Source organism: Ixodes scapularis, unplaced genomic scaffold, assembly GCF_016920785.2.
Source record: "Ixodes scapularis isolate PalLabHiFi unplaced genomic scaffold, ASM1692078v2 PGA_scaffold3__209_contigs__length_174095766, whole genome shotgun sequence".
Taxonomy (NCBI): Eukaryota; Metazoa; Arthropoda; class Arachnida; order Ixodida; family Ixodidae; genus Ixodes; species Ixodes scapularis.
In genome coordinates this window covers 74,374,320-74,446,408 of record NW_024609868.1, presented here as the reverse complement: position 1 = coordinate 74,446,408, position 72,089 = coordinate 74,374,320, and the positions used below count along the sequence as shown (strand labels likewise).

At 43.4% G+C, this 72,089-nt stretch overlaps 1 protein-coding gene across 1 annotated transcript; it reads left to right on the top strand.

Moving 5' to 3' along the window:
* The first annotated feature begins 17,954 nt into the window (after positions 1-17,954).
* On the top strand, positions 17,955-55,860 carry LOC115314633 (cholesterol 7-desaturase nvd-like). Its single transcript, XM_042292779.1, has 5 exons — positions 17,955-18,068; positions 18,787-18,910; positions 49,503-49,691; positions 52,188-52,777; positions 55,696-55,860. Exons 1-5 carry the CDS (start codon positions 17,955-17,957, stop codon positions 55,858-55,860), a joined length of 1,182 nt encoding a protein of 393 aa, XP_042148713.1.
* The last annotated feature ends 16,229 nt before the right edge of the window (positions 55,861-72,089 follow it).

Below are 72,089 nucleotides of genomic sequence, written 5' to 3'. Positions count from 1 at the left end.
GGCTGAACCCACTTTTTGTGCGCAGTTCACAGAGAAATTGTGATCACGTGGTGCAAGGCCGACGTTTGACTCATCCACCGAGCACATTTCTTCTACTGCCCTGTCAGCTTAGGGGTGCACAAGGTATAGTGCCGCACACACACAACATAATCGCCCTTCGGACTATTCGTAAAATGCGAGCCGGGGATTTGAGCATCCCGGGTCGTCTTCCTTCCCCAATGTCGACGAGTACGCTGCAGAAATTCGACAAAAACGAGCGGCATTGGCAGAAGGACATGACACCTTGTCTAAGATTGTCCGACCGACAATGCTCAGCGTCGAGTTTCTCTTCAAAACATCTTCGAAGAATACCACCCAACATCCTTCGAATATCCAATCCTGCTTATACGTACGCACACCCCTAGCACCCCACAAGGTCGAGTTCGACTACACGTCTCACAGCACTCGAGAAGTTTGTGGTGCTCCTTTAAAGTGAGACTGGACTTTTTGGACGGAAGCTCTAAACCAGACAAGGGTAGCAGTCGTTTTGAAGACACGTTGGAGACACGTTGAAGGCACGTTTTCTACTCGTTTGTCGTCATTCGTCGAAGAAGATTTTTAAGACCCTGTGTAAGGATTGAGACTTCCCGTTGAGAACACGTAGACGTTTTTACGAAAGCGCGGAGCAGCAGGAAAAAATTACAACAATAATAAAGGCTTTGCACTACTGATTTGATTACAATGAGCGTCTAGTAAACATAACAAAAAGACGTGCCGCTGATGCTGTTTTCTTTCCCTCCCTTCCCCCCCCCCCCCCCCCCCCCCCCGCCCCCTTATCCCTCTTCGGTCACTAGTGGAAGCTGGATCAAGCTCGTTTCTGGACCGCGAGTGCCACAAGTATATAGTCATAAGAGCAAAGTAACACGCTGATCCAGGTGCACATACGGCTTCATGCACATTGCACTCGCAAAACACATCCACACGGCGTAGATTCTTGATCGGTATCCAAGCGTGCGAAGGCATAGAGGCACAGCACTTAGTCGGGCCAAGGAAGCATTGAACACGCCGCGAGACCGGCGGAACTTGCTTTCAACGTGTTGTGCTTCTTCCTTGGGGCACTGCGCTTTCGTAAAAATTTCCACGTGTTGTCAACGGCAAGTATCACGGCTCACACAGGATCTTAAAGAACGTCCTCGGCGAATGACGACGAACGAGTAGAAAATGTTTCTTTAGCACACTGCCGGCCGGCCTCTGCAACGCTTGCAAAAGGAAACAAATTTGCATGCAAGATGGCAGTCCGGTGGCCGCACTCGCGCTGCAGCGAACAAGCGAGGATGGGCGATTCAGCAATTGTCATAGAGATCCATAGAGTTCATATCAAGGAGGATAGAAGGGTAGGAGAGGGCATGACGCCAGCCGCGTGGCCTCCACAAGCCATGCTCCCTTGACGCCTCGCCTCTTTCTCATTTTCCTCCTTACTCTCCTCACTTACCACGCCAATGTGACCACATCACGTGACCATAGCTCGCCTTCGTCTAGCTGTGCGGCACTACTAGAATACACCGCAGTCTAGCCTTCGATCTTTTAAAACCTACCGGACGAGGCGTGCGCAAGCCTGCGAGGAGTCCTTCTACAATCAACCATTCATCTCACACGTGACATGTCACACGCACCAATCGCCAGAGAGATCTACGGTCACGTTGGCCACAACATCGTTTAAACTTTTTATGACTAGGCTTCACCAATATTGCAACGTGCCCTCTCCTAGTACTTTTAACCTCCTTGGTTTATATATACTAACTCTAGAGGAAAAGGTGCGCCATTTTTTCATGCATTCTGGCTGCCGCAAACGGGAGCATGGAGGCAGACCTTTGGAGTCCCGCACATGGTTACCAACTAGCTTTACGTCTTACTCGCTATGGATTTCACGGTCCTCCTAAAACCAAATCCACGTACTTACTGGTGGAAAGATATTCGCGTTCCTTTCGAGGATTTCTTTTTGCATGGCGCGCAGGTATACGGCATCGCGGCTACCCAAAAGTAAAGCGGATAAGCGGCTTCGGGCTATGGTTGCTATGTTTTTTGATAGGCGCGCCCCGGGAATACGAAACTGCGTAATCACCAGATTTCCAAGATTTTGACAGAAGGGAAGTTATCGCAGCCTAATGAGTATATTGCTTTTTACAAGCGTTAGAATGGCTCAGAATTCAGTTTACAACCTTAAATTACCACTGTTTATTTCGCTGAGAGTTTTCAGTCTTCGTGACTACCATCGTCCTTCAGCTGGCAACATTGGTTTCTTTCTGTCGAGTTCTGCCGTGCTCTATCGCGATCTTTCACTTGGGACTTCAGATGTCGGCACACAGGATTCGCAACTCCTCCTCACCCTCCTTTACCCCCTGTAAAGATCAGTGGTCGAAACGCCGTTTCGCTATAGACGCTTTACACACGCGCCAGAATACAGCCGCCATTGCTGACCTTCTCTTGTTTTACCGAGATACCGAGCCACTGAAATTGGTGTGGACGAACCTCCACAAAAGCCAATGCTGGGGAGAAAGACAAAATAAAATCTAGGATGGCAATGACCTAGCCTGCTATGGTAATGATGAAGTAAACGTAATAAGGGGAAAAAAAAACTGAAGGTCAGTTATGGCAGCGCCCATTCACAGCTGCTGCAAAGCGTCTATAGTGGGTTCCGCAATCCGGAGGCGGCCGTCTCAGCCCAGTGTACGTAGCACTGCTGCCGCTAGGGGGATCTGTGGTCGAGTGGGCTTGGAGTTCCTGTATAGGCTCCCTACGGCAGCCAGAGTTGCGCGTTTGATTCCACGTGCCGCGTGCCGCCCTCGCCGCTATTCGTGGAGATCCGATCACGTGAGGAGCCGTATCAAGTGTCGTGCAGAAAAGTAGACGTTGCACGCGCCCCGGCGTACGTTCCCCGGCTTTTGAGCGCGCCGCGCGCCTTGAACGCGCGGCGCTGCAATTCGCCGAATTCAGTCACGTGAGGAGCTGTATCCACATGCCATGCATGAACGCATGCATGAATGAGTTCATGTATAGGCTCCCGTAGGGAGCCTATACAGGAACTCTAAAGGCCTGTTCACACATGCAGCGGAGTGCAAGAAGCATAGCGCTAACCTCGCGCTTAGCGCGTGCTGACGGCAGCGTTCACCAGCTTTGTATCGCACCGTCAAAACTGTTGCTCATGGCAGACGATAAATAGCTGACGGCACGTGAGGAGCGCTACATCAGCGCTTCGCTGCATGTGAGAACCGGCCTTAAGTGCGCTAAAGCGTACATTCAGCTCGACGCGCGTGGAGCGAAAGCTCGCGCTGCAGAACCCAGGGATCCTGGGTTCGAGCCCCACCCCTGTCCGTTTCGATCTGGATGAGCATCTTACCGGCGTGCGGTCGTGTATCACTACTGCGTGGTGCACGTTAAAGACCCCAGGCTAGCCGTTGTACTGCACTGGCTAAATTGCTCATCTACAGCGAGTGACTATAGTCGCAACTTTAAATGGCTGACCAACTACACGCTATATAAATATCCCCATAACCCAATTTTTCTTGCTGCTGCGGCTGCTTCGGAACCTGGCTGTTTCTAACGGCTTCACTTACTCGTTTGATAAAAATAGTGGTAAAACATCTATTCAATACAACCGGAATGTTTTGCACGTTAGGACTGGGAGACAGAATTGCAAGCGGCATTCGCTGACGCTGAAGCTCAATCAACTCAAAAAGATTTATGAAACAATGCGAGCGACATGCTCGAAAAACGAAACCGAAAGAAGATGAGGCGAGATGGCGGAACCTTTCTCCCGTCTGCTTGGAGAAGGAGAAAAGCGTCTCGTTCCTTGTTTCTTCTCATGTCCGCTTGGGGCTCGTCAGTAAAAGGGAGAAAAACACGCCGTTGCTACATTTTTCTTCCTTTTATTTCTTAGAGTGTGGACTATTTGTCATCCCTCCTCATGTCCCTCTGGAACATGGGGCCATAGAATCGAACTATAGGGTCCGATCGAGAAAAGTAAACCCTAGTTTCCGGCCTGCGTAAAAAAGCTGCGCATCGAAGAACGCTCAAACTCCGCCAGAACGTAACCCTAGCGGTCCAAGTAAGATGCCAAAGTTTCAGCCTGATCCAATAACTTAATCAAAAGTTATAAGTGATTTTCTGAAAATTTCAATGGGAAAATGGCCGCCGACGGAGTTTTCGAACACATTGGGCTCTATGACACCAGAAACCGAAAACGGGCAAAAATGGGCTCCATTTTCCCATTAAAATTTTCAGAAAATCACTTATAACCTTTGATTAAGTTGTCGGATCGGGCTGAAACTTTGGCATCTTGCTTGGACCGCTAGGGTTACATTCTGGCAAAAAGTAGGGTTTACTTTTCTCGATCGGACCCTCTACTATGAATTGAACATGACATAACTGCATGTAAAAAAAAAAAAAAAAATAAAAAAAAATAAAACGACACATACTCTGAAAGGTCTCAAACACAGCTGACATTTTTATTTTCCTAAAAGTGCTTAAACGGGCACCGTGATTAAAAGAACAACAAAGAGCAAGAATCAAAACACCCTGTTTTCACAACTGAGTCCCCAAACTTAATGACACAGTCCTTAATAGGTCGCAAATTTTGTTGATCCAGTTGTGAAAAGAGGTTTGTTTTCTGCATCTCTGGCTAAAATATAGGAATTTACGGGCCATAAAAAATAACAAAAATATCCAAAGTTCTGGTTAACCGTTCAGAACACAGTGCTGTGTTATGTACAAGGTGCCAGAAAACGTTGACCTCTTTCTTTTTCCTTTAATTACACGGGAATGCCTATTTTTCTTATTTCAGACAGCACCTTGGCAGTTCATGGAAGTCTATGGGCTGATACTCGTGAGGATCCACATGAATGACGAGGATCCGACCTGGGACACATCGTTGAAGAGTGGTGTTTGTGCGATCGGCGGAAGCGAACTAAACACTGGGGGATACAGGTCTTCGCCCCCATTCAGGATATCGCGAAAAACGCAACTGGCACCAGTGACTTTAAGCACATGCGCAAGGCCGCGGCCTTCGTCGGACCTGAGGAGCACTCCCCTGTATCGAGCCACACGTGGGCATGTCGCGCTCTGTCATTCGAGTACAACGTCAAGTGGAACGAGCCATGGTGTCAAGAGCGCAGCCACCACTAACCTGCACATGAAACCATTTGGAAGAAATAGTTTCACGTATGAGATACATTTGTGACAGCTGGGGCCGGGGCCGTGAATGTCGTGAGGGCCAAAGGTCTTGACGGCCATGGTTGTCCAGACCTTCATGGACAGCAATCTTTTGTTGCCAGCACGAAATTTTATGAAAGGTGCAACGGGAATCACGGTGAGTCTTAACCTGTTATTGGTTGGTACTAGAGCGCCCCCCTACCCCACACACACTCCCGTACCCTCTAGTAATGCACTTCGTTGAAGTACATTTGAGGATTATTAAAGTGAACTGAACTTTAACAAGAAACTATTTTTTTTTTGTTAAAAGACAGGTACATATAGATTACTGCTTTCTCTGAAACATTACATTCTTTGGGCCAAGATTATCCGGATGCGACAACATGCGGCACAGATGCTTGGGCTGGGAGAGGAACGTTTTGACTTGGTTTCAGTTCGTGTTGACTGCCACTAAGCGACTCGTGCAACCGAGCACCAAGTGCTAATATTACACACCACAATGTAAAGTTTCTGAAACACAAACCCAACACAATTCGATGGTGTCCTTCGCAGTGGCTTCAGAACAGAGGAAGACGGGGAAGGGGGGGGGGGGGGTAGGGGACGCCCCCCCCCCCCCCTTATAGCTCGAGTAGTACAGACGCCTCTGCTCCTTTTCAAAGTGCGAAACGCTAAACGTGTCAGTTGTATGACTGACAGGTCCAATAAAAGTAAAAAAAAGTAACGAAATTAGACAAGGCGAAGCAAGTAACGCACAAAACCAGGATATATAAAAATGTAGTCAATCTATCATCTTTTACCGCGTAAACGCTCTAAAATAAATTATAGATGCTTACATTTAAGATTGTGCTATCTGCACTTGGCGTGTAATTACAGCAATGTATTCCATTTCGTCCTTTGATAAGATACCGTGGGTAGATTTAAATTAGAAAAATGTCACGCGTGGCAAGATGGGAAAAAAAGACACTGTACTGGTGACACCCCCGCTGGTACTTGCATCGACACAAAAAAAAATCATTATAGCCTGAAATAGAAAAATTTCTACGAGTGAACTGTATCGTAGAATCGTCAGGGTTTCAAGTTTAATAGCATTCTCTAATGCGACGTAAAGTTCCAGAACCAAAGCAGAATGCAAGTATTTATCTTTACTGGGGTACCAAAAGCGACGTGACGTATTAATGAAAAAAAAAAAATCGTACATATCATTGACGCGTGACAAGAAGAACACCGGTTAGGGCAATCATTAGAATCAACATTAAACTGAAACAAATAACATATAACACTTTTGATTTGTTTCGGCGGACGTCTTCACAATAGGAAACTATAGAAAAGGGGTGTAGGACCTAAATGGGGCCCCGACAAAATGGTCCCGGAGATATGGTCCCAAGCGCAAACCCGTAAAAAATGGTCCCAAGTGATTTTTGGAGACTTCGGGGCGCTCTCTGAATTTTTAGTGAACTGCTACTCCAAAGCGTTATTCAACACACGTGTAATGTATATTTTAATATGTTTAAGGATTTTGTGTTATATTTGAGGAGACAACTGAAGACGCCCAAACGTTAATTTTGGCTGCATTATCACTCACTTGGCTCCATGGCTTCTCTTTGCACAAGTCAACCTGTATAAAGCTGGAGCTTGGAAGTAACGACACACGCATACACGCGCACACTAAAAACGCGAGGTCGCGATGTACTCCGCGAGTCATTGAAGTAGTTGGCCATAAGAGATGCACAAAAAGTCGTCGAGCGCCATCAGTACGTTTTGTTTTGAGAACTAGTGGATTGTTCCTATAAGATCGCACAGTCGGCTTCACCGTGACTTTAGTAGAACGTAGAATAGGTACGGGAAGAAAATTTGAGAAATTACGACATTTTCATAATTTCGAATTACCGCAATGGCACTGCAAGAAATCGCATGCACATGATTATTCCGACATTATCATGCACATACTACATATTTATGATGGCTTGCGTGCGATCGTGTATCGCTACTGCGTGATGCAAGTAAAGGACCCCAGGGTAGCAGCTACACTAGCAAAATTTCTCATCTACAGCTTAAACGAGAGTCGGATCTCCACAAATGCAGACCGAACTTACACTGTATCTGAGCTTTGAGGGCGTCGCGATCCTCTCGCAGCACCTCAGCGAGGTAGTGTACCAACGCCGGCCCAGACCGACTCACGGTTGGTCTCCGGGTTTCCGCCTCGACGAGCCTTCGCGTGTACGCCAACCTTCTACGAGTGGTTCAGTGGTGCCTGGGGACGCATCCCAGCAGGCCACCTCACCCTATCCTACGCCAGGCACGGAAGACGTTTTTCGAGGTCGCCCGCATCTCCACATCGGCGCAAGGTGCTCGACGTAAGGACTGACTGCGTCCGAGTGAGGAACTGTACACTGAGTTTAAATCCCCCTCTTTTCTAAAACTGCGTGAACTATCAGACAAACGAATTCGTCACGAGATACACGCCACTATCCTGAAAACATACGTTGATGCGGGTGTACCACCTAAAGGCTTATCTCTATATTTTCCGTCATCAATGCATCCCTTAGCGAAAACTAAGACGTTTGAAATATACCACATTCTAATTTGAGTGTATTTGAAGTACAGTTCATAATTGTAAGTACACAATAAATAGACCGAAAATATACACTTCTTTCTTTTTTACTTAGTACTAAAATATATTTCTGAAAATCTTTTAAAAATACCTTTATTTAAGCTACATTTGAAGTTTCCTTCATGCGTTCTTAAATATGTAAATACTAAATTAGTAGGCCCAAAATACATTTCACATAGATTTTTTAATATATGGACTTATTTCATGCAAAATATACTCCAACCCTAATACAAATGCAGCGATGAAAAATATGTGCAGAATACTCTTAAGATACTGGAAATCGTAAATATTATCTAAGTATCTTTTGAGTGAAATACTTTGGTAGTCTGACTTAAACTACCAAAGTATTGAATAGCTTGCCTTTCTGAAGTTCACTTCAAGCAGATGTGGAGTACACTGAAGCGCCTAAACACAACATTTGATTAGTTTGTCAATTGAGTTCTGCAGCATCGCACTGATAAATCAATGCAGTTTATGGTATTGTTTCCTTTTTTCTATCAAGAACAGACCTGATGAGTTTCTTACGCACCGATCACAAACGGAGTTCGTTGACCACAACCACAACATTTGCTGATACTGGAAAGCTTGAGCAAGTGCTGTGAGCAGATATGTTTGGCGTGTAATTGTGTTAGCACAATGTTAGTTCACTGAATGCGTATACACGCCATTGTACGTGATGTGAGCAGCGACTTTAATATAGTGACGTTAATGAACATATTAAGTAGTCAACTAGTAAAGAAAAGCAAAATAACTATTTTAAAAGGAAGAAACTGGCTTCACTCGCCTCATCCTGGTTGGTGCTACGCAAAGAAGCAATACATTTTTTTTTCTATGAGCCGTTTTTATGGATATTGTTTTAGCGACTGCGCCGAATTATTATTAGCTGTATTAATGCTTGTAGTAAGAGATATCGTCCATGAATTTCAAAACACTGTTTCCCCTTTGACAGACTCCCGAGGAGAATATCAAATCCTTGGAACCTTAATAAGTGCAGGGCTGGTCACTGGCCAAATGATTACCTTCAATATGTAGGCTATATAAGGCTCTAGAGCAGTCAACGAGACTGTCATTCAGGTGTTTAGTGCGTCATGGTGACGTTGCCTCCTCTTTTACTACCTTCTGTTGTGTTCTCTTTTCTGCCCCAGTCTCAGGTTTACAATCATGGTGTTTGTGTTTGTGTTCGTTTCTAATGGTTATTTGTGGGATGAGTTAGTAGTGCCTTCAAATACCTCAAGAACACATTTACTAACGAAATCCCCCAAAAATGTGTACCTGGTGTAGCTGTGAAGTATGAATATTCATTTTGTATTCATTCTGTATTATTTTATCCCCATTCGAAATACGCACGAAAGGTATTCAAAATATATCATAAATATTAACCAGAAAAAAATTTAGATATACCAGAAATATAATTTCTTGCCCCTCGAAATGCCATTTGTCTACTAAAAAGTGCACAAATGGCATCTTGAGGGGCAAGGAACTATATATTTGGTATATCTAAAATTGTTTTCTGATTAATATTTATGATATATTTTGAATACCTTTCACACGTATTTCGAATGGGTACAAAATAATACAGAATAAATACAAAATGAATATTCGTATTCAATATATTTCAAGTTCGTTTCAAGTACTGCCTCTTTTTGCTAAGGGATGTGCTATGCCAAACCGATTTCAATGATTGGAACGCTGTTCTAAAAAACGCTTCACTCGAATTAACGAAAAATATAGTTGGCCACTGCGAAAGATTCGCAGAAACCTTAAAATCATGCGAAATTCAATTGGAGATTAATCAACCACTAACTGTCCAAGAGAAGGAGCCAGTCATTTGGAGCTAAAAAACGCGACGAATTAGAGAGAGTAAAACTAAGAAAACGAGCAAGAGATAACGTACCTCTCCCTCCTCCGACATCGTTTGAACGGAGCATGGTACTCGGGCCGAACAACTCTACGGGAGATCCCACAGACGCCCTAATGGGCTGCGGGAGCGATGAGCGGGTGGAGGATGGTGGGACTCCGGGGTACCGCGCTTTGAAGAATATAGTAAATTTATCAGATATCGCTCCTACACCAGACGAGCAGACGCTACTTTCGAGGGGGCTACAATTCTGCCCCACAAACGGCCAGTTTAGCGAGTTATCTCTCCTATAAGATCTGGCAAACTTTGCACGCAACCTTCGGTTGCGAGAATATTTTCACGGCAGGCCTGAAAATGTCCCAGATCCTTTATTAGTAAACACAGACAAAAGCTGGACTCCCAACGCTAATCGCGATGAACATTTGGATTTATACATAAAATCAGTCCAAAAAGACGTAGTGGCAAAATACAGAGAACGCAGACGACACACCTATAACTTAAGCTCTTCCGAGCGAAATTCTCTCAAATCCCTGAGCAGTAGACGTGACACAATTATTAAGCCAGCCGACAAGGGAGGGTCCATTGTAATAATGAACACTGATGATTACTTAGATGAGGGCCATCGCCAATTTCCGAACATGTCATTTAGTCAGGCACTCGAACATGATCCTACTAAAGCACATTCCGCCTTTGTTCTCAACGCACTAACCGACCTGAAAGATAGGGGCAAAATATCAACGGCAATTTTTGATTCTCTCAATCCAAAATATTCTAAAGTAGGGCGTTTCTATATGCTTCCAAATACACATAAAGCGGGGAACCGTGGCCGCCCGATTATTTCTGGCACGGGTACACTAACTGAACCTATCTCAAGTTTCATAGAACGCCTTATTAGTGGAATTCCACCGACAGTTGATTCGTTTGTAAAGGACACTAACCATATTCTCTCACAAATCTCAACGGCCGTAGTTCCAAATGGCTCTTTCCTGGTAACATTAGACGTCTCTTCACTTTACACAAATATCCCCCATGAGGACAGAATTGCCTCGCTGATTGATGCGTACGAGAGCGTAAGGCGCCACGACTTCCCCGACTGTGGTACTCTGGCAATACTTGTTGCCCGCCTTGTATTGGAACTAAATAGCTTTAAATTTAACGACAACTTTCTCTTGCAAGTGAGCGGAACCGCAATGGGCACTAGAATGGCTCCCAACTACGCAAACATCTTTATGAATAGACTAGAAAAAACATTTCTTTCGGACAGACCTCTGCAACCCTCCTTCTACAGACGATACATTAATGTTTTTTGTTTTTTTTAAATATGGGAACACACGGACGACCAGCTTTTGGAGTTTATCAGGGATTTCATTTCGGCACACCCAGATATTAAATTTACGCATACGTGCTCCCGAGCCGAGGTTAACTTTCTTGACGTCACGGTCGTGGTGGCGGGAGAGGGTTTAAAAACAAACTCTACAGGAAGCCTACAGACAGCTTGAAATATTTGCATTACAACAGCTGCCACCCCCGCCACTGTAAAACTAGTATTCCGTATTGTCAGGCGCACAGATTCCGACGGATACGCTCGGACGAGGGTGACTTTAACACCAATGCAATCCCACCTTCAGGGCGCCCTCATCGAGCAAAATTATCTGCCAACCGTCGTTGACAACGCAATCGAGAAAGCCAGGACACTAGACCGCGATAAACTGCTAACTGGCACGCCGCCGGACCGAAGTGAGAATCGTAAAAATAACTTATTCTTAACGTATTTAAACATCACGCCTAACATTAACAACATTCTAAAAAAAAAAGCATTTTAATATTATCCAACAAAGCGAAAGGCTAAAAAATATAATTCCATCCCCACCACGCGTTGCATTCAGACGCCCTAGAAACCTAGAACATATGATTGTGAAGGCCAGGGCCACCCCGGTGTAGAACATTGGGAGCCGACCATGCTTGAGTCCGCGATGTCAGGTTTGCCCACATGTCTCCCCCACCCAAACAGCTAGGAGCACCAGGATTAAACTTGACCTTCCCAATTCGGGGTGATCTACACTGCTCTACCGCCAACGTTGTATATTTACTGAAGTGTGGGGAATGTTACATGCAGTCCGTGGGCCAAACAAAATCTCCATTCCGAATGAGCTTCAATAATCATAGATCTAACACCGAAAAAAAGCCCACTCTGCCACTCTCAGAACACCTAAAACTAAAAGACAATTCACTTGAGAAGTTAACTGACACGTTTTTAGAATCTGGATTTGGTTCGCATCCCGAGCGGGGACAGAAGGAATCATTCCTAGTTCGTGAGTTCAGCACACTGCGAAGTAACGAATATCCCGGGATACTAACACCACTTCAAGTCATTGGCATCTAAATCTAAAGGCGAACACAAGAATTAAATTGAAGTCAAATTTACAGTTAAGAGTCGACGAGCAATTCCCACATTCTCACATTTCCAACAATTTCCAAGTAACTCTTTTTGGCGTTGTTGCGCCCCCCCCCCTCCCACTCCTTTTTACCTTTGGTTGTTCCATTGCTGGTTTGTTTGGTTCCTGGTTATACCACCTTATATATATATATATATATATATATATATATATATATATATATATACATATATATGGGTGATTTCATCTCAAATCGTGCAGGCAATAAGGGTCGAATTTTTAATTTCGCTGAAACAAATATATGTTATGGTGTCATCTCTAAAAACACAGTAGCCACAAATCGCAAGTTCGTCGGATTTTCTCTTCTCGAGTTACGAATTTTAAAAGAGGCCGCGGCGGAAAGCAGTGTTTTTCACATCCGTCGTGGGTCGGATGTTTCGCTCGATCTCCCGCCGTGGATTTTTAGTCCACATTATATTTACTTTTTGTAAGCACTCTGTGAGACTATTTAAAATGCTCTAATACCATGAAATAGTTTTAGGCGTTTTGCTTTTTTTCTGCAGAAATGTCAAAAACGCTCCCTCGGTCAATTGTTAACGAACTTTGACAATTAAATACTGGCGATCTACTTGGGTTACGTCAATATTTTTTAGGTCTACGGAGAGCTCAAAACACGCTCTTTATAGATATTATAAAATAACTCAGCTCTATAAAATATCCTTTGTGGGACGTTTAGGTTAATGTGATGCGAAAACCAAAAAGTACCAATTTTAATATCGATTTTCTCAAAAAACCATTTTTTATTTTGTTTTATTTTTTCTTAAGATGGAAAATCATGTTGAAGAAAGTGTGTATTTTGTTTGTATGTTCAATATTTAAACCTCAGTATCGGAAAAAGCCTTCTTCGTTTTGCAAGACCTAAGTCAGACATAGCGACCCGTGCGTTTCTATGAATTGTGAAAAAGTTTTCTTGAATTTTTGTCTGCGTTTTGTAATCAATTGTAAACGTATTTCGTGTTATTGAATGGTTATTTATGTTTTTATAAGAGCGGGAAACCACGAGAAACATATCTAACCAAATCAGCAGGTCTAGTAGACCTTCAATATCCAAGAGCCGCAGACGTTGTATAATTTCGCTTTGTAAACCTTTCACTGTAAACTACCATGACTAGTTATTAGCTGTAATATTACTAAGACATAGAAAGTCACCACATCATTGATGTATTATATACAATTTTTTCCGAAACCAAACGCTAGGGTTTGTTCACAGTACTTCGCACAGATCACCAGGAAATATTCTTTCACTTCCGTAATACACAAAAGTGATTCCACAGAAACGTTCCGAAACACACGGAGAAAGTGTCACGGAGAGAGATAGGGAATAAAAATAAATAAATAAGAATAAAATTACCCAACTCCGATCCTAACGAAAATTGCGTTAAAAAAATTAAAAGATTTAGGTTCGAGCGGTGGCAAGGCGATAGGTCCACGCCTGGTGGAGAGTCAGACAAAGAAGTCGACGACACGTAAAGGTAAAATAAAGAAACAAAGATTTAATAAAGACGGAAAAACTCAGCCGCCCATGGCAAGAACAAAAACCAACTCCTCCGGGCATTCCCTAAACGGGACACAACCGAATGCGTGCGAACACGCTCTCTACAGCACCGTCAGGCCGCTACGCCATGACGAAATAAACCCAACAACTAAACAATGCTAACAAACAGTTAGTCGTAAAACATAAAAAAAAAAGTCTTGCAAAACCGCACCCGAGAAACAAAGTTCCGCGAAGCGAAGAAATACACACAAAATTAAAAAAAAAAAAAAAAAAAAAAACTCTTAACTGACCGACGCCGAGTCCAGCCCCACGACACTGAAGCCTGGCAGGATGACGGTGACCAGATGAAGCTCAAATCTGTTCTTCACTCTATAACAAACATCCACGACGACTGTGCGGAAGAGTGGCTGTGCGGAAAAAAGTGAAAAATAGATTCGAGCAGCGATGCGCGAGAAGGTAACCGAGACGTAACATGCCTCGAGCTTTATATCGGGAGAGGAGCTTTCGAGATAGGTATTGCAGTTACTGAAACTTTCTCTTTCCCCTTCCCTTTTTCAAAAGAACACATCAGCCGGAGCTAACTTTTCATCTCGGGAGAAGGCCACTCTTCACAAATGGTTATAGTTGACAAGGAGGCTGATTTCGATCCAACTAGTTCCCAGGCAGAATAAACACAAGTATATTTAGCAACACGCTCGTTTTTAATGTCGGTCTCCGGGCTTTGCTGTTTCCAAAAGAAATGACCCTTCGGTGCTATCGGATCTCCACAGAGAGAGATTTTCGCCGCGTCAACGGCACATTCGTACCATTTCACTCCTCGTGACACAGGGTGCGCTGCTCGCTTTACTGGCACGGGCCGTCCTATCTAACACAACGAGCGCGAAAGGTCATGGTCATCTGCTGGTTCTGGAAGGGCGGGACTTTCATATAGGCCAATAACGACCCCGAATCAATACGACGTTTGCCGATTTCCACATTAAAATTTTACGACGCCTGCTGGTCTGTTTAGAAGTGTTGCTTTCTCTTTTGAACTCCTCCCAATGTAGCTTGCCGTCTATAATAAAATTTAAATAATCAATAAATAGTACAGGGTGGAAAAACTGTATTTCATTTTTATGTGGGAAGGTTGGAAAAGGCAAAAATATTTCACCGTTTGTGAAGGCGCGTAATCGCAAGTCCATTTCGAGCAGTAAAAAACACATTTTGTGTGATATTGATGCTTAAATATAGAACATACAAACAAAATAACACTTTCTCGACTTGCTTTTTGTGTAGAAAACTATCATATCTACATTTTGACAAAAATTGAGAAAAAAGGGTTTTTTGAGAAAATCGATTTCAAAAATGGTACTTTTTGGTATTCGCATAATATTGACGTAAACGTCGCGCATAGGATATTTCATTCAGCGAAGATATCTTATAATATATATAAAGAGCGTGTTTTGGGCTCTCTGTGGACATAAAATATATTATTGTAACCCAAGTAGATCGCCAGTATTTAATTGTCAAACTTCGTCAACCATTGACCGAGGGGGCGTTTTTGACATTTTTACAGAAAAAAAAGCAAAAAGCCTAAAATTATTTGATGGTATTAGAGCCTTTTAAATATGTTCACAGAGCTTGAAAAAAAGATAATATAATGTGGACTGAAAATCCACGGCGGGAGATCGAGCGAAACATCCGACCCACGACGGATGTGAAAAACATTGCTTTCCGCCGCGGCCTCTTTTAAAATTCGTGACTCGGGAGGAGAAAATCCGACCAACTTGCGGTTTGTGGCTACTGCGTTTTTGGAGAGGACGCCATAACATATATTTTTTTCAGCGAAATTAAAAATTCGACCCTTTTTGCCTGCACGATTTGAGATGAAATCACTCATATATATATATATATATATATATATTTTTTTTTTTTTTTTGTGATTCACCCTGAAACCCTTTGGGAAATATTTTCTGGCTAAGCAATTGGGCACGAACATCAAATATTTTTCGATTAAAGCTTGGGTTTGGGCGAGTTGGATCATGCTAATTAAAAAGGTTAAAAAGTGGAAATAAATGGAGGAAAGACAGTAAAGGCACTAAGACGACACGGCGGGCGCTATCTCACCCGTCCTGTCGTCTTTGTGCTTTTCTTGTCCTTGATTTGTTTGCGCTTTTTAACCTTTTAAATATTTTTCGTTTGTGTTGGCGTGTCATGGAACAACGTTATTCTTCTCGGGCTGATTATGTCAAATATTATAGACATAATACTTTATATATGGTGGTGTAGATTATATTTATATATTATACTTTTCCCTTCTTGGCTCAGCTACTGGCATGCCATGCATCATGAATTGTATATATAAACTTTAAAATGATTAGCGTTTCATAACTTAAGTATTCAGTAAAACATTATTGTTCTATGTCCAATTTGCAGCAAGTGCAAACAGTCGACAAACCCCCGCCGAACAAGCCAATTATGCTTCGAAGTTTGCCTGGAACCATTTTGTTCGGCTTTGCGCATGGGACCACTTTGTCCGAGGCCATTTTGAGCGGGAACATTTTGTCCGAGGCAATTTCGGCCGGCACCATTTTGTCTGGGATAATCTTGTCCGGATGTCATAAAAAATAACTGAAGTGTTCGACGACATCCTATCCCGCTCTTCTGCAGACAGGGAAGTACAGACGAAAGGCGAAACACAGTGCGCGAATTAGGAAAATGTGGTAAAGCCTCAATCAAATAAACTACATTCTCCAATCAATCTCTCGGGTATGCTTACATGTATCAATAATTTCCGATCGATAAGGGGGAGTACTTCACCTCCACGAAGCTGCCTAGTGACAGACGCTTACTATGGAGTCTGCGCAATTGACACCGGAGAAAAAAAAATGCTCTTGTGGGAGGTTCTTGCACCTCAAGGCAAAATGCTTCCTCTAAAATTCAAGGAACCAGATCGTTCTGTCTTTGTCCAGGGATGTTACACAAGACCGCGGGAAGAAGGGACCAGGACGCATCGGCCTGCTGAGATTGGTCAGCGTCACTCCGCTGACCAATCGCAGCAGACCCAGCGAACAATCCCTTCTTGCATAGCACACCTGGTAAAACTATTCGTACTTACGAAAATGGGAGGAAAAATTTTCATTTTGTGCCCGACTCTCATAATTCCGACGTCGATGTTCTAGATACCGGAAACGTTGAATGATATAATGGTATCTCCTTAGAGAAAAAATACCCTTGCGTGTGAAATACCGTTGTCCATGCCACGCATAAGAAATTAAAAAAAAAAGTGTTGACGTTTTCATGTTTTCTTTTGTTACCTGTGTTAGGCTTTTATTGTCTAGACTTACCTAAAGTTCTACCGACTAAATTAGAGCGTTGTTATTGCACCCCTCATAGCTTTTTAGGGGTGACGCTACTTAGGGCCTAGCCTTGTTCGTCCGGCGTCCGTGCTCACATCGATCTTGCTGGTGCTCGTGATCGTGATCGTGAGTTCACGCGCTCACGAGCACATGAGCACGTGCTCACGTGCTCGTGTAGGGCAAAAAAAAAAATGAAAAAAAAATGTTTGCGCAGTCGACGAATGCGAACCTCTGCGGGGAGACCCCAATGGATTTCTAGTCCATCGCCTTAACCACTCGGCCACGGCTGCGGGACGAGAGGGGGGGGGGGGGGGGGGGTGGGGGGGCTCTGAGATAACGTCGCACGTATCCGCTCAACGTCTATATATGAGAGGGCGCTGCGGTCAAATGTGTATATAATCGCCTTAAACTTTGCATGCATTGGCTCAACGTTTATAGACGAGAGGGCCCTGCGGTCAAATGCTCAAATGCGTATATAACCACGTTCCGTACCACACATTCTCTTTCTGACATGGATGAAAACGAAAGACAGGTTCGGCATGCTGCGGCACAGCGTTTACGCAGACAAGCACCACCAGAGCTTCGCCCCAATCAACATCATTTACTTCGTGGAGATGCGGTCATTTTTTTTTTCCGCTCACGTTTTACTATAGAGAAGCTTATAGAGGCAGACCTGAAGATCCATATCTTGTGTAAGCACATACCTATCGTTTACACAAGTCGCCTTTTTTTAACGAATTGTGTTACGACAGAAACAAAGGAGAGGATGCGAGGGAAAGAGGATGCAGAGCAACAAGTTAAACACGTCTTTCCTGTATTAACATGTACGGGCTTTCATGTCACGTAGGTGCTGACGCCTGCCGGAGGAATTTCTGACATTGGCAAACGGAGATGTGAAATCTGTCTAGTGAAACTGGACATCTCCGAGACTTGCCCAATCGGCACCATTGCGTGTATTAGAGCAGAGCAGCGTCTAAGGGTGTTCAGTCTCATTTCGACTTTCCTCAAAATGAACGACGCACTCTTGAAGTCTCAGTTTTTTATCTACGGATGTCTCGTAGCGACTATTGTTTGGATTTTGTGGACTTACTACAAGAGAGACTCTTCAAAGACACAGAAAAAGGTAAGTCTAGACGTCAGCATCAGCTAATGCTGATGATTACGGGGGCCAGAGCGCACCATAAAAAACAAATTATGCTCTTCATAATTACTCATTTGATTCGTGGGAATGTCGCATGAGTTATCACCACAAACCCTAGGTACTAGGTATCACAACTAGCGTTGTCGCATTGATTAAGGGAAACTTGATTCCCCCCAAATACAATAAAATTTATATTATAAATTTTATTGCTGAATATGCCTTTCCCTCCGTCGAACAAAGTATTTGTTCTGACACAATTCAGAAACATTTTATTTTATATTAACTATATTATTTTATGCTACCAATGGCTCTTGAAAACTTCCCAGTTCGCTCGGAAGATGCGTCAAACCGGTTAATTGGTAATTGGTTTGTTAAATGCTTAGGATTTGTCACATTACCCGGAAAGTTTTTGTTCTTGTGTATTTTTTTTCTTCCGTGCACTGTTTGATCTGCTGACATGCGCAGAGATTTTTGTTCATTGAATTGGCCGCTGACTTGGGGTTTTCACTGCGCGTCTTGTGATTCTGTGACCGTAAATTCTCTCCGAAACGTCGCCGGTCCTAATCACAGCTAGACACGAAGGATTGATACTCGTGAGTCTTAACTGCGGACAGAGAGCAATGTAATTTTATGTTTCTTCTTTAATGTGCATTATAGTGCACCCTTTGCCCATTTTGCTTAAATGAGTTTGTCCTTTCAGAACAGGCCAGTGTCGCAACGATACATTCGCGACGAAACGCAGCCCGTTTTTCCAAACGGCTGGATCCCGCTTCTACTCTCGTCCGAGCTGGGAATCAACAAAGTGAAGTCCCTAAACGTTTTGGGTGAGTGAGTTTGCACAAAGAAAAATATATATTCCGTAAAATTTATTTTGCCCCCTTTTTTTCCGGTCAGACCAGAGACCACGGACAAGCTATAGCTCCTCACAACCATTTTCTCGAGTATAGCAATTTCAGTGCGACTACAATTCCTAGAACTTGTTCACGAGTGGCGTGTTCTCCATGTCTCTCTTTCTTCCCTTCGTTTCTCGGCTCTTTAAGTTTTAACTGCGGCATGCAGCGAAACGCAGCGATCATGGCGGTTGCACAGGAGCATAGGGATACTGTAATTCTGCCGCCTGCGGCGAGTTGACAAGAACTTTAGCTGTCTAGGGTTGGAGTCAGCCTATAATGCTAGCGGCAACAGCGTCACTCGCCTACTTCGACGATTGTACGATCAGTCATCAGGATTGCATTCTTCTGTGGCTCCTGTGAGAATTCGTCATGACGTGTCTATGAAGGTGTGTTACCACGTTGTTTATTTTTCGTGCATAATTTAGAAGAAGACACAATGTCGTAGGTCATTCGAAATTTTTAGTCTTCATCAGGACATTATTAACTTCTAATTTAATCTGTGACAGGAAAAAAGGTGCGCGTGACAGCATGAGCTAGGCTAGGGGGTTACACTATCTATTCAAAAATCAAAAATAATACAGGCTGGACTATGCTGCTAGCTAAATGAATCGCTGCTCGATAGCAAAGAACTTAATATGTGCTTATATGCATGCAAAAAAAAAAACAAAAAAAACAAGAACACCCGGACTCGAGGGATTTTTCTTGGCGACGTTGCGCCCTTGAATATCCATGTCAGAAGAGCATCGCTGCGTGGTTCATGCAACCTCTGTGAGTACTGCATACGTTTGGAACCTGTGAACCTGATAAAAGATCACCCTTCCCCGGTGTCTGGACCCACACTTCCTCGTATTGAAGATATACCGAATCACTATAATCTGTTTCACCTCATATTCATCATCATGCAGACATGTACAAATTACTCAAAAAAGGTAGTTAAGTTACTGAGTATTGACGCCAAAAGTAATTGGAGTAGAGTAGAAATTACGCATTTGTAATAGTAATTGAGTAAACTACTCACTACTGTAAAAAGTAGCGAGTTACTTTGAAGTTACTTTCGAAGTTACTTTTTATATTTTTGCTGTAGCAAAATGAACAGCAGTTATGATCAATGAAAAACCCTGCGAGCCAAAAATAAATGCAGTCTATTTATGGCTTGCGTTTTTACCAAAATAGATTATTCGCTCGCAGAAGCAATTGCCTTTCAAAGTTTTTGATAGGAAAGTTTTCCCCTTTTCTTACTAAAGACGTCCCCAGCCAAGCTAAACAGACGTTCCACCGACGCGCTGAATGGAACGGCACCATTGAATTTGAGAAACAGGCTGTGCAGGGTCGGGTGTCCATGGTGTCCATGACGAAACATGTGAGGTGTCCATGACGAAACATGTGAGGTTTGCCTCGGGTAGAGTGTCTTTTATAACAAACTTCCCTCCTTTTTTTTTTTTTTTTTTCTTTGGCAAGTTAAGTTTGTTATGACTGGCCCCTTTTTATTCCGACAACGTTCTGACTTCTGAGAGTATGCTGAGCGAGTGCACCAGACCGTCCAAGGTTCAAGTCTCGCGCCACGACAATGAGATCATCCGGACGACTGCGCGTCTCGTTGTAGTGCTATAGTTCTACGCTACTGAAAACACAAATTGTTTTGGTTTAACAGAAGATGAATAGAAGTATACTTCGCCGCTGACGCCGGGTCCAACAAAAGGATCTCCCAAGGGTAACTCGCAATCTTCGCCGGCGACTACAATATTCTGACGCGCCTGACACGCCTGACAAGTAAATCGTTTTTAACAAAGAGGAGGTCTCCCAGGCATGGAAGGTCGGAAAGACGCGAACGATTACGTGAACAAGCATCGTCGCTCGTACAGCTGCAGCTGGAAGCGGGAACGTGCTCCCATGAACAGATTATCCGTGCCAGGGATTCTGCGCGGGGGAGTCCGGCTTTGCAAAGGCGTATGCGCTGACGACGAGGCGACCATTGGAACAGGCGCCCAGCTGCGAGGTCATTCCAGTGGCACCTCCCGTGGAACCTACCGCTTGAGTCAGAACTCACTAAAGACAAACAACACAAAAACAACAACAGCCGTCGGAGTGTCCCGTCTTTGACGGTTGCGGCTGGAAACGCGGCGCCTGCGTGCATTACCGGATTAGGAATACCCGACCAAGTCTTGTTAAGCATCTTTTCCAAACGTTTGTGATAAGCAACATTAGCACTAGATTTCGAAAGTAGTTAGTAATTTGAGTAGAAGTTACCTGAAAAAAGTAGTTAAATTAAACTACTAATTACCCAAATCAAGTTGTAATTGAAAGTTACCAAGTTACTCGAAAAAGTAGTTAAACTACAGTAGTTTGAATAGAGTAGTTGAACTACGTCCAAGTCTGTATTCATGTACCACAGGGAAATCTACAAATGCAAGTTCCTTGCTCGAGGTCGCACCTGGCAGACATGCAGGAAAGTTAGCGCATCTGTAGCAACGGCCAAAACTATTAGCTCAGACTTCCAGCTTTCATGGCGGTACATATTTTAGGTGAAATGGATTATATGAACAATGGCTAATGGATGGCTGATTACGTCACCGGCACTTTGAGACATGGTGACCTTGCTAAAGGGTCCGGTCCTAGGGTTAAATTAATTTGTTTCCGTTTAAAATTAAATTTTTTGAACAGAAACAAAGAGTTTTCTACAGAACTAGTTTTGTATATATACTATATTAAGAAGAATACATTTCTGGTGGTATAGTTGTCGCAGATTTTATTCTTATGCCTCATGACTCTATCTTGGCTACGGCCTCTTGATCCCTACCGCTTCGGTACGGCCTGCCGTTTTATCAGGAGAAGTATAAAAACAGCGATCCACCCGATTTTCCTTAGCTCGTTGCTGGAGGAGTGCATTAGCGGTCACGAGTAATTATTTTGCGTAGATCGGGCCTCGCGCCAATCCCACTCATTTTCCGCCAGTCACTGGGACCGCTGCGGGCGACAGGCGCGACCGAGCGCGTCGCTGTGATCGGCCTTCCACGATTGGCCAAACGCTCACTCCTAGTCATAACATCCCAGATAGGAACCTCGATACGAATGCAGAAAGATTTATTTAAACAGAGCTTATATTTTGTCTTCCTAAAAATGTTAAAAAACACAGCAAAAAAAAAAAAAAAAACGAGACGAAGAAACTGAACAACCTCTATAAATAACTGAATAAAATTAATAAAATTATTATTACCTAAATTATCATTATTAATGACCAAAGTTTGTAAAACATCAAGGACAGTGTCACTACCCTTAGCGAAGTCGTTCAAAATCAGTATACTGAAAGTATACTAATAGTGAACTTAGGGTATGTACTGAAATCGTACTAGTTTCACACTTTTATGAAACAAAATAGTATGCTATTAGTACACCCCCAGTACATATGTAGCATACCATAAGTGCACCTCGAGTGCACTTGTAGCATACTACAAGTGCACGTCTAGCACACTTCATGTATGCTTTTAGTGTACTAAATGTACACTACCAGTACATATAGGCGGAGTGTCCTAGATAACTTGCACCAAACTTCAAAAAAAAACAAAAAAACGGAGCGTTTTGCAGTAGTGAAACCAACTGTACACTGTTAGAAAGTCTCTTGTGAAAGTGCACGAAATTGTTTTAGTGCGCCTATTTATTTAATTAAGAGTAACAAGCTAACTTTTGAAATCTTCGTTTTAAAGCCGAGGTGTGAAATGGAAAGTTGTAGAACGCATTAAACCATTAAACCATTTAACCCAATTAAACCATTTTCAACAAGGTGCACTTTGCACGCTCCTTTTCCCTAGCCTTCAAATAAAACGCCCGCGAAATACAAAAAAAAATACCCCGTGACAACTCGCTTCACCAATCACGGCGTGCGAGCGCGCGGCGAATGTGCGTGCTTTGAAGGCGAGAAAAAAGCACGAAAACGTATTATGTTTCAAACACTTTAATTGGGTGTTTCTATATGCGCCCTGCAACTTTACAATTGATATCTGGGCCCTTAAAAGAATATCTGAAAGGTTACCTCATTAATCTTAGTTATTTACATAACCAGGCGCATTAAAAAAATCTGTGCACTTTCTCAAGACACTTGCTAACGACAGTTGATCTCACTCCTGCAGAGCCCTTTGGTGTTTTTTTTAAGTATGGTGCAAGTTACCTGGGACGCCGTGTATGTCGGGCGTTCTGAATGGAAAGAACGGTCTCAAATTGACCAGAAAAATTGGCGCCTGCATCTAAAAAGCTGACTTTTCAAAGGTGTTTCTTTGAACGGCTGTATTCCAACCTGTGAAGTTTCATCTCATGCAGCTTCATTCACGTGAAATGTTAAGAAACACCGTTGACAACTCAATCGATGATGATAATACAGAGGCACCACCATCGGGAGATGCACTCTTAAAAATGAGTCAGGAAATTAACGAGGAAATCTATGGCAGCTCTATTCCTCGTGAGAATGACGTACTGGCGTCTTCTGAAACTGTCTGAGAAAAGCCATAAAGAAGAGGTGCATTGCATTTTCAACTGAAAGTATGTGTGTGTAGCATACAAACATTATGATCAGTGTTCTTCGCGTAATTGATAAGACAGAAATTGAAATCCTACTTATCACTTTATTCAAGTTTCCGAGCCTGCCTCACTGTACACTCTCGTTTGTGATGATGGTATGCCATTACATCCTGCGTAAAAAGAGAAGAGAGAATTAACCTATGCCACTCTATGATATAACATCACATAATTAGCTCAAAGGACCACTATGTGAGGAAGGCAAGATAGTAACAACTTCATCCTGACAAAAGGGCAAGGAAAATCGGACAATATCGTTTTTGAAAACCTGATACCTGAAAGAAGCTCTAACACAGAGCAAACAAAATGATTGGCATTTTCTTAATGCCTCCTTTTCTTTTGCTGTGAACGCACATACAAGTCATACGCTATCACACATTCAGTGGTGCGGCTTAATTTATGATAAGTATTTTTTTTATATAACTTCGAGCATTTAGAGAAAATATTCAATATAATGGGTCGGACATAAATGGTTGCTATGAACTATCCTATATATTTACACATTATCTGATATCATAAAAGCACTAGAGCAGGGTAGGGCTGTACTGCATCAATTATAAAATTCTAACCAATTAAAAGTTGGCATTTATTTAATTTATTAGTATTGGCTATAATTCTTTGACAAAGAATAACTGGGCGAGTTGGTACGTTGGTAGTCTTTCGACGCCATCGAATATTCAGGTCCTTTTAATATTTTTTTCATGCTTTTGCTTTTTCTAACTGCTCTGCCTTTTGTAGCGGCTTTCGCCGCCACTAAAAAACGTGACATCCAAACTCACTTTATTCACAACCCAAAATAGCAAACTTGGAAAGCGTGCCGCTTCGGCATACGCAAAGAGATCGTCCGTCTCTACGGCACAGGCATCAGCACGGGCAAGAAATCATGCTGCTCGCTCTTGTAACGTATTTCACGCTCCCGCTTTATGAAACAAATCGTTGACGAGAGACTGTTGGAACCACACGTCAGAACTAGCCTGACCTGTGATTGCTAGAACTGCCGTCAGACTGTACTTGAACGCTCCGCAAAAGCGTCGTCGGGCGACCGTCGTAGGGACGGCGGCCAGGACAGGCCCTCGCCTGGCCCTCGCCTGGCCCTCGGTTCCGCAGCACGCGAATCTTTCTCACTCTGCGGAGAGAGCCATAAATCTTGAAGATACGCTCTTTTCAAATAACGAAATAAAACCGGGTAGAGCATAGTGACAGTCAAGCATAGCTTAGCAAGCACACGGTACAAGACAAAGTTTAAAACAGCGGCGCACTTCGGCAGAAACAAACGGAACTTCCTCACCTTCGCTTGCACCAGTCGGCCTTGACTGTCCGCCACATGCGACGCTGTGTCTCACAGCTCTCAGCAATCGCTTCCTATTATTGAACACGGTATTCGTAAGTAAGATATCTAAAATATCCGCAAAAACGGCTAAAACGTAAAAAGGAAGCGATGCTCGAACTCGCCGAAACTCCAACGGCGGCCGAACGGAAGCTGATTGCAATAGCGATGGTCTTGCGCAGTTTTCAAAAGTCTCTTCTTTTTGTTCTTTGATTTTTTTTTTGTTTTTTTTTATGACAAAATTAAGCGAATTAACATATTAATAATAATAATGTCACTTTATTATATTCGTAAAAAATTAACAAAACGTTTAGTCTATCTTAGGTTTTATCTAAACTTTCGGTTTTCCTTTTCAGTGTAAAACCGAAACTATCTCAAGCAATTTCTCCCTTGTCGCCAAGGCTATTTTGATTCAACAGCGTATGCTTGCACCGTTGGTATTTCGACTTTTCTGGAAGGATCGGCTCTCGCGGCCCATAAATAATGAGGGCAACCTCGTATTTTGAAACAACCGTCTTTTTTGACGAGGGAAAAACACGTTAAATTTACGTCGATTTTTTACAGTGTATAAATATCGATCGACGGTGCTGTTCGTTGTTGCAATTGTCAATCTCTTTTCACGTTACTTGAAATGTCTTAGAGTTTTGCAAGATAAATCTACACCATGAAACACTTTCGGTGAAAGCTTGAGGTTGTTACATAAAGGCGCCGATTTCTCCAGCCAATTTCAGAGCGAGCTTTTATTCATAACACCACTTCGCTTACGCGGTTCGGAAGTTGATTTGCGCTGCATGCGACCATGCAAGGTGGAGCACCTTATGTCCCCATTATTAGCCGTAGTTTCTTTTGCCTCCTGTCCTATTGATTGCTGTGGATGCAGATATCTGAAACAGCGTATGTTGATGCACTCTTCATGTGTGTCTTGCGACTCGGCGGACATTACATGGGTGAATAACCGTGGCAACATTTTTTTTAAGTAATTAAAATCCGTAAATTTACTTTTTTTATTACTGCTGTTTTAGAGGCAGTCGTTATTGGAGCCTAACACAATCAAAACTATTCACGAAACAGCAAGGGGCTTTAAGATATTTATTTATCAAATTTCGCACTTTTTCCCTCGATTCAAGAACCACGCGCGGCAGTGCGGGCAAAGTGGAGAGTGAAATTAGCGGTTTTGACATGAAATATCGGTGATGGCATGTTTGTTTGTGTTAGCGAGAACTTCTCATACTGGAGTTCTATGCATTATTTAATTTTCTAGTGAAGTTACAACCCTCATAAAGTGCTGTCGCATTCAGCATGAACGAAGTTGCACTCTTTTCAAAACGTGCCTTTGGTGGATGCTCCAGCATCATACTTCCAACGGTTCGACTGAAGGGAATACGTAAGAATAGCATCCTGCGCTCTGTCCAGTGCGCAGTTTTTAATCAGGCGACGAAAGGCAGAGTTTTAGCTATGAATAACCTAAAACTCGTCACCTTTTTGCAAATTGTTTCAGTTGGGCTAGAGTTTATTCATAGCCCCTTTAAAATTGAAAATTCAACATGGTCAATTACAATGTCAATTAAAAAAGCTAATTAGAGAACGTACTGTGACGTTTATTTACTCATCTAATGTCCACCGAGCCCCACAAATATTTTGTGAAAACGGCATCGGCCTATCTATCGCGTTTTTAGCGTGTTGATGTTAAAAATCGCCCTATATATATATACTCGTTATTACAATTTGAGTACACCGACTGCAAGCACTGAAAGTAGACCTTAGTATACTTAAGTGCACTTTCGGTATACTGATTTTGAACTACTTTTTACCGCGGGCACTACGATTCTACTACATGTACTAGTTTTGTACGGACGAGTACACTTTCAGTCCACCGCCATTTTTACTGGAAGTATACTTTAAGTACACTTAAAGTATACAATCAGTACAAAGACCGCACTGAAAGTATACTTTTAGTATACTTCAGTACACTTCGAGTGTACTGATTTTGAACGACTTTTCGCTAAGGGTACCCTTAGCGAAAAGTCGTTCAAAATCAGTATACTGAAAGTATACTAATAGTGAACTTAGGGTATGTACTGAAACTGTACTAGTTTCACACTTTTATGAAACAAAATAGTACACCTTTAGTACTCCCCAAGCACATACGTAGTATACCATAAGTGCACCTCGAGTGTCCTTTTAGCATACTCTAAGTGCACGCTTAGTACACTACACGTATGCTTATAGTGTACTAAATGTACACTATTGGTACATATATGCGGAGTGTCCCAGATAACTTGCACCAAACTTTAAAAAAAACAAAAAACGGAGCGTTCTGCGGGAGTGAAACCATCTGTACACTGTTAGAAAGTCTCTTGCGAAAGTACACGAAATTGTTTTAGTGCGCCTATTTATTTAATTAACAGTAAGAAGCTAACTTTTGAAATCTTCGTTTACAAGCCGAGGTGTGAAATGGAAAGTTGTAGAGCGCATTAAGAAACACCCAATTAAACCATTTTCAACAAGGTGCACTTTGCATGCTCCTTTTCCCTAGCCTTCAAAAAAACGCCCGCGAAATACAAAACAAATCAACCCGTGACAACTCGCTTCACCAATCACGGCGTGCGATCGCGCCGCGAATATGCGTTCTTTGAAGGCCGGAAAAAAGCACGAAAACGTATTACGTTTCAAACACTTTAATTGGGTGTTTCCCAATGCGCCCTGCAACTTTACAATTGATATCTTGGCCCTTAAAATGATATTTGAAAGGTTAGCTCATTAATCTTAGTTATTTGCATAACCAGGCGCATTAAAAAAATCTGTGCACTTTCTCAAGACACTTGCTAACGACAGTTGATTTCACTCCTGCAGAGCCATCCGGTGTTTTTTAAAGTATGGTGCAAGTTATCTGGGACGCCGTGTATGTCGAACGTTCTGAACGGAAAAAAAACGGTCTCAAATTGACCAGAAAAATCGGCGCCTGCATTTAAAAAGCTCACTTTTCAAAGGTGTTTCTTTGAACGGCTGTATTCCAACCTGTGAAATTTCATCTCATACAGCTCCATTCTCGTGAAATGTTAAGAAACGCCGTTGACAACTCAATTGATGATGATAATGCAGAGGCGCCACCATCGGGAGATGCACTCTTAAAAATGAGTCAGGAAATTAACGAGGAAATCTTTGGCAGCTCTATTCCTCGTGAGAATGACGAACCGGCGCCTTATGAAACTGTGTGAGAAAAGCCACAAAGAAGAGGTGCACTGCTTTCTTCAACTGAAAGTATCTATGTGTAGCATACAAACATTATGATCAGTGTTCTTCGCGTAATTGATAAGACAGAAATTGAAATCCTACTTATCACTTTATTCAAGTTTCCGAGCATGCTTCACTGTACACTCTCGTTTGTGATGATGGTATGCCATTACATCCTGCGTAAAAAGAGAAGAGAAAATTACCCTATGCCACTCTATGATATAACATCACAAAATTCGCTCAAAGGACCACTATGTGAGGAAGGCAAGGTAGTAACAACTTCATCCTGACAAAAGGGCGAGGAAAATCGGACAATATCGTTTCTGAAAACCTGATACCTGAAAGAAGCTCTAACACAGAGTAAAGAAAATGATTGGCATTTTCTTAATGTCTCCTTTTCTTTTGCTGTGAACACACATACAAGTCATACGCTATTACACATTCAGTGGTGCGGCTTAATTTATGATAAGTACTTTTTTATTTAACTTCAAGCTTTTAGAGAAAAGATTCAATATAATGGGTCGGACATAAATGGTTGCTATGATCTATCCTATATATTTACACATTATCTGATATCATAAAAGCACTAGAGCAGGGTAGGGCGGTACTGCATCAATTATAAATTTCTAACCAATTAAAAGTTGGCATTTATTTAACTTATTAGTATTGGCTATTATTCTTTGACGAAGGATAACTGGGCGAGTTGGTACGTTGGTAATCTTTCAACTCCATCGAATATTCAGGTCCTTTTAGCAATTTTTTCATGCTTTTGCTTCTTCTATCTGCTCTGCCTTTTGTAGCGGCTTTCGCCGCCACTAAAAAACGTTACATCCAAACTCACTTTATTCACAACACAAAATCGCAAACTTGGAAAGCTTGCCGCTTCGGCATACGCAAAGAGATCGTCCGTCTCTACGGCACAGGCATCAGCACGGGCAAGAAATCATGCTGCTCGCTCTTGTAACGTTTTTCACGCTCCCGCTTTATGAAACAAATCGCTGACGAGAGACTGTTGGAACCACACCTCAGAACTAGCATGACCTGTGATTCCTTGAACTGCCGTCAGACTGTACTTGAACGCTCCGCAAAAGCGTCGTCGGGCGACCGTCGTAGGGACGGCGCCCAGGACAGGCCCTCGGCTGGCCCTCGGTTCCGCCGCACGCGAATCTTTCTCACTCTGCGGAGAGAGCCATAAATTGTTAAGATACGCTCTTTTCAAATAACGAAATAAAACCGGGTATAGCATAGTGAGAGTCAAGCATAGCTTAGCAAGCACACGGTACAAGACAAAGTTTGAAACAGCGGCGCACTTCGCAGAAACAAAAGTAACTTCCTCACCTTCGCTTGCACCAGTCGGCCATGACTGTCAGCCAGTTGCGACGCTGTGTCTCACAGCTCTCAGTAATCGCTTGCTATTATTGAACACGGTATTCGTAAGTAAGATATCTAAAATATCCGCAAAAGCGGCTAAAACGTAAAAAGGAAGCGATGCTCGAACTCCCCGGAACTCCAACGGCGGCCGAACGGAAGCTGATTGCAATAGCGATGGTCTTGCGCAGTTTTCAAAAGCCTCTTCTTCTTGTTCTTTTTTTTTAAGGCAAAATTAAGCAAATCAATATATTAATAATAATAATGTCACTTTATTATATTCGTAAAATATTAAGAAAATGTTTAGTCTATCATAGGTTTTATCTAAACTTTCGGTTTTCTTTTTCAGTGTAAAACCGAAACTGTCTCAAGCAATTTCTCCCTTGTCGCCAAGGCTATTTTGATTCATCAGCGCATGCTTGCACCGCTAGTATTTCGGATTTTCTGGAAGGATCAGCTCTCGCGGCACATAAATAATGAGGGAAACCTCGTGTTTTGAAACAATTAGCGTGCCCGTCTTTTTTGACGAGGGAGACACGTTAAATTTACGTCGATTTTTTACAGTGTGGAAATCTCGATCGACGGTGTTGTTGGTTGTTGCAATTGTCAATCTCTTTTCACGTGAATTGAGATGTCTTAGAGTTTTGCAAGATAAATCTACACCATGAAACACTTTCGGTGAAAGCTTGAGGTTGTTACATAAAGGCGCCGATTTCTCCAGCCAATTTCAGAGCGAGCTTCCATTCATAACATCACTTCGCTTACGCGGTTCGGAAGTTGATTTGCGCTGCATGCGACCATGCAAGGTGGAGGATCTTATGCCCCTATTATTAGCCGGGATTTTTTTGCCTCCAGTCCTTTTGATTGCTGTGGATGCAGATATCTGATACAGCGTATAGTACGCTGAGACCTGCATTACAAAAACACCGGATTATCCTACAAACGTAATTTGTCTACTAGCCTATGAGGCAGCACGCAAGTGGCGGTGCACTTTGAAAACAGTCATGTGCATGCTTTTTCATCAGCAGCATCAAACACTTGGTGCGATTGCCCTTGATCGCCCAGCTTCCGAATAGTGCTAACAGTTTTTTTATAGTAAACTTTTATTCTTCAATAAAGGTAACAAATACAGCTCAGGGAAAATAAAAGCTATCTTTGCAATAAAAGTAGACTTTTCAATTGATAAATATAGTAGAAATGACTAGCTAAAATAATTATTGAGAAGTTAGATAACGCTACTTTCCGTGGCGTACAATGTAGCTAATTTTTCTATTTGTGCTTTTTTTTAGGCGTAAGTCCATGTTGCATTTACAACGTAAGTATGCTCTGACAGTGCCGGTCGTTTCTCCGGGGAACTTTTGGACCACGTGGTCTGCAGTGAAATGAGAAATGGAGCATCCCTTTGTCACATTATGTCAGCTATACCCGGTGATATTTTTTAATCAACTGGTTTTAGGAAAATAGGGGGCTCATGTCATGTTGATGCACTCTTCATGTGTGTCGTGCGACTCGGCGGACATTGCATGGGTGAATAACCGTGGGAACATCTTTTTAAGTAATTAAAATCCGCAAATTTACTTTTTTTTATTATTGCTGTTTTATAGGGAGTCGTTATTGCAGCCTAACACAATCAAAACTATTCACGAAACAGCAAGGGGCTTTAAGATATTTATTTATCAAATTTCGCACTTTTTCTCTCGATTCAAGAACCACGCGCGGCAGGGGCGGGCAAAGTGGAGAGTGAAATTTGCGGTTTTGACATGGCATATCGGTGATGGCATGTTTGTTTGTGTTAGCGAGAACTTCTCATACTGGAGTCCTATGCATTATTTAATTTTCTAGTGAAGTTACAACCCTCCTAAAGTGCTGTCGCATTCAGCATGAACGAAGTTGCACTCTTTTGAAAGCGTGCCTTTGGTGGATGCTCCAGCATCATATTTCCAAAGGTTCGACTGAAGGGAATACGTAAGGATAGCATCCTGCGCTCTGTCCAGTGCGCTGTTTTTAATCAGGCGACGAAAGGCAGAGTTTTAGCTATGAATAACCCAAAACTCGTCACCTTTTCGCAAATTGTTTCAGTTGGGCTAGAGTTTATTCATAGCCCCTTTAAAATTGAAAATTCAACATGGTCAATTACACTGTCAATTACAAAAGCTAATTAGACAACGTATATGACGTTTATTTACTCATCTAATGTCCACCGAGCCCCACAAATATTCTGTGAAAACGGCATTGGCCTATCTATCGGGTTTTTAGTGTGTTGATGTTAAAAATCGCACTATATATATATATATATATATATACCCGTTATTATATCTTGAGTACACCGACTGCAAGCACTGAAAGTAGACCTTTAGTATACTTAAGTGCACTTTCTGTATACTGATTTTGAACTACTTTTTACCGCGGGCAGTACGATTCCACTACATGTACTAGTTTTGTACGGACGAGTATACTTTCAGTCCACCGCCATTTTTACTGGAAGTATACTTTAAGTACGCTTAAAGTATACAATCAGTACGAATACCGCACTGAAAGTATACTTTTAGTATACTTCAGTGCACTTCGAGTGTAATGATTTTGAACGACTTTTCGCTAAGGGCATAATACCCTTAGCGAAAAGTCGTTCAAAATCATTACACTCGAAGTGCACTGAAGTATACTAAAAGTATACTTTCAGTGCGGTATTCGTACTGATTGTATACTTTAAGCGTACTTAAAGTATACTTCCAGTAAAAATGGCGGTGGACTGAAAGTATACTCGTCCGTACAAAACTGGTACATGTAGTAGAATCGTAGTGCCCGCGGTAAAAAGTAGTTCGAAATCAGTATACCGAAAGTGCACTGAAGTATACTAAAGATCTACTTTCAGTGCTTGCAGTCGGTGTACTCAAATTATAATAACGGGTATATATATAGAGAGATATATATAGTGCGATTTTTAACATCAACACACTAAAAACGCGATAGATAGGCCGATGCCGTTTTCACAAAATATTTGTGGGGCTCGGTGGACATTAGATGAGTAAATAAACGTCACAGTACGTTGTTTAATTAGCTTCTTTAATTGACAGTGTAATTGACCCTGTTGAATTTTCAATTTTAAAGGAGCTATGAATAAACTCTAGCCCAACTGAAACAATTTGCGAAAAGTTGACGAGTTTTGGGTTATTCATAGCTAAAACTCTGCCTTTCGTCGCCTGATTAAAAACAGCGCACTGGACAGAGCACAGGATGCTATTCTTACGTATTCCCTTCAGTCGAACCGTTGGAAGTATGATGCTGGAGCATCCACCAAAGGCACGCTTTCAAAAGAGTGCAACTTTGTTCATGCTGAATGCGACAGCACTTTATGAGGGTTGTAACTTCACTAGAAAATTAAATAATGGATAGAACTCCAGTATGAGAAGTTCTCGCTAACACAAACAAACATGCCATCACCGATATGCCATGTCAAAACTGCTAATTTCACTCTCCACTTTGCCCGCCCCTGCCGCGCGTGGTTCTTGAATCGAGGGAAAAAGTGCGAAATTTGATAAATAAATATCTTAAAGCCCCTTGCTGTTTCGTGAATAGTTTTGATTGTGTTAGGCTCCAATAACGACTGCCTCTAAAACAGCAATAATAAAAAAAAGTAAATTTAGTGATTTTAATTACTTAAAAAGATGTTGCCACGGTTATTCACCCATGTAATGTCCGCCGAGTCGCACGACACACATGAAGAGTGCATCAACATGTCATGAGCCCCAGTTTTCCTGAAACCAGTTGATTAAAAAATATCACCGGGTATAGCTGACATAATGTGACAAAGGGATGCTTCATTTCTCATTTCACTGCAGACCACGTGGCCCAAAGGTTCCCCGGGGAAACGACCGGCACTGTCAGAGCATACTTACGTCGCAAATGCAACATGGACTTACGCCTAAAAAAAAAGAAAAAGCACAAACAGAAAAATTAGCTACATTGTACGCCACGGAAAGTAGCGTTATCTAACTTGTCAATAATTCTTTTAGCTAGTCATTTCTACTATATTTATCAATTGAACAGTCTACTTTTATTGAAAAGATAGCTTTTATTTTCCCTGAGCTGTATTTGTTACCTTTATTGAAGAATAAAAGTTTACTGTAAAAAAACTGTTAGCACTATTCGGAAGCTGGGCGATCGAGGGCAATCGCACCAAGTGTTTAATGCTGCTGAAGGAAGAGCATGCACATGACTTTGTTTTCAAAGTGCACCGCCACTTGCGTGCTGCCTCATAGGCTAGTAGACAAATTACGTTTGCAGGATAATCCGGTGTTTTTGTAATGCAGGTCTCAGCGTAACTATACGCTGTTTCAGATATCTGCATCCACAGCAATTAAAAGGACAGGAGGCAAAAGAAACCACGACTAATAATGGGGACATAAGATCCTCCACCTTGCATGGTCGCATGCAGCGCAAATCAACTTCCAAACCGCGTAAGCAAAGTGATGTTATGAATGAAAGCTCGCTCTGAAATTGGCTGGAGAAATCGGCGCCTTTATGTAACAACCTCAAGCTTTCACCGAAAGTGTTTCATGGTGTAGATTTATCTTGCAAAACTCTAAGACATCTCAATTCACGTGAAAAGAGATTGACAATTGCAACAACGAACAACACCGTCGATCGAGATTTCCACACTGTAAAACATCGACGTAAATTTAACGTGTCTTTCCCTCGTCAAAAAAGACGGGCACGCTCATTGTTTCAAAATACGAAGTTGCCCTCATTATTTATGTGCCGCGAGAGCCGATCCTTCCAGAAAAACCGAAATACCAGCGGTGCAAGCCTGCGCTGATGAATCAAAATAGCCTTGGCGACAAAGGAGAAATTGCTTGATATAGTTTCGGTTTTACACTGAAAAAGAAAACCGAAAGTTTAGATAAAACCTAAGATATACTAAATGTTTTGTTAATTTTTTACGAATATAATAAAGTGAAATTATTATTATTGATATATTTTTTGCTTAATTTTGTCTTAAAAAAATAAAAAAAGAACAACAAAAAGAAGAGACTTTTGAAAACTGCGCAAGACCATCGCTATTGCAATCAGCTTCCGTTCGGCCGCCGTTGGAGTTCCGGAGAGTTCGAGCATCGCTGCTTTTTTACGTTTTAGCCGTTTTTGCGGATATTTTAGATAACTTACTTACGAATACCGTGTTCAATAACAGCAAGCGATTACTGAGAGCTGTGAGACGCAGCGTCGCAAGTGGCGGACAGTCATGGCCGACTGGTGCAAGCGAAGGTGAGGAAGTTCCTTTTGTTTCTGCGAAGTGCGCCGCTGTTTCAAACTTTGTCTTGTACGGTGTGCTTGCTAAGCTATGCTTGACTCTCACTATGCTCTACCCGGTTTTATTTCGTCATTTGAAAAGAGCGTATCTTCAAAATTTATGGCTCTCTCTGCAGAGTGAGAAAGATTCGCGTGCGGCGGAACCGAGGGCCAGCCGAGGGCCTGTCCTGGGCGCCGTCCCTACGACGGTCGCCCGACGACGCTTTTCCGGAGCGTTCAAGTACAGTCTGACCGCAGTTCAAGCAATCACAGGTCATGCTCGTTCTGGACGTGTTGTCCCAACAGTCTCTCGCCAACGATTTGTTTCATAAAGCGGGAGCGAAAAAAACGTTACAAGAGCGAGCAGCATGATTTCTTGATATTGTAGTGAGTGCGCAGGCGAGCTGGCAGAGACGTATCCTCGACTGTTCCTTTTTTTCTTCTACTTTGAAACTTCCTCTTTTCCTGCCTCAAGGCCCGTTCACACTCTTGCAACCGAGTACGACCGAGAAAGACCAGACCGGTTTTTAAGCCTTTTGCGACTTCTTAAGACCGGATGCGATGCAGCGGAGCTGGTCCTAAGAGATCGCAAGAGGCTTAAAAACCGGTTTGGTCTCTCTCGGTCGTACTCGGTCGCAAGAGTGTGAACGGGCCTTCAGTCTCAGGCTAACATCAGAATGGATGATTTCTTGCCCGTGCTGATGCCTGTGCCGTAGAGACGGACGATCTCTTTGCGTATGCCGAAGCGGCATGCTTTCCAAGTTTGCGATTGTGTGTTGTGAATAAAGTGAGTTTGGATGTCACGTTTTTTAGTGGCGGCAGAAGCCGCTACAAAAGGCAGAGCAGTTAAAAAAAGGAAAAGCATGAAAAAATGTTAAAAGGACCTCAATATTCGATGGAGTTGAAAGACTACCAACGTACCAACTCGCCCAGTTATTCTTTGTCAAAGAATAATAGCCAATACTAATAAATTAAATAAATGCCAACTTTTAATTGGTTAGAAATTTATAGTTGATGCAGTACAGCCCTACCCTGCTCTAGTGCTTTTATGATATCAGATAATGTGTAAATATATAGGATAGTTCATAGCAACCATTTATGTCCGACCCATTATATTGAATCTTTTCTCTGAAAGCTCGAAGTTATATAAAAAAAAGTGCTTATCATAAATTAAGCCGCATCACTGAATGTGTAATAGCGTATGACTTGTATGTGTGTTCACAGCAAAAGAAAAGGAGGCATTAAAAAAATGCCAATCATTTTGTTTGCTCTGTGTTAGAGCTTCTTTCAGGTATCAGGTTTTCAGAAACGATATTGTCCGATTTTCCTCGCCCTTTTGTCAGGATGAAGTTGTTACTATCTTGCCTTCCTCACATAGTGGTCCTTTGAGCGAATTATGTGATGCTATATCATAGAGTGGCATAGGGTAATTTTCTCTTCTCTTTTTACGCAGGATGTAATGGCATACCGTCATCAAAAACGAGAGTGTACAGTGAGGTAGGCTCGGAAACTTGAATAAAGTGATAAGTAGGATTTCAATTTCTGTCTTATCAATTACGCGAAGAACATTGATCATAATGTTTGTATGCTACACATACATACTTTCAGTTGAAAAATGCAGTGCACCCAGTGATGTGATCGCTGCGCCAATTGCGCCAAATTGCGCCAAGGGGCTAACCCTGCTACATCCTGCTACATTGCGCCAAAATATAGGTAATCTGCGCCAAGCCTGCGCCAAAGGACCAGTTTTGGTCGCCTTTCAAAACCGAAACTAAACTGAGTACCGTAACTGAGTATGCGTGAGCTATAGGTGGCGCAAGGGGCCACCCGACACAAAGTACTCTGCATCAATCGTGACATTGTAACCCTGGAACCGGAAAAAAGAAGGGACGTAGGACAGGTAAAAAACTTCAATCTCAGTATTGAACCAGCTTGTCTGCACCCTTCCTTTAGTTACATCAATCGCCCATCCGGTCTCGCATGGTTTTTTCCCGCCGTCTCTTCTTTCGTGCTCTCGTCGTCTCGTGAATGTCGTCTCGCATTTTTTTTTTTTTTTTTTTACAACGATAGATACCGGCATGTGCGGACGCTCCGACGCTAACGTGCTGGGTACCAGCCATGCCGTCACACTGAAACGAAATTACGTTTTTGCGTGGCGGGAGTTACTTTTTGAGCTGAAGCACTCGCTTCTGCATGCAACGGCCGTGGGAAAACTATATTTGGTCGTGCCTGCCAGTCCGCACGTCGCTACAGATATGGAGCTTCCTAAACTGAAACATAAGGACCGCCGCATGTTCATCATCATACCTGTCCTTGTTTAAAACATATGCTACTACAAGAAATCCCTCTTTAGTTCGAAGACTGCTGTGTCTAAGTATTGATTAGCTAGGTTTCTCTTGGTTGGCTTTCTTTCGAGAGGGACCCCGGTACATGAAAAATCTGTCGCGCAAGAAATTTGGTGAAGAGAAGTGAGCTAAAGCAATAAGGCAATGTCTGCACGCTGAACCCGCAAGGCGCGCTTGTTTGTCTCGAGTTCTGTCGTTGCACAAAGCGCTCCAAGAATGTTTTGACCCTGACTCGTGATGGCCTGCATCGATGCGCTCAGGTTCTTTTTTTTTTTGTATGTTTAGCTCGTACCTCGCCTGCCGGCCTTGCAAGCAAGCGCCGCTGAACTATTTTTTGTCATATGCTGGGCAGTTACATTTTACATACACTTTTGGAGACCAGTAGGCGACGGAGCGGAGTGACATGGTTTCGGTTTCGATCGAACAGCCGTCTCCGCTCGCGCGACGAAGCATGTGCAGCTGCAAGCCTGCCGAAGTTGCCCTGACGTGCATGCGAACATCATTGCATGACAGAGGCACCAGCCAAGACGCTTGCAATCCACTGTTTTACGTTTACTTTTGACGAAAGTTTGGCACGTCGGGAATCAGTAAAACGGTGGGAAGCGGTTCCTCAATTTTTCGGCAACGCTTAAAGCACTGTACACTTGTGGGGTGTCTCAATGTTTGTGGGGTGTCTCAATGTTTCTTTGGAGACATTAAAAGTGGACATTTATTACTAGCCTAAGCCAAAGCGAAGCTTGCAGCAGCTTTGCAGAAAGTTTTGAAAAGCACAAAGTACCCGCTAGTCGTACAACACCTTTTTCTTGTGTGCAATTTCGCATTGCACTGCAGTAGCAATGTGTTTCATCAGTCGGGGACTGCTTCCATTTATTATATTATATCACTAGTCAACCTAATGCTGGGATATTTACTACTAAGCTGGTCATTTCTAAATGATTTTTAATATGTGAAGTTTTGTTTTCAAATAAATTTGAATATGTGAAGTTTAGTTCTTACCTGTCTATGGTGGGTACAGATATAGGTATCATTTAACTGAAGCATTGCAAAATCTGTCATGTCATCGACATTTCAGTTACATCTTGAAAGACTCCTAGGTGGTCGAACTTGACTATAATTAGTTTATTTCAACGAGCGATGTGCCCTTCGTTTGTTCAGCACGTAAAACCAATATTTTTATTTCTCTAGGAATATCTGCTCCGAAAGCCATTTTTGGTGCTCCGAAACACTGTTTTGGCTGCTCCAAAAGCAACTTTTGCAGCTCCAAAACACTGTTTTGGTTGCTCCAAAAGGTGCTCCAAAACGGCTTAGGCCAATCACATCACTGTGCACCTCTTCTTTATGGCTTTTCTCACACAGTTTCAGAAGACGCCGGTACGTCACTCTCACGAGGAATAGAGCTGCCAAAGATTTCCTCGTTAATTTCCTGACTCATTTTTAAGAGTGCATCTCCCGATGGTGGCGCCTCTGCATTATCATCATCAATTGAGTTGTCAACGGCGTTTCTTAACATTTCACAAGAATAGAGCTGTATGAGATGAAATTTCACAGGTTGGAATACAGCCGTTCAAAGAAACACCTTTGAAAAGTCAGCTTTTTAAATGCAGGCGCCGATTTTTCTAATCAATTTGAGACCGTTCTTTCCATTCAGAACGCCCGACATACACGGCGTCCCAGATTAACTTGCACCATACTTAAAAAAACACCGGTGGGCTCTGCAGGAGTGAAATCAACTGTCGTTAGCAAGTGTCTTGTGAAAGTGCACAGATTTTTTTATTGCGCTGGTTATGTAAATAACTAAGATTAATGAGCTAACCTTTGAAATACTCTTTTAAGTGCCAAGATATCAATTGTAAAGTTGCAGGGCGAATTGAGAAACACCCAATTAAAGTGTTTTAAACATAATACGTTTTCGTGCTTTTTTCCGGCCTTCAAAGAACGCACATTCGCGGCGCGCTCGCACGCCGTGATTGGTGAAGCGAGCTGTCACGGGGTATTTTTTTGTATTTCGCGGGCGTTTTTTTGAAGGCTGGGAAAAAGCAGCATGCAAAGTGCACCTTGTTGAAAATGGTTTAATTGGGTGTTTGTTAATGCGCTCTACCACTTTCCATTTCACACCTCGGCTTTTAAACGAAGATTTCAAAAGTTAGGTTGTTACTCTTAATTAAATAACTAGGCGCACTAAAACAATTTCGTGCACTTTCGCAAGAGACTTTCTAACAGTGTACAGTTGGTTTCACTCCCGCAAAACGTTCCGTTTTTTTTTTTTTTTTTTTTTTTTTTTTTTTTTTTTTTTTTTTAAGTTTGGTGCAAGTTTTTTGGGACACTCGGCATATATGTACTGGTAGTGTGCATTTAGTACACTAAAAGCATACATGTAGTGTACTAAACGTGCACTAATAGTATGCTAAAAGTACACTCAAGGCGCACTTATGGTAAACTACATATGTACTATCGGGGAAAAATGAAATGCGAACAGAGGAGCGCGTGGCTAGCGGTACAGGCTGCGCCGCCTGGAAGCGAGCCTAGGGGCGAGGGTGCGTGGCCTACTCCGATGTGTTCACGCCCTTCGATTGGCGCTCCCCAAGCTTCAGCAGTGCGCCTCTTAGTGCGCTGAAAGCTATCATCGCTATCTTTGCTGGCTCAGCGCGTGCGGTGCAAAGAAGCTCGCCGCACTCACCGAGCAGGCAAAGATAGCGGTGACAGCTTTCAGCGCACTGAGAGGCGCACTGCCGAAGCTGGGGGAGCGCCAATCGAGGGGCGTGAAGACATCGAAGTAGGCCACGCACCCTCGCCCCTAGGTTCACTTCCAGGCGGCGCAGCCTGTACCGCGAGCCACGCGCTCCTCTGTTCGCATTTCATTTTTCCCCGATAGTACTTGGGGTGTACTAAAGGTATACTATTTTGTTTCATAAAAGTGTGAAACTAGTACGATTTCAGTACATACCCTAAGTTCACTATTAGTATACTTCCAGTATACTGATTTTGAACGACTTTTCGCTAAGGGTAAGTTTGGATATTCAGTTTTTTGAAGAGGGTATTTCGTTTCATCCTTTATGTTGTTATTTTTGTCACGGTGCCTATTTAAGTATTTTTTTCGTTTGAATAAAATTTTCAGCTGCGAAATACCTTTCAATATTCGTGCCTTTTATTTATTTTTTTTTTAATTTGCAGTGTCGGTGTGTATGTTATGTCCAGTTTATGTCAGTTTAATAATTCACTCCCATGTTCCAGCGAAAAAAAACAAAAAAACTGCCGGATGGACAAAACAACAAGCTTTTCGCGTAAAGGTCGTCAAAATATTAAGCGCAGTAAGAAAACGAGCCATCCGCGTTAAGTTCTTATTTAGAACACTTTTTGTTCATGTTCCGCCCATTAAGACTTACGGCAAAAGAGCGCAAGTACGCATCTGGTATCCCCTACGCCACCGCTCCCTTCCAGACAATAAAATTCGTCTACTATGGTCACAGCATGCGAACGCAGCGTCTCAAACCAGCCACAGCCGCCATCTTGCATATTATCTCTGCTACCAACGCGGTCTGCCAAAGGTCCACCGCTAAGCGACCGCTTTCCGTTCTTAACGTTGATTTTGACAACAGCGCGTCCGACTTCGGACAGCGTTGCAGCATTCACGTTAGTAGACGATATTCGGAACATGACATCTGCCATTGCTGGCTTCCGACGCTGCGTTCACGCGTTCCTCCATAAAACGAAAAAAAAAAAGCTAGTCGTTTTCACGTTGAGTCCAGCAACGCCCCTGATCTTTTGTAGTAGGCTGGATCGCGGATCGAAGTTTGACTTTGGCTGGGGTTGAGGGGCACCACCAGCGGAAATTGCCTGACACCAGAAAGTGCATTGAATCTTGTGGGATAAACATAAAAAAGTGAGATTTATCTCAATTGTATTATGTTGCGTCTTACTATCTTACTATTTTGGAAAAATACCATGCATATTTATTTACGAGATGCTCAGCATAAGCTTCAAAAACTTCATTTTTAGTAATTCCTCCCTTAGACTTGCCTGTATTGCCTGATGTCAAGCAATGGCCGGCATTGTTGCCACCATCGGGCTCCCTATTAGAAAACCTAGTCTTTAGAGAGGGTCTATTTAAAGCCATTTAATGGCGGGCGGCTGCAGCGGAGATTGGTCAAAAGTGCGCAGGCGCTGCGTTTCCACGCGGCAGGGGGTATACGGCGGAGACACCCGCAGACGAACAACGTGTTCGTCTTCTCGTCGGAGCTTGCAATGCAAACGCGGCCCATAATCACGTGGCAAGGGGGGAGGGGAGGGGGGGTCGAACCCCCCTCCCCCCCCCCCCCCCCTCCAAATGCTCAACCTGCCCCCCCCCCGGGGGTGGGCCCGCTCACTACCCTGCTCACGCAATCGGTCTTTCACGGGGCACGGAGCAAAGCTGGAGCGCGGACTATCTCCACCTTATATGCTTTGGGGGAAAATGTTTGTGGGGTAGAAAATGCTCCAATAAATAAAATATTCATTTTTTTTCTTCATCCATGTTTATTCGATGGGATGCGGAACTTGACCTCAGATATATAGAAAACGGATATTCCGAAGCATTTGTGGGGTGAAAGATGGCAATTTCAAGGCAGGGTATAACAAACTATCCTCACTGAAATACATAGTTAAATCCAACTAAAGTTCATAGGATAAAACGCACATGGTGATAATATAAAACAATGGCAGTGATGTAAGGAATAATAAATGAATTGTAAGGACAATTGCACCATAAGCAATGGGTGGCGCTGCGCTCACGCACACCTTGTGTACTGATCAGAATTACGTGCTTTCGACTAGAAATTACCGCGAATAAAAAGGTAACTGTAACTAGTTATTTCAGAAAGCAATTTACAGGCTGTCTTGATCATTTGATTCATGCCAAGCGCCTACATATTAAGATGCAGCCGCCTGCGTTCACGGCAAAGAATATCCAGGATGTCCACCGCTTGAACTTCAATGTCGTGGTGAACATTCAAAAGCACTAGGCCGAGCAGTCGCTCATTGGAAGTGGACGCTCTCAGGTATGTTTTCAACCGTCGTAGTGAAGAGAATGAGAGGTCAGCTTCTGCCGTTGTTACGCGCAGCGTCGCCAGGATTTTGAGGATACGATTGACGTTTGGGAATAGAGCCTGCAGACAGAGGGCGACCGCCTGTATAGCACAGATATGACGGCCGTTTCATGTTTCTCCCTCTTTCATTAGACGCCAAAAATGTTCCTATTTTTGGTGAAGTTTCCCTCACATCGTGAAATTTCCCTTCATCGAGACGCCCGTCTCGATGGTCGCTCACGGATGCGATGAAGTCCGTCTTGCTTTCTGTTTTGCATGTCGAGTTGGCATCCGATGCAATTCGTTATTAGATCAATCTTTTCGTTGCACAGAACATCACAAACTCTGAACAGCCTTATATTTTCACTACCCATAGGCGCAAGGGTATTCAAGTTCGTTTCCAAGTTCGGCGTGAGGTTTGCGCGTTTGTTTGTGATGTGTGTTATTATTTTTCCGAGGGACGGCACGACAAGTTCAGACTGACGACTTCTCATCGCCCCGAGGATACGCCGCTGCTGCCCTTAGACCACGCTGCAAGATAAAGCGGCCTAGCAAAAATAAGACTATCTTTCCTTCGGCATCATGTTCTGTTGCAAGAATTTGTTAAACCTTTAATAGATAATCGATTCTGGTTTTGTGATTGCTCAGAATTACCCTCCCCCTATATTGAACCCCTAGTGTTTGTGTGAGGAAGGTTGCACTAATTTTTAAGCGCCGAGATTTTTTGATTTTTTTTTTTGCTGCTGCTTACTTTTTTGTGACAGTATAGCCTGCCGGTAACAGCCAGGCGGCACCAATAGAGTGAGAGCCTCGGTGTAAGTTGGCAAAAGGTGAGCGATAAGCCCTTTATTGCGTGGCAACGGCTTCGACATCCGCTACAAGTACGAGTGCAGCGCACATATATTGGAGCATGATGCAGCGAAAGGCCTGATACTTCTTGGCAGTAAAAGCACACTTCGGTGGTACGTAGTCACGTTCCGATTGGCCCGCCAGGCCGCGGCTTCCACCGTACTTGCATGTTATGCGATCACGGCTTCCTGGCCTACCGAGTATTTCTTGCTTCATACACTAGGCTATAGCGGCGCCATCAGAGTAATAGCTCACGTCTGAACAATGGAGCTGCCACTGCCAGGTATACCCACTGTTTCTTGCTTCAGTCGCTAGATAGCGCCAAACTAAACAGCATTGCAGGTTGCATATAGACCAGTGTCCGAAATCTTAACCCCTAGCCCTAAAATTGTGAAATAAAAATCTCAAGCGCAGGCTTTTCTGAAGAGAGTGGCTGCGCATAAAACAAGGTTTTTGCTCTTTAAAGCACTTTTGGCATTGGTTTCGTTCTTAGAGCTTCGTGACTATGAATTTTCCGATGTTCTTGCACTACGATATGTTCAAAGATTTCTAAAAAAAAAGGGGGATTCCCTCAAACAGTGCGCCCCCCGCCCCCGCCCCCTTTACCGTGTCATTGTGTCAGCATAAACAAACTTGGCGGCACCCATGGAACAGAACAGACATTGGTTCAATCTATAGCCACCCTTGTGTTTTGTCTGGCCTTCACGCGTTGGTATTGCAGTGCTACTTCAAAAAGCGGAGAGGGGAGTTCTCTGCTGCGGGCAAGCTTTTAAGGGGACAGACCCCGTGGGATAACAACTTTTGAACCCTTGGCTTAATATGAATTAGATTTACAGAGTAGGCTGGTGGTCATGTTTGAAGGTGCATAACAAAATTCTAGATCTGTTGGTTAAATGGGAAGGAAATTGAGCAACTTCTATCAGTAACACGACTTCATTGTTTAGTTAATCTTTTGTCGGAAAACTATCACAATATTCAAGATTTTTTATTCGCTAGAAATGTAGCAGAATGCCTAGGGGGTGCGGCTATGAAAAGTATTTTGTAAAAAACTCATTTATTTCCATAAAGTTTCTCTTCTGCAAAGTACGTAAACTTTTTTGGTCTTCTGTGTCTTTGACAAAATCTCAACATAATTTTTTATAAAAGGCACCCGTAAAGTGAAAAAAAAATGTTATAGGTGTATTTTTTATTAAATTTCAGTCACGAAAATGAAGAACGAGCCTTCCTTGTATTTTTATTATCAAACGATAGATTGTCTAAAATTGTATTCATACGAAAAAGTGGAAGGAGAAAAAGGCGTTCAAAGTGCTCCAAACCCTGCCTTTCCTTTAACTTCAATGGACCGAAATGATTTATAAAAAAAATTAACACTGCAGTGTAATCTAATTAAACTTTCTGGGAATACTCTGAATGTTGGTGGAGGAAATATGTCATTTTTCAAAGTCAACTTTTTTGCAGAACTTTTTTTTTTCTGGGTAGTGCCCCCCCCCCCCCCCCCCCGCCCTTCCCCCCTGCTTAAAGTTGGTGGGCCGTAACTACGACCACAGTAGGAAGGTGAGCCACCACCGCCCACATTCCTATAAATGAAGCCTGCTCCTTTTTCAAAAATGACAATGCAGCTTTGCCCGTTTAATCTTAACAACACCTCGCTAATCTTTGCGTGAGCGTCCGTACCGCCGAGCTCATCCTGCTTCGTGATTCGAGGGAAAGGGGGGGGGGGGCGAATCATGCCATAGGACCCCCCCCCCCCCCCGGGCCCCTTCCCACTCCCCTTCCCCCCCCCCCCCCCCACCCGCCCCCGAAATAAAATCATGGCTACGCCACTGCACGTGGCCCTGATCGAGCAGTTGAAAGCTTTCTGCAACGTAGGCTCTCTGCACCCCATCCGCGATCCAGCTTGCTACAATAGATATTGTGGGATTTGTTAGCGAGTAACAGATGTAGCGAAGAGTAACCAAATGGTTATCTCAACAGCGGCGGCGGTCTCTAAGGAGCTGTCAAACCTAGTAGCCGCAGCGCCCCCCCCCCCCTCCTCTTCCCCCCCCCCCCCCCCCCGCCCCCCATCTCCGCGGTAATATAGACGGCGTTTAGGGCTACATTACCGCGAGTCAGCTCGATAAATTACCTTCATTGGTGCCAAGGATCGACTACCTTGTCTCACTTTGTCGGATATAGTGGAAGAGAAGACACACGTCCCATGTGTCAGGACAGAGTCCAAGCGCATTTATTAAAACACTTTCCAAATGAACTACTACGTCCTTATTCAAAATAATGCCAGCGTCGGCAAGGTAAAAAACGGCCCTTACCTGCCAGATGCGGGGTTCCGGAGAGCCAGAGGGCGGGGAAGCATCGGAAGAGTCGCCGACAAACGTCCCCTTTTGCTGCCACCGGACGAGTCTCTTTCCCGAAAGCGGAAAAGACGAAGCGAAACCTCCTCGCCTGTCGGTCGTGAGCCGCATCTGAGCGGGGAACGGAAGACCTTTCCCCGGGAGAGAGTGAAAGAGGAAAGCCCCCAAGACAGGGGGACCCTCCTACACTTCACAAGTTCACAAAATAGGTCGAAGAGCACGGCGGACGCCGAGCGTTCCAACCCGTGGCCGTTATCACGGCCGTCGGTGAAGGGAGACCGGTCCACAGGAATCCTCACCAAGATCAATGGATGCATGACGCTGACCACAGCAGACGAACTTCATTGTGGGGAAGGAGACGGCGAGGTGGCGAGATCTAGTCACACTTCGAAAAAGGCAAATTTGGGGGTTTTACGTGCCAAACCTACGACGGGCATCTGGCACGCCCCAGCGGAGGACTGAGGATTAATTAGGACCACCTGGGGATCTTTTGACGTCACACTTCGGCTCTTTCGTCGTGCTTTTCGATGGGAGGACAGTCAACAACAAAGAAAAAAAGTTCAAAATAAGGACTTAAACGCAGATTGCTGATTTTCTCCAGCGCCTAATACTTTGACAAGCATTGCGTGAATAGTTTTTAGCTTGCAATTAGGACCAAGATTTCGCACTGCAGCATGGGGCGAAACCAACGGTGTTTCAAATTCATCATACTCAAGAAATCACAGTGAGCCTTCTTTCTGTCACTTTGTAGAAGGCCGACCACAGCGACGCTTTTGGTCTCAAACGTCGTCAATATACCTTCCATCATAATATACATGCATCATGAAGGCTGCCGGCAACGTAGGCACACGCGCTTCTCGCACTCACCTCTGCATAAAAATTCCACGAAATGCCGAAAATAAGGCATTCATAAACGCCCAAGCAAAATGTAATTTCTCTTTAGTTTTTGTTATAGAACAGATACTACACACATCAGCACGTGCAGCGTGTGGAGCTATGCACTCGACCATGCCTTACGTGCTTGAGTAATTTAGAAACATTTATATTCAGCGCTAATAGACTCAACGGTGTGTTTTTATCGATGTCATTGTGTCCACCGTTTTGAGGTTTAGAGCTGATTAGCGCGTGCAAAAGGCGAGCGTATTGAAAAATTGACCTGCACTCTAAGAAAAAAGGGAGGAGAAAGGTAGCAACAGCGACTGTTCCTCCTTGTTGCGGACAGGTTGCCCACAGAAGGGAGGAACAGCAGTTCAGATGAAAGGAGGAGGGCGAGTTCCTCCTTGTTCAGTTGGCGCAGGGGTAAAACATCACGCTACTGACCAAGTGGTCAACGGTTCGATCCCCGAGGAGTGGGTTTTTTTTTTTGTTTTTTTTTCGTAAAGTTTTTTTCTTATTTTTGTTTACGAAAACACACATAAACAAACCCAGACCGATGAAAGGAAAATTAAAGTCCTTATTATTCACCGAGACGTTTTCCTCCTCCAAGCAGACCGGAGAAAGCTTTCGCCCTCCCGACTCACCTTCTTTCGGTTTCGTTTTACGAGCACATCGCGCACGTTGTTTAATAAATTAATGTTGAATAGATTGAGCCTCAGCGGCAGCGAAGGCTGCCTGTGATTCCGTCTTCTAGTCCAAACGTGCAGAACATTTCGGTTGCATTGACGTTTTTACCACTAATTTTATCAAATGAGCTAACGAAGCCGCTAGAAACAGCGAAGTTCCGGAGCAGTGCCAGCTGCGCTACATACACTGGGTAAGACGGCCGTCTCCAATATGTGGTATACACGCGGAACTACAGCAGCGAAACCACGAGGAACTGTGTCGACGTTTTCGACGTTATGGAAATCGCGGGAACTGCGTCCAAGGAAGGCAGGTTTTCCTGCCGGCTGCCTGGGTGCCTTCCGTGCTGAGTTCGGTTCTGTTGCCCCGTGCCGAGTGCCAACCGGCGTTCAACGTGGTTCTGCATTTCTGCGTGTCAGCAACATCGTCAACGTGGTTCTGTATTTCTTCGTGTCAGCGACATCATGATGGCAGTGTTGTGGGTTGTGAACAGAAGACTGGAATTATCGCCGATGTGACCGTGTGTTCGCGTATCAGTGGTGTAACAACAAGATGAGATGACTTAAACTGTCGGGCATTGATGCCGCTGGTCGGGCCATTATCGGAGGGGGCGGGGTGTCGCAGGATGACATTCCGCCTTACATTAAAGAGTTTAAAACCACTTGAGGGATTAGGTGGAGTCGATCGACGTGTGGATAGTCATGTTGGAACGCTGGTCTGAACGGTAAGCTCTATCGTACAGTGGCCAATGTGACTGTCGGTCCCCGAGAGCGATTGCGCTCTGGGGAAAAGACTGAACACTACGAAAGTATGACGGAAAGTACGTATATTTACAAAAGAAGTTTAGCATAAAAAAAAACGCTATCCTTTATTTTACTGTTTAAATATATTACGATTCCTGTAGAAACTGCCCTCTAAGTGGCGCGCTGGGATGAGCGCTAGAAGTTTTCGAGCTCGCAACAGCGTAGCTCCGTACACTTAACAGTTGTCGCAAGTCGCGGCTTTGACTGCATTCAAGTTGATCGAAAAGCGATTTCTCTGCCCATGAAGCATCACTTCCAGCTGAGTGAATACCTGCTCTACAGAGATTAATTCAAGACGGCAATTGCAGCTTTGCGCGAACAGCACGAATAGAAGACCAAACACTACAATATGAATACTGGCTACGAAGGGCCATGCGGGAAAACTAACTAATGGCTTGGAACCACATTGGAGCGGCTCGATTTATTGGCTTTCAAATAATTATGGCATGATCGAGCGTCTTCTTTTTAATAAGAGATTCATCCCCTGAGCCATTAAAATAGCCTCAGATGTATGACATTGCTGGAAAAAAATGAACATGTTCGTAATATTTTTTATTGCTTAGGGAGTCAATGAAAAATTCCGTACGTTCAAAACGACCAGTATAAAAGACGGCAACGCAGGGCTGGGGAGTAGTGGTCGGGTTAGTGTGGTGTTGTATTGATGTTTGTATGTGCGATGCCTGTGTATGTGCTCAATATATGTTCACCTGAGGCTTGAAGTGTGTGTAACGTGTCACACGTGTTAGAGATTCCCGAAGGGAAGAAAACGCAATTGTGGCGTAAGAAAATTAAATTGTTTTTTTTTGTAAAAAACATGAATTGGGCGGTACCTAGCGCCACCTAGCCTAGCTACTTGCGATTACTCTGCTTGACCCTGCCATCTGGTGGCAAGCGATTTAACATCCTTTTACGCTACGCGGCTACGCCATAATTTCGTGCTACCGTGCTGAGGTAAGCCAAGAGGTTGCTTCGGATTTGCTTTTTTTTTTTTCTTTTTTTGAGAGCGGCTTTTGGTTTTGCGGGCGGATGATTTTCACTCCTCGAGGATGTGCGGTTGACGAAACGGTTGACGAAGGAATTTTGGCTCGAGGAATAGCAAAGGTAAGACATTAAGTGCGCGAACTGGGTGCCGGTTGTCTCCGTTGAACATCGCAGTGCTGACGATGAGAAGACTGAGTGACTGCATGCTTTCGAAACGTAAGTTTCTTTACCTGCAGGGGTAAAGAAACTTCGGAAATAAATACAGTTCGCGGAAAGCTCGTGTTACGTTTTTATTTCCTGCTCCTCTCGCTTCGTGCAATAGACTTAGTGTTCTCGTTAAGCCTTATCGAGCTCGATTTGCTTGATTCGTGGCCGCCATAATGAGATGCAGTCGACGGAGGAACTTTTCCTCCCCTGCTTAAGGGTCGAAAGTTTCTCCTTTTCTGAAGGAACATATGTGTCAAGAGCGTTCCTCCCTTTAGGGAGGACTATACTGACCATTTTTTCTAAGAGTGTGGCACCACCAAATACGCAGTGCACCGAGGCCTATGGGGTTCATCGTGGGATACATAACAACACAATAGCGGATTGACGTCACGTTAAAACTCTCTAAATTACTCACTGCGACTGCCTCGAGCACTTCCGTTTCACCCGGCAAACAGAGTAACTCGGCAGGTCGTTTGCAGCGGTTCGGGAATCAGAACCGAGCGGCCGTGCCTGTACCAGCTTCGCAAAAGTCATATAGATTACAAACTGAATATAACTAATTCGATTATATAGTATGACTTTAATGCAGGAGAAGAACTGGTCGTGTTCCGGACTCAGGATGGCGTCGCCCACGTGATGGACGCCTACTGCCCCCACCTGGGGGCAAACCTGGGCGTGATGGGCCGTGTTGTGGGAGACTGCATCGAGTGCCCTTTCCACGGATGGAGGTTCAGAGGAGAAGACGGGGTTTGCACGCACGTGCCTTACGCTAGTAAACGTACGAATTTTATATCTTTTGCGAGCTCAGGTATAAGTCTACAACGACACAATACCTTGAGCTGTTTCTCTTGCGCACCCATTTCAACAGTAGGACTGTAGTTTCATTTCCCCAACTAATTAACTGAACATATAATCACCCGCAGACACACGCAGACGTTTTAGTCGGGTGCATCTATGTACGTCCGTCTGTGTCTATCACGCTTTTTTCCCTTTTCAGTCTTTCTTTTGTTTCCTCAGCCGGAATAAGCTATGCTCTGGCCCTGGCAGATATATATTTTATTCCGCCGTTCTTAGCTCCTGGAACTAAACTATGCAGAGCCCATGGATTCTTTGTTCAATCCCCATTTCTGCCTGTTGAGCTCTGGATGAGCATCGTACCGGCTTCCGGTCATGTATCACTAGAGCGTGGTGTGTGTTAAACTCCCCATGCTAGCGGTTGTACTGTACTCGCTAATTCTTATTGCGAGAGCATTAACTGCCTTGTTGAGCGAAGCCGGTGAAGCCGGCGAAAACGGCAACTAAATTCCCATTGGATGGGCGTTCTCTGTAGCAGCAAAACGGCACCTGAATTCCCACTTCGCTGCGAAAATTGTCTCAGTTTGGTTCCTGTAAATAAAGTAAATTAATAGCTTTAAAAATAAAATTTTGTACATTTCGGTCTGGGTGGGAATCGAAGCAGGGACTCCGGGGCGCGAGAACAGCACGCTTTCCTGACGCCACGGCGGCTCCACGGTTCCGGCTGACGAAAGATTTGCCGAGTGCGAGCATCATGCTTTCGCATTCCCAAACGTAAGCAGTCTTAACTGTCTCTGCCAAATCTTTTCATCTACAGCTGTAATACCAAACTCCCATTGAGGCTGACTACAATGATTTGCGACCTTTCTTGAGAATCACAAAAAACGTCATCATGTCATTGATGCGCTCAACTCGAGCAGCGCTCTATTAGGCACGCCGGGGAATTCCCGCTATTTTATCATCATTCTTTCCCATCAGAGTATTATTTTTTTAATGTAGAAATAAATATTTATGATTCAGTAGAGTGTGTGAACACATCTGCTATATGCACATCTTACACGTTCATATTCCTGGCGGCTAAACGTGCTCACGTGTTTTTTGTTTTCTTTTAACTTTGTGAAGCTTCATTTGTTTTCGAGGGGTCATGCCTACTCAGCCAAGCGCAAAGGCTAGTCGTAATCCCTTTGCGCTAGGCTGGAAATCGGGTAACGTTATCCCATTTCTGTGGTCAGACACAGTGGTGAAATATACATTTTTTTGTATTTTCTACAAAATGAGAGAAGGTTAACCATTAAAAAAGAGCATTCTAAATTTGAGTGCTGCTTCCACGACTGCAGACACTGCGGGAAAATTGTTTACTGGAGCGAGTGCGACAAAAAGTTGGTCAGCTCTCTTCACCAGGTGAGAGAATCTGCATCATGGGGACGTGTTAGGCGAGCATCTCCTATGGAGCCGCGCTTATGAATAAGGCAGTAGTTGATATTAATATTTCATATTAGTCATTATCTTGGCACAAATTCTCACGCTAATAAACATGGGCATAGATATATCTTGGGAAATACGCGAAATACACCTTGTTCACTACTAAATTAAACGTCATAGCCATCTTTACCAGAAAAATAGGGCAATATAGTTCTACTGTTACACGGTTATCTTTATGCTCGCTCAAAATGTAAGCGTTGTCTTACACTTACGCTTACTCTAGTTCAAAAGTGCGCCATGCCTACAATCCCATATGCCCAATGGTACACCCACGTCAGCACTTCTGTGATAGCCTTTAGGTTACTACAAACAAATGACCTTTACAGACACAAACTTTTATCGCTTTATAAATTGGCAATAGAAACTAAAAACATAAACGCACTCGATTTGCACAAAAAATACAAATTAAACTCTTCACCGTACAACACAAAGCACACGGAAAGTTAGAACATTCTATTTTATAGACTATTTCATTTAATCAATCCTTTAACTTTAGTCTTCCAGTCATACTAAACTAACTAACAGGACATGCCATAACACCAGAATTATTTTTCAATAAATTCGTTCCTTATCGGCACCTGAGTCTTCCGCACTTACCTTTTTAGGTATATTTAGGGTGTATTTTATGTTCACGTTTCAGTGTTTTTATTGTGACTTTCGAACTCTCAATATTAGTGGATGTTGATCTTTATGTGATCTATATTTATGATTTGATATTTTATTGTTGTAATTAAATGCTTATGTGTGATATTTATGTGCTAAATGCTTGCGTTACCCCATCCTGCGAACTCTACGGGGGCAGGGACATTGTCAAGACGCCACGGTGACTTTCTTCCCTGCCTCCTACTCCGCAGGAGATAATACAAGTTTCATTTATAATTATTTAGTTTCAATATATCCTCCAAAGCCGTCTTTCTCGCTTGACTACTGAGTTAATATTTTAGTAACTTTTAAAGTTACCTTCTAATATTCTGTGGAATTCTTGATTTTCCAACAGATCCCGAATTTGTGAAAGCTAAGACGTGGATCTCCAAGGAAGCCTACGGCCTACTTCTGGCATGGTACCACGCAGATAGCGAAGAGCCAACGTGGGACGTGACTGAGAACCAGGAGATTACCAGTGGACAGTGGAGGCGAACTGGCTTGTGGGAGAAACAAATCTTTGGTTACATGCAGGACATTACTGAAAACGGAGCAGACATCCACCACTTCAGACAAATCCACAAGGCTTCACCGTTTGTAGGACCTCAGGAGTACGAGCGCGTTGCGGGCGACTCGTGGGCATGTCGCGTAATGACTTTCGACTATGACATCAAATGGTCTGAGCACGGTGTCAAAGTTTGCGTGTGCACAGATCTGCGAGTGAAACTGTTTGGTTGGAACGTTATCACATATCACGTTGTGGTTTGGCAACTGGGACCGGCCTTGAATGTCGCTCAAGCCTCCAGTCCGTTCGGTAATCTTTTTTACGTCTTCTCGTTCACGCCCCACGGTCCCCGTGATATCCGAGGCATCATCCAGACCTACGCCGATCGCAGGCTGCTGTGGCCAATTCGGAAGTTTATGGAAAGTGGTACTTTCTCCATGGTAAGGACTGTAACAGCTGTCTTGTTGATTCAATCACGATTTAGTCGGAAACGTAAGAAGCAGTGCAAATAAGACTTGGTGGACACGTTTTGTGGATATTTTTAAAAAAATACGGAAGCATTGCCTACTCAGAAAAAAATATAGCTTGGGATCAGGTGACATATTTTCGGTGTCTCACTGACTGCCACCACTTTGGCCCGAACTATTAGCGTTCCTATCCTGAAAGATCCACCCTACAATTCATGCATACTTGTGTCTGTTACTTGAAAATGTAATGGATATGAATTACAGAATAGTACCGAGCCTCAAATGTAATGGATTACCGTTACGAATTACTTTCGCTGAAAAATAACGAATTGCTTTACTCGTTACGAGAGAAGTTACTTTCATGTTACTTTTCCCAAGCACTTATCAATAAAACATTAGAAACAATTCTTATGTTCTCAAAAAGTTGTTGTAAAATTAAAATATTTTATTTGAGAGAAAGAATGTAAGTGCACTCCCGTTCACGTGTAAGCTGTCAAGGCTGCTAAAGCTGCAGCCACACTCGCCATCCTTCTAGCTCACTGCGACCGGGAAGATATCTGGAATTCTGCAGACAAGGTTAGCGGTGCGCATGCTCAGTAGCAGCGACTACCTCCGCTAGAAGATTCGGAGGTAATGAGCCGATCTACGAAAGCTCCCCTTTTGAAATGGGCCTTTCAATCGCGAGCGCAACGTCTCAAAGCTGCTTTCTCGCGCCTGTAGCTCGGTCGCACTGTCTTCTTATACATGAACTGAGTATAGTGCATGCAGAATGGAAAAATTCATGGGTGCGAGTGCTCGATTTTTAGCTTTGGTCGAGCGGGTGGTGGCACAGCCATATTGCTCCAGTTTTGGTATTATGTGCATATTTATTTTAAAGTAACGTGTAATTAAAGTAATCAGTTAAAAAAATTCTTAACAAAATCACATTCCGAATTACGGACGCAAAAAGTAACAGGTAAACTTTAAGAAGTAGGGCAATGCAGGTAATTCGTTATTCGTAGTGGATTACTTGCCAAGTCTGAAGTCATACAATGAAATTAATTTTAGATTATGTGGGTACTAAGTTACCCACAGGGCCGAGCCATTGAAGGTCCGATGCCCTGAGAGCAGTCTCACCGCGCGGCCATGCTGCCAGGAGAGCGGTTGCCGCGTTGAGTACGTTCGCTGACTACAACGAGTAGAGCTATCGCCATACCAGACGATTATCTAGATCCAGACCTCGTTTATTGAAACTAGGGTTCCGTAAAATACTGTGGCCGAGATAGTGTCAGGTCATAAGCCCCGAACTACTCGTCTACCGGAGAGCCGAACAAGTCTCATATCGTCTTGAGAGGTCGACAACAGACATCCTGTGTCAATCGGCTCCAACCGAGCACCTCTCTCGACAGCTCGGGCGCGGGAGGACCAGCCCGTTGCGTCGACTGGTTTTTCAAGGGAGGAGGAAAGGCCCTCCCCAACTAAGATATGACAGAGGAGATAGGGAGGGAGAAGGGAAAACGGGTTATCCCCTCCCAAAAACGCTCGCTTGCGACGACGCGAACACGCAAAGATTGCGTCATCGCGATCATCAGAGCAAAGGATTCCCATAATTGTAGTCGGGCAATTGGCCGCAAGAGCAATATTATGGCGGGGACAGGCATGCTCATGACAAAGGGGGGGGGGGGGGGGGGGGGGGGGAGTATGGGAGCAAAAGAATTCCCCCCCCCCCCCCCAAACCCGTAGCAAAAATTATTGAGTAGAAAAGCTTGAAACGTCGAGAACTTTAGCCACTGGCTTATTGTCTCGCCTCACTGGCTCAACAAGGACAGTTGCTTTTCCACTCTCTAATCAATCATCTCTTCGGAAACCCTGAAAATATTCCAGAGTACCTGTCGGTCGGAAACTTGTCCATTTGTTCCCAGTCAGTGGTGTTGAAGCGAAAAAAAAAAGTTCGCATACGAACTTCATTTGGATCCTACTGAACAGTGTCGGGTTGTTTGACGATCTTGTACAAAAGGCCGTCGGGATATTTTTGTATTGTTTATTTATTTGAGTTACCTGCCGCGATAGTAGCTGTATTTATTTAGAAAGGGCTGCAAATTTTTTTGACGTGCGGCAGATAGATTTGTTGCAATGCAATGGACTTTTTAGTGCCTACTGTCTTGACCTCAGACCTATATCACCTGATTGAATCAGGACCATAAACTATGCTCGTATTCTCAAAAAAAAAAAAAAAAACAGAAAAAAACACCTGCTTTTTGCGGAGCGTTACATTACTATTTACTACTTTATGTGGTAAAGTGATTAAACACCTGTGTGGGTAAATTTTAGATAAGCATGCCGTTATTTCATCAAGCGTGCAAGTTTAGAACGCCAAAGGCATAGTTTCTTTATCCGATAACCACCTCTTTTATGAAGTGCAGAGCTTGAATCATGCGCGAAGCTTTTATATTTTTTTCTTTTGCGTAACAAGTTAGAACGACAAAAATAATCCCTGGAGAAGGGGTACAAGAGGGACAAGGGACAAACACAAATCTCCATAAACAAGTAAGTGACTGGTGCGCGACCGAAAAACTCCGCCTGGTCCGGGTATTGAACCCGGAACCTCTTCATTTCCAGTGGAGCGCTCTACCAACTGAGCTAACCAGGGGTTCCATGTCAATAGGGCAAACAGGTTTTATCAGCTGCCACCAGTGAAACACCAACAAGGGTGAAAGGCTTGCATTTTGAAGGTTATGATTAAAATGCAATTAAATGCGAAGGTGCGAGCGAGCTGGACAAGAATGACGAAAATGATCCCTGGAGAAAGAGAACAAGAGGGACACCCTCTTTTTTTTCCTTTCTTCAGGGATTATTTTGTATTATTATAAATTATTATTATAATATTATTTTATAATATTATATTGTCGCAGGTCGGTCGGGACGTCATCATATGGGATCACAAGACCTTCCTGAAAAATCCTGCTCTGGTGAAGGAGGACGCAACCATTAAATCTTTCCGGAAGTGGTACTCGCAGTTCTACAGCAGCAAGAGTCCGACGTGGGGAGATGTGAGGAAGAAAACCCTAGACTGGTAAAATGAATTGTGAAGCTCAAATGCAATAAAACTGAGAAGGTCGGCCAAAAAATACGGGAAAGGCCGTATTTTTTGGCCTATCATTCAACCCAATGAACACGGGACCGAGTACGGCACTTTGACGACACAGGATGTACATTATGTTTCTGGTTTTCAGAAAATAGTCCTAAAATACACGTGCAAGGTACTTTCGTTTTTGCTTTGTTTTGTAAAATCCTGTAAAATCACTGTGAAATTACTTTTGGGGACTGGGAAAACGTCGTAGATATTGTTGCATTGACACCCTACATATCACGTGGATGAACCTTGAACTTCAGTTGTGCTGTAAAGTTTCGGCAATAAAAGCAACGTGTGTTTCGATTTTGTATCTCCTTCCGCAAACTTAGTCACGAGGACACGACGACCCTGCTGTCAAAAGGGGCTGTTGATAGCATCGCCAAAACCTCAAAATTAACCTACTTCATCACGTAAATACAAAGCATCTCTAAAAAAAAAAAAAAAAACTGGCGTTAAAGCATTGTTTACCTTGCTTTGTTTGTCACGGGGACCTGCGCAAGATGAACAAATTCTTAAATCCTGCAAATAAAAACACTTGCGCCCATCTTCGAGACCTCGGTATAAACCAATAGTGCGGATAACGAAATTACACAGTAAAGCTACGTGAGTTTAGTTTCCTGCAGAACAGAGAATGGCGAAGCTGATTAGATCTGAACAGTGCCACGTAGGCAAGTGAACAATGCCACAATGAGCAAGTAAAACGTGATTTTCGTTTTGCCTGCACGCATCGCATAGCTCCCATCTAATTCTATATTGAGATTCGTCATTTCCTGGGACCCTTCTTCTGGCCGTCGTCATGTGCAGTGACCGTAATTTGCGAAAAAGTGCAGTCACATTCGTGGTTAGAGCGTAGATTAAATATAAGAATGTGCATTACGCTGAACGGCCTCTCTCTACTGACAACCCGAACGAGTATAGGCGATAGCACATTAATTGTACACCAATGGGCAACGAAACGCTTTGCCTGTTCACCTGACTGTTCATACCTATTCAGGTTGTTTGAAACAGTTGGCATAAAAAAAAATTTAATGATCTTCCTAGATTGTCCTCTCTAGCGGAACGCATGAGGAGCAACTTTCACAGCTCGAAGTACTGGTAAAAATGGTAGATGACGTGAGGAGCCAGAACACTGATAATGGGAGAAAGAAAAGAATAATGATAAAGCGGTCATTCCGAGAATGACCGCTCGCATGCTTTAAAACACTAGTTTTAGAGTCGTTTTTCAGTTCAGTTCAGTTTTGCAATCCTCAACAGCATTTTAATGAAGTGCGGTATATAAAGAGATGTAGAACATCTCTTTATGTCAAGTCGCCGCAGAGTAGCTGTATTTTTCTAGCTGACGAACTATTTAACACGATCAAATTATAAGGCACTTATTTTTATCGGCCTTATAGTCTCCGAGTGAAACCATTAAGGCTTCACTCAGAGAAATGAAAAAATGACCTCTCGGAAGACGATAGCGCGTTGTCACATGACGATACGCCATTTCATTTGTTCTCAAACTTGGGGAATGTAGTTTGAAGTCGGGGGTTGTACGCTTCTCTGAAAGTACCAGGAAAAAAATGAGTAAATTTCTACATGCTCAGAGAATGTACTTCAAGTAATGCTCGAGTTTTCTAAACACTCTTAAAGTAGTACTTTAACTACCATGTATATAAAGTACTTCTCAAGACTGCTTGTTTATTATTATTTTTTATGTATAAACGTTGGGGGAATTACTAAGGTTTCTTGAACGATCCTTGAACCTGGGAAGGCCTGCATATTCTTAGAGTTGAGAGGAAAGGCAACGCAAAGAGGTCACCTTTGCGTTTCCCTTTAGAACGCGATTCCTCAAGTAGAGCACAAACTAGAGTAGCACCACATAAGCTTCAGAGCGGGTGCTGCATTTTGTTTTGCCTCCTTTGAATGAGGATACAGTGTGTACACCTCCTGTAGTAAGCGAGAGTTATTACGATGGGAAGAAGCGGAGACAAGCCTTTCGTCAAATGCGCCAACTCTCCTTATTCTTCGGTGGGCCAAGAAAGGCCAGTCGTCGGCGCTAATCCAGTAGTTACTCGGCCTCACTTCCGACGTGTCAGTCCGCTCCCCGCGCCTCGTAGCATGTTTGTTGCAGTGGGAGGCTCGTGAAATTTTTAGTGTGTTTCGGACTCCCCAAACTAATACCCCCCTGCCTACGCCGCACGCTTTGTCTTTATCTTCTCGCACTGTTTAACCAATGTACTTACTAACCAATTAGCCCAAACATACCTTTCAGTATGCTTCCCCCCTTTGGAAATATCAGCTGAACTTCCAACATCGAACACTTTTTGTGCAGTAATGTATCTTGATAAGCAGACCGACCAATTAATTCGAAAGTGATTTGTAATTTGAGTAGAAGTTACTCGGAAAAAGTAATTAAATCAATTTCTAATTACCGAAATAAAAAATTTAATTCAAAGTTACTAGACTACTCAGAAAAGTAGTTAAACTACAGTAACTTGAGTAGAGTAGCTAAACTACGCACAAGTTTGTGTCCAGGCACGCCTTTCCCCTCTCCCACGCACACCGCCCCTCGCGTCACGCAAACCGATGGGCCGGACGTCCTTGGCAGACTTGGAAGTAGCCCGTTACAAGAAACAGAAATACTTGTAATTAATTACTTTTCTAGTAATTTTGTAAATAATCCGTTACTTTTTTGAAAATGTAAATTGTAATCTAATGTCATTCCCTTTTCAGTAACGCGTTACTGAAATTACTCGTTACGATTCTTCCGCCCCGTCAAAGGGAAAAATACAGAGGAAGAAGGGCGATGCAACGTCCTTCGCGCTTTTAGCATGGTAACACAAGACGGGGTCACGCTCGCGAAGAGATATAGTGCTGGCGAAGGAAAGGAATTCACGGAAACCGCGACAGCCCAGCTACAGACCGTTTCTGGAATTATTCGTACGGTCAGTCCGGATGGGAGGATTCGACTGTCTACATGAAGGCAACAAGCTTCGACTTGGAAAACGAACAGACTGCTTCGAGTGCACAAAAGAGCAGAAAACTATTGACCCATAAAACCATCGAGTAGGAGTCGTGAAGAGTACGAACGTGGAGACTGTGACCGTGGTGCAGATGTCCACTCGCCCCCTTCCCCCCCCCCCCCCTCCTTTCCGCTCCATCCCCTGCGTGTTGTCCCCCAAAAACCAATCACCATTTTATTGTCACACGAGACCGTCCTTTGCTTGTCGATGTTCTGCCTACACACACCTACCCCGCAGACAAAAAAAAAAAAAAAAGATTGTACCGAGATCTTGACCCTGTTTGTCTTTGACAGCGCTGTGAAAGGTAAATACTGGCTGGACCAACCAGGTTTGTGGTGTCTGTCACTTGACTTCGCACTAGCGGATGCGTAAGACACAAACATAAAAGAAGCGATGGCAGCAGGTCATTGGAACAGAAAAAGAATGTAGCATCAACACTACTGTCAGTTCAAACGGTAACTTTAGACAGCAGGCGATAAGGTGGCCGGGGAGCACAGCCAAAATGGCTTGGGACTTTGAAGCTAAACCCATATTCCTTGAAGCGAGAATGTTGGGGTTCTTGTCAGCGGATTGCGCCTACGGGAACTTACTCCGACATTTTAGGGAAAGGGAACACAGCCAGAGTTTTCTGAGAATAAACAGTGGCTGACTTTGGCATAGTAGGGTGCTTCCACAGCAGTTAAGGCAGCCCAAGGCGGCTGTAAAGGCGTGAGATAGATTGAAGCCTGCTGTTCACTGAAAATTGCGCTTCTTTAATATTTTCTAAACGTAAAATCAGCTTAGCTGAAAGATTGTGGATGAATATTTCATGTGAAGTTTCAGTTTTAATTAGTTTGATGACCAAGAAAAAAGATCAAGTGAGTCAAGGCCGGACAACAACCTTCAACAAGCGGTACTCTGAAATCTGCCCAAACGCAAGTACCGCATGTAACTCTTACAGCCAGATGGTTTTAGTGGCTAAACCAGCCCCTATTTAGGCAATATATAGCAACCGTAGAAAAACCACAACTTCAGGAGAGTCGTGTTCTAAAGTTTGCCGTTGCCATATTTCGAATGGTGTGCGTGCCTCCGCCACCCATCTGCATTCGTCGCATGTTCATGGGATTCAGTTCTTTCCCGGGTGGACAGCGCTAGATTCGTTTATATCGAACACCTGTTCCAGTCCTTTAGAGCTTTATAGATCCATCGTCGTAAAATTATTATCCTAAAATAATCAGTAGATATAGTACTGAATCTGTTTTATTTTTGATGGGGCCCGAAATTCCCCCCACAAACACGCAGTAGATATTGGAGGTATTTTTCGTGTTTCTTTAAAGTAACGCAAAAGTAATTGAGTAAAGTAACGAAGTGATTAATCAGTTACTTTTTGCAAGGAGTAATTTGTAACGGTAATCCACTACTTTTTAGGCCAAGTAATTGTAATTGTAATTAATTACTTTTTTGGAGTAACCGGCACAAGGCTGGTCCTTGGTCACTGTGTTGCCGGTCAATCTCGGCAGCCCACCGTGCCGTCGAAGTCCGGATGGAGGAAGAGAGATCACTCTTCCTAATTGCAGGCGTCATGGCTTCCGTGCGGTATAAATATAATCCCATAAACGCTTGAAGTTGGGGAAAAGGCGCAGAGGCCACTCCTTTGTCCAGGAGCATTCAAAAGCTGTCGGGGCGACGATGGGCCGGTTGGTAATTACTTCCCGTGTGGACACTGGTGTCGGTCAACTTGATAATCCCTCGTTGGAGGCCACGTCATCCCTTTGTATGAGGGCGTGTTGACGAATCTATGGCGCCTCTTGCTTTGCTTCCGGGCACAGCTGACCGGAGCCACCTGGCGACGACGCTCAAGGCCGTACAGTTGCGACGGTCGGACTGAATGGGTGACAAGAGTCGCCTGAGGCTTTTCGCAACATTGCGTACATTGGCTAGACGATCAGATGCTTTAAAGGGGCCATGAAGCAATTCTTCAAATTTTCCCTTTGAAGCTTTCCTTCTCAGCTCACACCTCGCCCATTGTAACAAACAGTTCAAGAGGACGGAAAGGACGGACTCCCCTCTTGCTCGGACCCTCGTTTGTGTACCCGGACACAGCCATTCTCCCCCTAGAAGATTAGACCGTGGCTCAAAACTCGTACAAATGTTGCTTTCCCCACCCATGTTCACCCCTAACCTGATAGTGCTGTGGAAACTACGTGCTCGTTGGGGCAGCAACACTTTGCCACGAGGTCACGCTTCCTCGCGCATACCCACGCCCAGATAGTGAGGTCAGGTGATGAAAGGGAGGCGGCTTCCACCACAAGGTCAGCGTGGGGGTGAAAGGAATATATAAGTGAGGTCCGGTGTAGTGTGACGTGCCTTTGGACCCCATGACGCGCTTTGTGTACCGCGGATGTATCACAGTGAAAAGGCAGAGAGCTTTCGAAGGGAAGCAGGTACGAAATAGTCCGCTGTTTCCAAATTTTCGTGCCGAAAATCATTCTTCTGACTTTCCACCTTTTTTTTTTTTTTTTTGGCGCAGTAAACGATATGCTATTAGTTAATTCCCAATCTAAATTCATTTATCCTAGGGCGAATTTTGTTTCACGAGTTTTTAAATGAACGTGACCGCGAGCGCACGGCAGCTACACGAGCTAGCCCGGCTAGTTATCTCGCCATTTATTGTAGCAGATGCGCTTGCGCCTGTGTTGCGTGACATTAAGGTTTTGGCTCTATACCAAAATAAAACAAGCAGACAGGTGCACGATGCATATAAAATCCGTGATGAGGGTGTAGATTGCATTAGGGGGCGTCAGTCGCCTTTTTAAAGAAAGATTTGAATATAGTAGACAAGAATTGCACCGACACGCGGACTGACATGTTGTCGGGAGAGTATGTTAGGAATTCAATTTCCGAATAAACAGCAGTTGCCAGAGCCTCCTTGTGTTATATCTCTTCGTCTTAGTCCTCGTCCTTGTTCGGCACTTTGCCATTTCAAAAAGAAACGAGTGACGCACAGCCTGACAGAGCGGTTGTTACTTGAAAAAAATAAAAAAAAAACTCAACCCACTAATTTGAGCTCTCTCGTAAACATTTATTCGAATGCTTGTAATTGATTACAAAAAAACAGTAAATGAATGACAACGCACGTTACCGCAAAAAAAGTAATTGAAGCATTAAAAAATTACAATAAAAAGAAATTTATTAAAATAATCAGTTTCTTGTAATTCGTTAGGTATCAGCCACTGCTGTCGCTTTTAAAAGCGAAAGCTCGATTACCAACAAGGTGCAATAAATATTTAATTATAAACTTTATTCCTGAACATGTTTGCTCCGCCAAAAAAAAAAAAAAAAACACAAAAAAACAAGCGTTTTAATGCAATCCAAAAATATTTAGTTTAGATTAGCAATATATTTTAATGTCAGCGATGGTGTCGAAAACTCCCGAATTCGCACGAAGGACGCATCGACCTAGTCGACCGGGTCATTCGTTTTTTAAATGCTTTCATTCTTAAAATACCTGCGCGTCTTTAGCCGCCTCGGTGGCTCCGAGGCGAGAGCGCCGGCCTACGGATCCCCAGATGGCGGGTTCGAATCCCGACGGAGGTGCCCGCAATATGACGGAGGCTTATTGCGGGAAAGGCGCCGTGTAACCGAGCTTTCGGTTGCACGTCAAAAGATCCCCAGGTGGTCGAAATTAATCCTCAGTCCTCCGCTGAGGCGTGCCAGATGCCCGTCGTAGGTTTGGCACGTAAACCCCCAAATATGACTTTTGACCTGCGCGTCTACTTACCCGCAAAACACTCAAAGAGCTAATCTCTGCGATCTACAAAATCAGTTCAGCGAATGATGAGGCGGAACATCTGTTTACAACTCAAAATTAAGACTGCGCTGTGGCATTACGCAACCAAGCTTGACGCTTTGAAATGCGTAATGCCTCACCGCAGACTTTATTTTTAGATCTAAACGAATGTTCCGCCTCATCATTCGCTGAGTGGATTTCCTAGATCGCAGAGATTTGCTCTTTGAGTGCTTTGCGGGTAAGTAGACGAACAGTCATTTTTATTAGAGTGCAGGATTAGTCACATTTCCCGTAATGTTTTTTGCTCTTCTGCAGTTTTCTTCTCAGTACACTTTTTGATCTGCCGACGGGCATTATCGCCACATATAGTTTTTTTTTTTCATTGAACTGGCCGCTGACCTGGGGTGTCCACGTCGTGTACCATGATTCTGTGACCATAAATTCTAGCCGAAACGTCGGCGGTCTTAATCACAATTAGATACGAAGGATTGGCATTAGTGACACTTAACCGCGGACAGACGCATGTTATTATTATTTGGATTTTTCAGTGTGCACTGTAATGCGTCTCGCCCATTTTGCTTAAGTGATTTTGTCCTTCCAGAAGAGGCCAGCATTGCAACGATACATTTGTAACGAAACGCAGCCCGTTTTTCCAAACGGCTGGATCCCGCTTCTACACTCGTCCGAGCTAGCGATCTACAAAGTGAATCGCAGTGATCATGGCGGCGGCAGAGGAGCACGGGGATACTGTGGACCTGCAGCCGGCGGTGAGCCGTCAGAAACTTCGGTTTTATACACGAACTCATCTCTGTTACGTCACGGCGCGGTGGTGGCGCGTCAGACGCACTTCCGGTCTGGGGCTGTGGGCGGAAGTGCCCATTTGAGACGTGTATTCTTGCATTGTTTTGAAAGAAACCAGACAAAAACCTGCCTTGTCGTCAAAATGCTGCGACTGGGGCTGTACCAAGAGAGTCGAGAAAGGTTTGAAGGCCAGTTTTCATGCGCTCGGTTCGTCCGAGAACGCGGATATGTGCCGTGAAAAGGGAAAACCAGACGCCGTCGGACCACGATTGCTGGGGCGGGAAGCATTTTGGGTTAAATTCACGGATACTACTGGCCATCAAAAAATTATTTGTTTGGTTTCATAATGAGCGCCGGAAAACCGTCAAGTTGTACGGACCACCTGCGGACTACGTTTAGTGCGTCTTCAAGTTCAAACGGTCGCCTGATCGTTCGAACTGTCGTCTGCTCTTTCAAACGTTTCGGCTTGTCGTCTGCTCTTTTAGAGGAAACCGGCCCGTAGACCAAACGTGGGCCCGGTACTTGCGATAAGAATTAAGTGCGGGCCTTAAAAGACTTAAGTTTGAAGGTTGGTAAGCAGCCTCGACGTAAACAGTAGATACAATGAGATGTTGATCATTGTTACCAGTGGCCATCACCGACATGTTATGCCTGATTCACTTGGTTAGATTCTGCTTGCGATTTTCAGTATCGACGTCGACCATCTCATCTGCGGTTCACGCTTTTGCAGTCCGAGCGACGTCGCTACTGAAAATTGCGAGCGAAATCTCATCATGTGAATCAGGCTTTAGCGTACGTTCTGCGGCGTCCACGCGAAATGAGTCGCCGCATGTCCGATTATTCACGGGAAGTTTTGTGGTGCAACGAGCCTCGCTAATTTTGCTGACGCTGCTCAAGTAGTCAGACATCGTTAGGAGGACGTAGAATCAACAGTTCCAACGCGAAAAAGAGCGCGGGGACTCACACCGGCGCCGGCAACATCGCATTTCAATGGTTTGTTTATGGGCGACGGTGAGCTTTTTGCCCACACCCCCATCGCGCATGCGCGGCGCCGGTGGTGTCCGCTAGGGGCGCTCCGGGTGCTCCGGTTTGTTTGTAAACATGAGTTGGTGTATAGGCCTCGAATTGTCCTATCACGCTATCGACAACAGCGTTCACTCGCCTTCGACGTTTTTATGAACAGTCACCTGGGTCGCGTTCTCCAGTGGCTCATGTAAGAATTTAGCGTTATGACGCGTCTATGAAGGTGTATTCACGTTGTTTGTTATCCTTGCACCATTTCAAAGAACATAGTATTTTTATAGCTCATTCGAGATTTTTAGTCTCCATTACCGGATTATATATAACCTCTAATTTAAATTGTGGCAAGGAGGAGGTGTGCATGAGAGTATGAGTGTATGCCAGGTTATTGCTGGATATATTGGAGAATCACAGATAAGGACGGCTGGCCTATGCTGCCAGCTAAATGACTATTCGGTCTAGAACGGGAGTGCATCCGTGCATATATGTCAAAATAGCACTAAAATTGGAGGGATTGTCCGTAGCGACGTTTCACCCTCGAATGATTTATGTCCGTAAAATACCGCGGTGCCTGGATTACGGCAAGCTGTTTGAGTACCGCGTAAGTTTGGAACATAAGAACTTGGTATCAGAACACCTCTCCCTGGGGCTGGGCGGTGCTCTTCCGCGCGTTGAAGATAACGCGCATCACTATACTCTGTTTCATTTCGTAATAATGTACCACAGCGAAAGCTACAAGAGCAAGTTTCTTGTTCAAGATCGCAGCTGGGACACATGCAGAAACTTCAGCGCAGGGGTAGAAACGGTCAAAATTATGAACTCGGACTTCCAGCCCTTACGGCGGTATATATCTTATGTGAAACAGGTTATATGAACACTCGCTAATGCAGGGCTGATTAAGTTGGAACTGGCACCGCTCGTTGAAACTGATATCACTGCAGTACACAGATTACCCGGAAAGCCAGATAAGGTGCCTGGCATTATCGTTCGTTTTACGATGCAGAGCACAAGAGATGCCTGGCTGCACGCCAAAAAGAAATTAAACAAAGATCGATCTGGCCCCTTCATTCTCGAGAACTTAACTAAGCACAACAGAGCTCTGCTTCAAAGCGCAAAAGATTGGGCAAGTGACAAACAATATGCTTACGTATGGCATCACAATGGAAGCATTTTGGTCCGCAAAAAAAAAAAAAACGGGTGACAGAGCTATTGTGGTGAAGGACGAAGACGACCTACGGAGGGTTGGGGTAAGCTAGACCACTTGTAAAACACGGCGTTTCTTATGTTGTTATCCTAAAATGGCAGATGGCATTTTTTTTCTGCCACGTGAATTATCACGCCTTATTGATGATGATCGGGATGTGTCTTTAAAATGTATTCATGTTAACGCGCAATCTGCACGAAACAAATCTTCTGACCTTGAAGTTTTTTTGATCAGTTAAATGTTCTTTTAACGTTATAATACTCACTGAGACGTGGTACTCTGGTGAAAGTGAAGTTCTTCCGCTATCTTTTTATCACACGTATTTTTTTAAACCGTACTGCTAAACGTGGTGGCGGCTTTGCAATCTTGGCAACCAGGGGAGCTATCTGTGAATTACTCAGTGTGTTTAGTTGTGTTTAGGCAAAAAGACAGACTGAAAGTCATTATTTAAGCACGTTGCTTTTTCTCTATCATCCGAAACTGTCTGTTGATTATATGTAATTTCACTTATTCCAACTGTGTCCGATCCACATCCCTTTAAGTACTTCCAGAAAAGCCTGGGGTTGGTTTTTATCCTGTCATTGAGTGTATTAAGATATTGTTCCTTAGCACCCTTTATGCTCCTTTTATATTCACGCGTAAGCTCAGCCAATTTTTCAAGGTGATTACTACTTTTGGTCGTCTTATATCTATCAAATGCTCTCCTTCGCTTTTTAATTATCCTAAGAGTACTTGAAGTTACCCATGGTTTTCTTCGTTTTTTTAGATTTCTAGAATCTATGCAAGGAACATATTTATCCGTTAATTGAATCAACATTTTTTTGAAAACATCCCATAAATTATGGACATCATACTCCTCAGAAAGACACTCAAATACGGGAAGGCGGTCAAGAAGCTCTTCAGAAAAACCAGAGTAATTGCCCTTCTCTTAACTTAGCGGTTAATCTACACGACCCCAATATCTATAGATACATTGCAAATAAAAATGAAAACACAGTCTACCTGAATCTGGTTACCCAGGCCGAAGTAATATCCGTATTTTTTTAAAGCAAACAACAGCAGCAGCTGTGATAATGCAGGAATTCAAGTTAGGCCAGTTAAGCATGCTATTGAAGTAATTAGCCTTTGCCTAGTTCATATCTTTAACCTGTGTTTAGAAACTGCGATTTTCCCCCCGAGGATGCAGATCGCTAAAGTGACAGTTCTATATAAAAAAGGCAACAAAAACGAGCTTGGAAATTATAGACCGATTTCTATACTTTCAGTGTTTTCAAAGGGCACTGAAAGCATTCTCCACGATCGTCTTGTAAGCTTTTCTAAAAAAATTATAACATTTGAACTGCATCCCAATATAGGTTCCGAAAGATCGTTCCACGGAGTTAGTTTTACTCGACCAAAAAGAGTTTATACTGCACAACTTTGAAAAGAAAATATTGTCCTCGGTGTTTATGTAGATTTTACAAAAGCATTCGATTACCTAAATCATAAACTACTCTTTCAAAAGCTCTAGACATATGGTATCAGAGGACAGGCTTTAACATTACTAAAGAGCTACTTGTGCCACCGGAAGGACTACGTCCACGTTAACAGTTATTCGTCAGATGTAAAGAATTTAACTTCAGGTGTGCCTCAAGGAAGCATTTTAGGACCGTTCTTGTTTAATATATATATCAATGATTTAGTCAATATAAACAAACAGGTAAAATTCGGTATCTATGCTGACGACACCAGTGTCTTTGTATCTGCTCGGGCTGGGGATGAAATAGCTGATATTGCGAATAACGTACTAGCAGAGCTAGAATTATGGGCAAACACAAACTTGCTAAAAATCAACACAGCTAAGACAAAGGCTATTTGCCTTAAACCTAAAATCAAATTTGTTTAAATTCCGACCAATATCATTAACGTACTCTTCACCGATTGAGGTTGTTAGATCACTTGAAACACTATGGGCGTAACTTTTCCGAACATATGTCTTGGGACGCTCACGTTCACCACATCACATCAAAACTAGCTCACGTGGCAGGTTTAATGTATCGGGATTCTTCCATTCAATGTTAAACTACTTCTCTACCAGTCATTATTTTGTTCCCATCTAAAATAGTGTCATTTGATTTGCAGGACGACCACAGGGATTGAACCTTCAATAAGTACATCTCTTGAAAAAGAAATGCTTTGAGAAGACTTTGCGATGTCGGCTATGATTTTCACACAGAACCCCTTTTTCGCAATCTGAATGTCATGAAAATCTTCACACTCTACAACTTTAAGTTATGCATGAAATATAAAATAGAATGCAGTAAAAATAGAGACTTTCATTTCTCTAGCGTCACTGAAGGAAAAAAATCTCAATTTATCCGACTCGTAGTTCTGCACCCTGGTTCATTGAAAACTCCTGCTCCAACTACGGTCTTCATAGAATCAAGATAAGTCTCCTGAAGTTTCTAAATATGCTAACCCTAAAGCACATAGAAATAACTACTCTTTCACATATAGAATTATGGTCTTATTTTTTGTGTTGCGAGTGATATGGTTGCACTTGAGTTGCATATGTATTGTACTTGCTTTGTTGCTTGTTTTTGGTTTTAAAATCCACTGTTCTCTGCATTAGCTAATATTATATAACTTTTTTATCTTTTTTTTTTCTCTTTTCTTCCTTTTAATATGTATACCCTCTCTGTGAACTCGCATTGTGCTGCTGCTGAAACGTTTGTGGTGCTGGGAACTCGTCAAGCTGTCCATGTAGCTTTTTTTCCCAGCCCCCGCCATTGTAAAAAAAAAGAGAAAAAAGGTAAATAAACATTTAATTGAATTGAATTGAACTGCACTTTGAGACATGGTGACCTTGCTAAATGGGCCGATCCGAGGGTCTCGTAATATAATTGAATTTTCTTAAACGAAACCAAAGCACATTACAAAAGTAGTTTTGTAAATATACTATAATAAAGCTGACAAATTTCTGGCGGCATAGCTATCCCAGCTATTCCAGATTTTAAACTTGCTTGTCATGACTTCAGGTTGCCCACGGCCTCTTGATCCCTGCCGCTCCGGTACGGCCTGCCGCTTTACCAGGAGATGCGTAGAAACAGCGATCCACCGAAGTTTTTTTAGCTTATTGCTGGAGGAGTGAAAGAGCGGTCACGAGCAATGATTTTGTGTGAATCGGGTCTCGCGCCTCTCCCGCTCGTTTGCAGCCAGTGACTGGGACCACTATAAGCGACGTGTGCGAGCAAGAGCGTCGCTGTGGTTGGCCTTCCACAATTGGCGAAATGCCCTCTGCTAGTCATAACGCCACAGATAGGAACCATAAGAGCTAGCAAGCGAAACATCTCGTCGCCAATGAAGACGAGATGTTACTTTTGGTAACGTTACGGCAAGGATCAGCAATTGCCAGCGACGACTTTGTTGGCATGTGTAAAAAGAAGAATGAAAGCTTGGAGTAAATCCGCCATAAAACCATCACCGTTAAAGGTGATAATCACATCAATCATATCTCCATTCATAAGAGTAGGATTCATCACACTAAATGTTTGCCCGCAGTAAAGATGATGAGCATGGAAGGTAACATAAACCCTTAAACTGTAAAAAAAATAATAAAATAAGAACCGACACAAAAATTGAAAGGCTTTGAAAACACCTCAAATTTTATCTTTCAGAAAGTGTTAAATATAAAGTAACAAAATTGAAAAAAAAAAACGAGATGGAGGAATCCAAAAACCACTTTCCTCAGCTGAGCCACCAAACCTTGTGACATGTCATGGATTGTGTCAGTAAGTTCGGTGTTTGAGTTGTGGAAAGACGGTGTTTGTTTTCTTCGTCTTCGTTGTTTTTGCCAGGTTGCCTATTTAGGCCCTTTTCTAAAAACAAAATAAAGTTGTTTACAAATTTTTGTAATGCGAAATTAGAGCGCAGCTTTTAAGGAAGGAAAAGGGGAGGGTATGCCCTCCTTCTTGTCAGTAACCCCCCCTCCTCCTCCGCTCCTCTTCCGTTGCCGCCACGTGGTGGCGCAAGATACAGGTCCAGAAACAATCACAAGAGTGTTCACCTTGCTGGTTGCGGCCTGTACCCTACATATTTACTCTGCGAAATACTCTGCAAAATACGTACGAGGGATCATTTAGCATTTACACATGATATGTTGAGGAAGGATTGAAAAGGTTTAGAGCATAAGAGCCTTAATGACTGAAAACAGTCCTAGAATTTGTTTCGTTAAGCGTGTCAGCAGTTTATGCTAAAAAATTTTTTGCTTTAAGAAAGCAATTTATGCTCGTTTTAAACTAAAGCATAGCTCCAGACGCTTGCGAAGTAGCACACCATTACTGATTCCTCCCCCCCCCCCCCTCCTTGAAGCAGCTGCGAGGCACAAGACGAGATTTGACGAGGCCACGTAATGATCCGTCGCTTGAAGTTCCATCTATAAAATGGTCAATAATACACAGCAGGATGGAGCTTTGTTTAATCACGGTTTTTAAAGGCGCACAGGGTGCAGTGCCCCCAACCAGTGCTTTCTATATAAGTTACACTATGCTTGTCGATTTCTCTCCAAGAGATGTCCAGGCACTATGCTCCACCTCACAACGTGCACGAATGGCTAAATAGGGGTCCAAGCGCCCGAACGTACTAATTTTTTTTCTTCTAGGGTGTGGTATTTACATTTTAATTCAAGATATATTATATATAGGTTGTTTAACAACACGTAGAAAACCTTTCCGAATGTCACCACCCTGATAAAAAAAAAAGAGTTTCGGTTACACAGAATACAAAAACTACGAAACAAGCAAGGCCAGGTGGCGCTCGGGGAGCGCGAACGCGAAGAACGCTTGGTCGTGTTCTTCGGCGGCAGTTTGTGGCTTTGGTAATTACATCGAATCGGGTGCACTGATATAGTTGGCGCCGACTCGTTTGTGGGTGAATGATAAAACGAATAAGAAATATTATTCCGCTGAAGACCACGAGTCGTTGCCCCGAATTTTGGAAATAGCTTCTGTTAAACCTTTTACAGGCACTTTTTTCAATTTATAGTACGACTGGTATCTGTGTTCAACAATACAGGAGCTGACTGCAATGCTATTCTGTAGAGGTGGTAAATTACAGAGTATCTATAAAACAAAATGTAACAGAGAGTTTGTAAAAATATGAAAGACGTTTACAATTGAGGAGAGGAGGGTACGGAGTGAAGGTTATGCCCCTTGTCCCGCTCCGTACCCTCCCCTCCTCCTCTACTCCTAACCTCCCACTTAGCAAAAGTTTTTGGGAAATTTAGCTGGAAAAGTTTTCGCTAAATTTAGCGGTAACATTTGCCCGCGAAATTTAGCGGGAAAATTTCCGCGCTGATATTTAGCGGGGAAATTTTTCCGCTAAATTTATCGCGGAAATATTTCCCCTAAACTTAGCGGGCAAGTGTTTCCGCCAAATTTAGCGGTAAATTTTGTTCCGCTAAGCAGCGGGGAAATTTTCCCGCTATATTTAGCGGGGAAATTTTCCTGCTAAGTTTTGCGGGGAATTTTTCTGCTAAATTTAGCGCGGAAATTTTCCTGTAACTTTTGCGGCAAAAATGTTTCGCTAAATTTAGCGGGAAAATGTTATCCTCGTGACGCTATACGTCACGAGCGTAACATAATGGAACGCGCGGCCACGGCGTCGCCGCTCAACCCGGAAGTGGGCGCCTAAGAGCTGCTCTCTAAAACTAAACAGAACAATTTTGTTCCTAGCAAAAACAAGTCGTTAGGTTTTTGTTTCCCAGTACTTTTCTGTAAACATTTCTTAGAATGTACCTTTCTGTCGGTGCTGCTGGGGCAACATCATTGAGTCTCCTACGTAAAAGAAGGTTAGCTTCACTACCCAACAGGTTTGTTCTGAACGCCTAGGTAGCTCCACCGCACGCAGCCAGCCCTAGTATCTGCTGTCTCCCTTCCGCTTGCCACTGCTCGGAGTCGACAGGTTGTGTGGCTGTGTAGGAGGCGCTGCCCCAACAAACCGGATCTTTCTTCGACCGTGACTGCTCTACAAGGACAGATTGCTCACGGGGATTTGGGTCGCTAGAATGTTTAAAATTCATATACTTGGAAATTCGGAGCACGGTGCAATCTCAAGGACAAACAGGCATCGAAATTTGTTGTCGGATTTTTATGACAGGCTCAAAGGTGGTTCAAGTTGCTAGCCGCTAGCAGGCGATTCATTGCCAGCCTTCCAAACATCACAATGTTCAGCGAGTTTGTGAATCCAGACGTTTTCATACTTGCACTTTCTGTGACTCTTCTAGTCTTAATTGTGCTGATGTACTGGAAGAGAGATTCCGCGCGGAATAGTGACAAGGTAAGCCCCGATTTTTGCTACACTACCTTGAGGCGTCTTGTATATATATATATTTTTTT

What these genes read in the sequence shown, in the direction of transcription:
- LOC115314633 (XM_042292779.1), top strand. Translation starts at nt 17,955, where the DNA reads ATGAACGACGCACTCTTGAAGTCTCAGTTTTTTATCTACGGATGTCTC. An exon ending in CGTGCCTTACGCTAGTAAAC is followed by an intron (nt 49,692 to 52,187) that starts GTACGAATTTTA and finishes ATTTTCCAACAG; the next exon opens with ATCCCGAATTTGTGAAAGCT. An exon ending in AAAGTGGTACTTTCTCCATG is followed by an intron (nt 52,778 to 55,695) that starts GTAAGGACTGTA and finishes ATATTGTCGCAG; the next exon opens with GTCGGTCGGGACGTCATCAT.